General features: G+C 35.6%; 1 protein-coding gene and 2 long non-coding RNA genes across 4 annotated transcripts; 1 reads left to right on the forward strand and 2 right to left on the reverse strand.

The window, feature by feature from the left end:
* Positions 1–28,097: 28,097 nt before the first annotated feature.
* LOC107960465 (uncharacterized) lies at positions 28,098–29,078 on the reverse strand. Its single transcript, XM_016896809.2, has one exon. It carries the CDS (start codon positions 29,076–29,078, stop codon positions 28,098–28,100), a length of 981 nt encoding a protein of 326 aa, XP_016752298.2.
* A 2,812-nt stretch (positions 29,079–31,890) lies between these two features.
* Positions 31,891–34,274, reverse strand: LOC121229136 (uncharacterized). 2 transcript variants are annotated; one of them, XR_005926715.1, is made up of 7 exons: positions 34,218–34,274; positions 34,042–34,107; positions 33,605–33,841; positions 33,414–33,526; positions 32,871–32,981; positions 32,210–32,268; positions 31,891–32,012 (listed from the first exon to the last, which is right to left on the reverse strand). It is a non-coding gene; the product is annotated as an uncharacterized lncRNA (long non-coding RNA). The 2 variants fall into 2 exon arrangements; XR_005926714.1 differs by having other exon boundaries at positions 33,605–33,845.
* Positions 31,950–41,741, forward strand: LOC107961138 (uncharacterized). The gene is made up of 3 exons (XR_001701190.2): positions 31,950–32,038; positions 32,329–32,331; positions 41,731–41,741. It is a non-coding gene; the product is annotated as an uncharacterized lncRNA (long non-coding RNA).
* The last annotated feature ends 30,348 nt before the right edge of the window (positions 41,742–72,089 follow it).

Here is a 72,089-nt window from a genome sequence, read left to right on the forward strand (position 1 = left end):
CTTCCCCTCCCCATTGCCGTGAAAGTAAGAAAGAAAGCAAATGAAAAAAAAAAGGCTTCATCCTTGTCTTCTTGGCCGAATTGAAGGAAGGAATAGGGGCAAAGAACTTTCGGCCATTTGAATGCTTAATAAGGTTAGTATATCGTGTTAAAGTTGTGAAATTTTAGCTTGTTTTAGGTTAATTATCATGGTTCTTACTTAGACCATGCAAAATTTTTAACTTTGATGGATGGATGGAGCATTCGGCTATGGCTATTAAAGAAGGAAATTTGATTACTTCCTTAAAGTTTTGATGAAGAATGTGTTGAGGAAAGAAATTGATCTTGCTAAAAATATAAATTCTAAATGCTCATATATGTAATACCCAAATAAAAATGCTTGATGTCTTGAACAAATATTGTTTCGATGGGTGGAATGAGTAATGTCATGTATAGGTTTCGGCTATGGATTTTCATGCTTAATATTTTTATGTTGGTGTTCAAATTGAAAATGGATGTTAGTTGTGCTATAACACTTGCTTAATGATGAAAGGATCATGAGCTTAGGGCTTGAGAGGCATTCGGCTTTGGAGTAAAAATAATAGAAATGGTGTTTAGTCAATGCAAGTGTCCATACTTGTAGAATGTATTGAGTGTTGCAATCGGCCTTAACATAGACATGTGTGTGTTCGGCCACATAAATGAGCACCTAAGTTGATGTGTATGTTCGGCCAAAGGTAAGCATGTTGATGGCTTTATCTTGACTTAGAAGGTTCGGCTAAAGGGAAAATTAGCCAATATGTCGAATTCGATTCGTGAATTCGTACATATGTGACTCTAATGTCTAATGTGTATATGGACTAAGTACCTTGAGGTTCTCTTTTGATGTTCGAGTGAATTGTATTGAATCATTTGATGTGATTAAAAATGCATATGACCATTGTGTATTTGAGCTAAAAGGTGGCCATATGACCCATCAAACTTCTTGTCATATTCGGCCATAAGCTAGCAAAATGAGACTTTAATGAGTCAAATTTGTTTGATTTAGCTCAAGGAGTTAAAGGAGGTGAATCGAGCAAAGGCAAAGAAAAGGTCATCGAGTAGCCGAGTTGGAACCGTCTTACCCAACACAAGGTAAGTCATTAAGCATGTAGTTGGTATTATTTCAAGTGGTCATAATGTTTATGTATTGATGCTGAATGGAATGAATAAATATACATATATATATGCATGTATGTATGTGATGATGAAATTGTTGAATGAAAAGAAAAGAGGTAAGATGTACTGAGTTGTTGATCTCGGCACTAAACGTGCGGGTATAACCATTTATGACCATGAGATTGGCGCTAAGTGCGCGGGATTAAATTGTACAGCACTAAGTGTGCGATTTGACTATGTTGCACTAAGTGTGCGAAATGAATATGATGCACTAAGTGTGCGAATTGACCATGCGGCACTAAGTGTGCGAGTTTGACTATGTAGCACTAAGTGTGCGATTTGATTACGTAGCACTAAGTGTGCGAGTTGATTATATAGCACTGAGTGTGCGGACTCAATATACATTCGTGAATTATTATGGACACTACGTGTGCGACACTATTGAGTCGATCGCGGACAGCGGATCGGGTAAGTGTCTTGAGTACATGGCTAATAGGTGCTATGCTTATACTTGGTGTTGAGCTTGGTAAGTTTGAACCTATGTGACAAATATACTTGAAGTCACGTACATAAAATTTATCGTAGGATGGGTGAAAGGCCGTTTAGTCGTTTGATTGTAACGAAAATAAATTGATTTATGAAAATGCTTCAATGTCCTATTGATGAGTATATGGAACGTGAATGCATGAATTGATATGAAATTGAATCGATAGGTTGGAGGAACTATGGTATGGTTCGGAATGGATGGAGTAATTAGCCTCGTTCCATTTTGTTTTCTCTTGTGATAATGTTATTGATGGATGGTAGTGCATAGCTTATGACTTACTGAGTTATAAACTCACTCGGTGTTTCCTTGTCACCCATTATAGGTTGCTTGGACTCATCTATTTTTGCGGGGTCAGGCCGTCATCGAAGTCATCACACCGGATAGCAAGTTTTGGTACTTTCTTCTTAGTTGGCTTAGAAGACCATTTTGGCATGTATAAGCTATTACGTTGTGTTTGAACTTTGGCATGTAAACTTTAAGCCATGCGAAAATGGCACGAATGTTCGATTGAGTTGGATCAAGGGTAGGCATGAAATGGACCTAGTTACTTTCGTAACAGATGCTGGCAGCAGCAGTGTCATGAGATTGAAAAATCACTAAAAATAGTAGGAGTGGAATTAATTGATGAATAAATTATGTAATCGAAGCTCGATGAGTCTGTTTTCATGAGGAAGTAACGAAAAGATCATATGGGCAGTATATTAAGAGATAATCAGATTTTTGTGGGACAGGGCCAGAACGGTTTCTGGATTCCCTACTCCGACTTTGGAAATTCATTATAAATTAACCAGAGATAATTAGGGGTCGTACCATATATGTACAGATTCCTCTCTGAGTCTAGTTTTCATAGAAACAAACGGCATCAGTATTGAAGCCCCGTGCAGGGAGATATTCAAGTCGTAATGGGCAAAGGTCAGTGTAGTCGACCCCTGCAACATGGGAGACTTTGACTAATAAACTGTACTAATTGGCCCGACCAAAAATTCTAGAAAAAAATACATAGATGGGCACATGAGTCTAGTTTGCTGGGAAAAATTACGAAACTGATTTTTGAGTTACGAAACTCAAGATATGATTTTTAAAACGACTAGTACACAGATTGGGCAGTGTCTGGAAAATAAATTTTATAAGGGGTTAAAGTCAGTTAACACCTCGTGTTCGACTCCGGTGTCGGTTTCGGGTTCGGGGTGTTACATGAGTATCTGAAATATGTATTGGTATTGAATTGTTTACTGATTAGAAAGTGGAAAAGTGAATTTGAATTGAATTGAATTGAATTGAATGGAATGAGATTATGATTAATTAAAATGTGTATTGGTTGAATATTGAAATATGAGAAATTGTGATTAAATTGAAAGCGAATTTGAAATAGAAAAATGATTTGAATACCCTATTAACTAGTCGGACTGAGTCAATATAGTTGGCATACCATAGGATTTGGAAGTGTTCAGGCACTAAGTGCCATACTGGTGTGTTTGGTTGGAATCCGTATATCCGCCAAAGTCCGAGTCTTGTTAATAAGGGTAAATATGAATATTAAGTAAAATTAAAATAAGAATTAAATTCCCTATTAACTTGTCGGGCTAGTCGGATATAATTGGCATGCCATAGGATTGGAAGAGTACGGGATTTGTCGACTTTACCGATCGGGCACTTTATGTGCCGTATTTTAGGCACTTATGTGCTAGTTACTGTTACCGCTATTGCTACTGTTACCGATTCAACACTTTGTGTGTCAAATATTGTTACTGCTACTGTTACCGATTCGGCACTTTGTGTGTCGAATATTGTTACTGTTACTGTTATCGATTTGACACTTTGTGTGTCGAATATTGTTACTGCTACTGTTACCGATTCGGCACTTTGTGTGTCGAATATTGTTACTGTTACTGTTACCGATTCAGCACTTTGTGTGCTGAATATTGTTACTGCTACTGTTACCAATTCGGCACTTTGTGTGTCAAATATTGTTACTGTTACCGTTACCGTTACCGATTCAACACTTTGTGTGTTGAATACTGTTACCATTACTATTACTGTTACTGCTACTATTACTGATTACTGTTCTAGTACTATGTACCTTTTTAGGCACAATGTGCCGTACTGGTGTGTTTGGATTGGAATCTGTGTATCCGTCAAAGTCCGGATTGTTAATAGGGTGAATAACTGAAATGAGAAAATTAAATAAATTTAATTGATCGTACTATTAAAAAAAAAGAGAAAGAAATTATGAGTTGAATTCTGAATTGAAATGAAATGTGAGATTTGGAGCTTGAACTTAAGGTTCATGAATTTGCTAAAATATCGAATTATTGATATTGAAATAAGTTGAATAAATGAAATGAGAAAATCAAATGAATTTAAATGATTGAACTATTGAAAGTATGAAAAAGTGGAATTATGAATTGAAATGTAAATTGAAATTGAGATATGAGATTGAAAGCTTGAACCAAAGGTTCATGAATTGATTAAAGATAATATAGATGATATATAATGCCATTTGATGAAAGACTATTGTTGAGATATGAAATTAAAGCATAAATTAACACATATGACTTATATTGTTACATGTTTGGTGTCTATTATTTATTATAGTTTAAATAATTTGAATTATGGTAATACCACTGAGTATAGACATACTCAGCGTACGGTTGTATCAATATAATTCAAATTATTTATTATTAAATGTTAAATTTAAATTATGTATATGGTAAGAGAAGTATGAGGTAGTGTTATTGTTGAATTGAATGGAAATTAAATTGAGTTATGAATGAATTGAAAATGAAATTGGAATTAGAAAGTGATATATGAAGTACAGGAAAAAATTATTAGTGAATTTTGAAATATACTACATGTATTAAAGAAAGAGAAGATATGAACATACAAGTTATTAGCACAATGATTAAATTGTAAAATATGTAAAAACATTATGCTAAAAGTGTAAAAGTGATATGGGTGCATAATGTAATTTGCCTAAGTAAATGAGATTAGATCTACTAAGAAATTAGTGGTATGTCATTACGAGACTCTAGCGCATTATCCGATAATAGCACATTGGTACTCACCAAGTGCTCTCTGATTAATAGTGCATAATAATTCACTTCTATATCTGTTCCATATATCCTAAGTGTTCTGTTTAGTCTATTGGGCCTCTTATAAAAAGGTAAGCAATTTTCGTTATAAAGTATGTTCGCAATATTGAATTAAAAATAAATTGTGAAATGAAAGGATAGGGAATGGATATAAATGATAAACTAGAAAAATATGTGCACAAAAGAGCTATAGAATTATGGAAATAATGAAGTTCATGATCAAAAGAAAATAAGGAAATTTCGAGGACGAAATTTCTTTTAAGGGGGAGAGAAATGTAACACCCTGAAAATTTCTACAGTAAGATATTATCCTTAATATAGTAAAATAAGGAAATAAAGTAACAAGAAGAGGAAAAATTGAGTTATGTCACTGGGAAGTATATTATGACATATTGATTCAAGAAAGGACTAAATTGTAAAAGTGAGAAAAGTTTTGTGGCCCAAGAGTAAATACTCAAAATTTGAGGGATTAAAGTTTAAATATGAAAATTTGAAGGACTAATAGTGCAAATATTTTAAGGGTGGAATGATCTAGAAACCAAGGAAAATTGATGAATTAGGACCAAATTGAATAGGTGAAGAATTATGAGGGACTAAATTATAATTTTACCAAATTAAGTGATGACTCAAGATGGAATTTTAAGAGATCACTAAGGGTAAAATGGACAATTGGAAGAGAGAGAAATCTAGAGACAATGATGATGTTGGAGATATTTTAGATAAATTAAATAAATAAATATTAGTTTATTAATACTTTAAATTGATTTTTAAATAATATTTTATTATTTTATTTAGTATATATAAGGAAAGAAAGATGAAGAATCATCATCTTTTCTTTCCCATGCAAACCAACGTGAGAGAGGAAGAAGAAAAGAAGTTTTCTTTCTTTACAATTTAGTCCTTCCACTAAAAACACATTATTTTCACCTAAAAATTGAAAGAATTTCCATAGCCATCAAGAGAGAAAGATAGCAAGGAGATGATGGGGAGCAAGAATATCAAGTTGGATTCAAGAAATAGAAGCTGGAGGAGAGAGAAAAATCAAGTTAAAGATTGAAGTCAATAAGAAAAGGTAAGAATATCAAGATTTCAATATATTTTTAAGTTTAATATTGTCGAAAAAACATGGAATTGATGTTGGTTTGGAGTTTTCTTATATATGGCCTTATGTTATTGTCATGTTAGTGAAGAGAAAAAAAGAGATAATAATGAAAAATAGTGTAGAGTAAGAAAATAAGGGTGTTATAAACATAGAAAATAATACCTTGCACTAAAACAATTCTAGATAGCAGCAATAGTCTAAATTTGAAAAATCACCAAAAATTGTGGGAATCAAATTAGAGGTTAAATTAAAACATAAAATTAAAGCTTATTTAGTCTAGTTTCTTATAAAAGAAACGGTGTAAGAAATGAAATTGTAAATTGTGAAATATAGTAAATTTGGTGAGATAAGGTCAGAATGATTTCGGGTTCCTCTGTTCTAACTTTTGAAAATCATAAAAAATTGGAGAAAAATAATTAGGGGCTTAAATTTATATGATTAGAATTATAAATGAGTCTATATTCAATATAAATAAACGGGAAAATTATTTGAATTCTTTATAATGAGATAATTAATTTTTAGTTAAGAAGGGTCGGAATTGTCAGACAGCAGAATAAGGGTGACTTTAAAGAATAAACTGTACTTATTGGCTAAACAAAAAATTCTGAAAATTTTATAGTAAGAAGATACATAAGTCTAGTTTCATTGAAAATTAGCGGATCTTAATTTCGTGTTCTGTAGCTCAAGATATAAATAATTTAGTGACTATGACGCAAATGGATAGTTTTGAATATACATATAAGTAAATAGTGAAATAATTGATATTGTTATTTGTAGCATGTTATATAAATTAAGGATGTGGAGCGGAGAGGAGGAGGAGGAAAATATGTATGAATACTCATCTAGCATGGCTAATTTGCATGTTTCAGGCTGAGGGACTAAATTGAATAATAGTAAAACTTTATGGGTAATTTTGTAAAAATGTTAGAAATGACCAATTTGCATGAAATGGATTATTTTATCATTTAAAATTACAAAATTGAATGAAATTATTAATTTAGCTCAAGATCGGGGAAAAACATGTTTTAAGGATTAAATTGAAAATTGTTGAAATTATGAAAAATTCTGATATTTTATAGAATTCATGGGTTGTTATCAATTTGTTTGAGAATAATAGCTGGAAATAAGGATTAAATTGCAAGAATTTTATTTTTTTAGCCTAAGGATGAAATCGTCATTAATTAAAAAGTTTAGGGGTAAAATGGTAATTTTGTTTAGAGCATCAATTGAATGTATTAGAACATGAAATAAATAAAAACGACAATCAAATTTCTTTGTAAAGATCCGGATGACTCGAATACGAGGCTTGAACTTGGAAAAGAAAAGATATCGAATTAATGAAATTATAAACATGAACAAGTAACGAGGTAAGTTAGTGTAACTTGAATTGTATTTTTAAATGCATGAAATATCGATATAATGAATTACCTGATTTATGCTTATGAAGAAATGGCAAAAGAATAATATTTATCATGACTTGTAAATAGGTGATTATCTTTGATAAGTTGATACAAGGAAAGTAATTAAATTGAGACGAGTAATAAATTCAAGTACAACATATCGAGAAAAATAAGTACGTTAAGGGACAATATGTCTGATTTTAATTGGTTCCAAATATGAACGTTAGATGAAATGAAATATCTGATAAATAAATCGGTAACTCCGGTAATGCTCTGTAACTCTATTCCGGTGACCGATTCAGGTTAGGAGCGCTACAGAGGTAACCCTGATTTTGTATATGGCATTTAGACGCAAATTCCCTGCATATCCATATGCATTTTGAGAGTTCAACGGGTAACCCGAAGATTTAGTTGGTGAATACTTTGATGAGGTATGTATACCGAACTCATAGTTAGGACCTAAGTAAGGAACGAGGTGTATTAAGTATACATAAATGAAAGGAAAAGTAAGATAGAGACGTTAAGTGATTTTTATCTTTTAAGCATGACAAGCTACCATTGGATGAATATGATTTTCTTATAATTACTCTTCATTTGCATATATGTACTTACTAAGCTCTCACACTTACCCTCCTTTCTTTGCTTTTCTTATAGTGCTGCCAAGCTACCATCGGAGATCCAGTGACATCAAAAGCTTCGATCACACTATCACTCAAGACCTTGGTATAGCTAGTTTCATTGTCTTGTTTTCTAGCATGTATAGGGACTCGAGTCTTTGTTTAGTGTTTTGTTAGTTAGCCATAATGTATTGGCTTATATGATGAATACGATCCTCATTTTGTATAAGGCCATGGATGATGGTCAATACTCATTTTGATTTATAAATGGAAGATGATATTTTCGTGGATGAGTAAATTGTATAAATGAAATGTTGTCTATTGTGGTTATTTTGGCTATATGATGTGCCCTTATGTTAGTATAGAGTGATTTTTGTGCAGGTTACATAAGAAACGGTGACGAAAAGGCTTGGTAAATAGCCTTATTTTGTCCACACGGGTAGGCACACAGGCGTATGTCTAAGCCGTATGTGACACACTGTTTACCTCATGGGCGTGTAATATGGCCATGTGTCCCCTGCACGTAAGAATTGTAAGTCAATATGCATGGTAGTAAACACACGGACAGAGACACAGCCATGTGTCTCAGACGTGTGAAGGGCAGGGCCTAGCACACGAGCGTGTGCCTTGGCCATGTGGCCCTTAAGGATTGCTACAAAAATAGAATGTCCAAGTTTTTACACACGAGCTAAGACAGGGTCGTGTCCTGGCCGTGTGAAGGACACGGGCTTGAGACACGAGCGTGTTCTAGGCCATGTGAAAACCCCTGTAGGTGTGCATTTAGAATTGATTCCACACAGGTATATGACACGGACGTGTCCTTATATTGCTTAGGCCGTGTGAGCTACACGGGCCAATAGCACAACCATGTTGAAATGTCACACGGGCGTGTGCCCCTATGTTAAGAGCTATTTTCAGAGTTCTTTAAAGGACTTAGATTGTTTCTAAATGGGTTCCAATAGATGTTTTGGGCTTAATAGGCTCTTATTAAGGAGTTTATTGACAAAATTGAAAAAGTTTTAATTTGACCATGTTTTGGTATTATGAAAACGTTTATATGCATAAGTTTAAGTTAGGAAATGCCACATATTCCGACCAGGCGTGAGACATGGGTGTGGGGTGTTACATTTAGTGGTATCATAGATACGGTTTAGTTGGTTTTCAGACTAATGTAGCATGTGTAGGAGTCTAGCTATACATGCCATAAATAAATCATGATAGTGTGACGACTCTTGACCTTTTTAAATTGTGTTTTCATATAGTAATGGATCCCTATCAAACTATGGCAGACGATGTAGAAAGCAACGCACTGACCCTTGCCGAAGGGGTGGTGCCATCCAATAATTGACCTCTCACGGTTAGTCCGGGAGGAGGAGAAGAGGCTCGAGAGGCCTTTCTCCACATGATGAATGAGTGGTACATGGAGTTCATCCGAGCGAACCCAAATACTTAACCCCCTTCTCCCCACCTATCCCTCAACCTGTCCCCATAGTACCCCAGGGAATGGACCTTGAGAGGCAGAATAGACCTCTAGTGGATAAGATCCGAAAGCATGGAGCCGTGGAGTTCCATGCGAAAAAAGATGATGACCTTAAAAAGGCAAAATTCTGGCTTGTGAATACCCTCAGGGTATTTGATGAATTATCTTGCACTTCTAAAGATTTCTTGAAGTATGCCATATCTTTATTGAGAGACTCTGCATACTACTGGTGGAAGATGTTAGTGTTAGTGGTACCTCAGGAAAGGGTCACATGGGAATTCTTCCAAGAGGAGTTTTGGAAGAAGTACATCAGTGGAAGATTTATGGATCAAAAGCATAAGGAATTCCTTAATTTGAAACAAGGTCGTATGACGATCACTGAATATAAAAGAGAGTTCGTCCAACATAGTAAGTACATTTGGGAGTGTGTATCCTCCGAGGCCAAAATGGGTAGAAGGTTTGAAGACGGACTTAATGAGGACATTAGACTGTCAATGGGTGTCCTTAAGTTGAAAGAGTTTATAGTACTCGTTGATTGGGCCTATAAAGTCGATGAATTAATAAAGAAATAGAAATCTAGAGATGTAAGGAAGAGTCATACGAGCAAGTCATTTCCATCACAATCCAAGAAATCTAGAGACACCTACTCTCGTTCTCATGCATCAGCTGGACATTCATACCAATATCGTAAGAAACAATATTTGGATTTTAAGTCTCGGGCTACATCAGTGGCTAGCATGGGCAATGTTAGATCTTCCAAACCAGAATGCCAGCATTGTGGTTGAAATCATTTCAGCAAGTGTAGAATGAACGATGGATCTTGTTTTTGGTGTGGTTCTCAAGACCACTTTATTAAGGATTGCCCTGAGATGAATGATAAAGAAAAAATTTCAGAGTACAAGGCTAGGTGGCACCAATTTTAAAGGAAGACATCAAAAAAATGATGGAGTTAAGGCTGGTAGCAAGAATGTGACGAGAGACACCACTATAAGGTCTGAAGCTAGAACTCCGGCTAGGACCTATGCCATACATGCACGTGAAGATGCATCCTCTCCTGATGTGTTCATCGGTACATTCTTTCTCTATGATAATACTGTTATTGCTTTGATTGACCCTGGTTCTACTCATTCGTATGTGTGCGTGAAGTTGGTGTCTAGCATGAATATGCCTGTTGAGTCTACAAAATTTATGATTAAAGTGTCAAACCCATTAGGCAAACATGTGATAGTCGATAAAGTATGTAAGAAGTATCCTTTAGTAGTTAAAGGTCATTGTTTTTCGGCCGATTTGGTGTTGTTACCATTCAATGAGTTTGATGTCATATTGGGTATGGATTGTTTGACATTCCATGATGCTGTAGTAAATTATAGACAAAAGGTTATTAGATTAAAATGTGAAAATGGTGAAACCCTTTGGGTTAAATCATATGAGCTAGGGAACTTGCCTACGGTGACATCCTCCATGTCTACCCAAAAATGTTTGAGGAAAGGATGTGAAGCTTATTTGGCTTTTGTAATGAATACTAAGGAATTGGAGTTGAAGGTTGAGTTAGTACCAGTTGTAAGTGAATATGTGGATGTATTCCCGGAAGAGTTGCCTGGGTTGCCTCCTAATAGAAAGGTTAAATTTGGTATAGAGCTAATGCTAAGGACCACACCTATTTCGATTGCTCCGTATCGAATGGCCTCGACTGAGCTGAAACAACTAAAGTCACAGTTGCAAGAATTGACTGACAAAGGTTTTGTGAGACCAAGCTTTTCACCATAGGATGCTCCGGTGTTATTTGTGAAAAAGAAAGATGGATCTATGAGGTTGTGCATAGATTACCGACAATTAAATAAGAGGACGATCGAGAACAAATAATTGTTGCCGCGAATTGACGACTTGTTTGACCAACTGAAGCGAGCAGCATGGTTTTCTAAGATTGACTTGAGATCTGGCTACTATCAACTATGAGTTAAAGAAGTAGATGTGCCTAAGACCGCTTTTAGAACGTGGTATGGCCACTATGAGTTTCTTGTCATGCCTTTCGGCTTAATAAATGCTCCCTCTGTGTTTATGGATTTAATGAATAGGGTATCTCGGCCATATTTAGATAAGTTTGTAGTTGTATTCATTGATGACATCCTGATATACTCTAGAGTTAGGGTAGAACATGCCAAACACTTGAGAACCGTTTTACAGACTCTGAGGGACAATTAGTTGTATGCCAAATTTAGTAAAAGTGAGTTTTGGCTTTTAGAAGTCAGCTTTTTGGGTCATATTGTCTCGTGTGATGGTATTAGGGTCAATCCCAACAAGGTTTCTACTATTGTTGAATGGAATCCGCCAAAGAGTGTGACTGAGGTTAGAAGCTTTTTAGGGTTGGCTGGTTATTACAGACGATTTGTAAAGGACTTCTCTATGATTGTGACTCCCATGATAAGGTTGCTTAAAAAAGGAGTTAAGTTTGAATGGTCGGATAGGTATCAGTACAATTTCAAGAAGTTGAAGATGTTGTTGATTAAGGCTCCCGTACTAGTACAACCCGAATCAAGAAAAGAGTTCGTGATTTATAGCGATGCTTCTTTGAATGGGTTGAGATGTGTACTTATGGAAGAGGGCAAAGTTGTGGCTTATGCCTCGAGACAACTGAAACCTCAAGAGAAGAACTATTCGACACACGACTTAGAGTTGGCCGCCATAGTATTTGCTCTGAAGATCTGGAGACATTATTTTTTCGGAGAGATATGCCATGTATACTCCGATCATAAATGTCTTAAGTACTTATGACCTAAAAGGATTTAAATCTAAGGCAACGTAGATGGTTGGAACTACTAAAAGATTATGAATTGATTATAGATTACCATCCGGGAAAAGCGAATGTGGTCGTTGATGCATTAAGTAGAAAATCATTGTTTGCCTTGAGAGCAATGAATGCCTTATTAACCTTGTCAGAGGATGGTTCAGTTCTAGCAAAGTTAATAGCTAGACCGACATTTCTTCAAGAAATTTTTGAGGCTCAGAAGAGTGATAGCGAATTACTATCCAAGAAAAGCCTGTGCAAATCGGATGTTGAATCGGATTTTCAGATTGGTTCCGATGGTTGCTTGAGATTCTGGGATAGGATTTGTGTTCCTAAGGACACCGAATTGATTCAGAAGATATTAGATGAGGCATGTAGTGGTTGTTTATCAATACACCTCAGGAGTACGAAAATGTATAATGATTTGAAGAAAATGTATTGGTGTCCAGGAATGAAAAGAGACATTTCAGAGTTCGTTTCCAAGTGTCTTGTGTGTCAGCAAGTGAAGGCTGAACACCAAGTACCTTCGGGTCTACTTCAGCCTATCACGGTTCCTGAGTGGAAGTGGGATCAGATTACTATGGATTTCATGACGAGTTTACAGGTAACCTTGAAGAAAAGGGATGCTGTTTGGGTTATTGTGGATAGGCTAACAAAGTGACACATTTTATACTAGTGCGTACCGACTACTCCCTTGAGAGATTGGCTGACTTGTACGTTTCTGAAATTGTGAGACTACACGGGGTTCCCTTGTCGATTATTTAGGATAGGGACCTGAGATTTACCTTGACAAGAGGCATTGGGAACAAAGTTGAGTTTCAGCACGGTATTTCTGCTGCAAACTGACAGTCAGTCGGAAAGAGCGATTCAGATTCTAGAAGACATGTTACGATGTTGTGTTCTCAAATTTCAAGGTAGTTGGGAAAGGTACTTATCATTGGTTAAATTCGCCTACAATAATAGCTATCAGTCGAGTTTGAAGATGGTGTCTTATGAGGCTTTATATAGGCTAAAGTGTTGAACGCCCTTATATTAGACCGAGCTCAGAGAAAGTCAGATTCACAGGGTCAATCTAGTAAAGTTTACTGAAGAGAAAGTTGAAGTAATTCGTGACTGTTTGAAGGCCACCTCGGATAGGCAGAAATCCTATGCGGATTTGAAATTGAAAGAGATCAAATTTCAAGTTGGCAATCGAGTGTTTTTGAAAGTATTCCCATGGAGAAAAGTTCTCAGATTTGGTAGAAGAGGCAAGTTGAGTCTTCATTTCATAGGACCCTATGAGGTTACTGAAAAATTAGGGTCGATTGCCTATCCATTGGCCTTACCACTAGAATTGGAAAAGATTCATGCCGTGTTTCATGTGTCCATGCTACGTAGATATAGATCAGATCCTTCGCATGTGATTGTGCTAGCAGAAGTTGAGATTTATCTGGATATGTCTTATGGTGAGGAACCTGTTAAGATCCTAGCTCGAGAGGTTAAGCAACTGAGAAATAAGAACGTTCCCCTTGTGAAAGTGTTATGGCAGAAACGTGGGGTTGAAGAGGCCACATGGGAGCCCGAAGAGATCATGAAAAGCCAATACCCAAACCTTTTTACTGGTAAGATTTTTGAGGACAATAATCCCTAAAAGGGGAGAATTGTAACAGCTTGATTTTGGGGCTAGTCAAAATAGTGATTTTAGAACCACTAAAATGAGTTCGAGGAAATTATTTTAAATATTATTTTATGTATTGTAGCATGATTAGATAAGTACATGAAAATTTTGATGAATTAGTTTTAGTGATTGCTTGCCTAATTGTGAAAAAAGACTAAATCGTACAAAGTGAAAAAGTCCTATTTTGCTATACAAGAGTTTCAATTAGCTAAAGAACCTAATTTAGGGGCCTTAAAGAGCAATTAGACCCCCTAATTCTTAGGTTGGTTGGCCATAGAGGAAAAATTTATGGGAAAGTCAAAATTAGGTGGTGTTTGGTCACCAATTTTGACTAGTTTGAATAATATAAACAACTAAAGGTTTCACCTTTTTCACTCTTTGTTCTTCCACCGAAAAATTGGCCAATAGAGGGGTTTTTGAAGCTTGAAAATTTCAGCTACTTTAAGCCTTTACAAGTAAGTGGTTTTCATGACTGTTCTTGATGATTTTTACATTTTTGGACCCCTTGAAGCAAGAGCTTTTAAATGAGGGACTATTTTGCAAAATGGTTGAAAGTCTAGGGTTTTTCCATGAGAGCATTTAGGTTGTTTTCTAAATTTTTATGGAAGAATATGATCCTCTGGTGAGTAATAAACAACTTTTGTAAAGGGATTTCTCATGAAAACCCTAATAGGGACTATTTTGCTTGAGTTCTAAAATAGATAATAAATGTGTGAAATAATGGAAATTTTGGATTGCTTCTAGTATATAAAGTAATTAGCTAGGTTTATAATATGAAGAAATTCGATAAAAATTGATTTTTGAGTATAGGGGTAAAATGGTCATTTTGTGAAAGTCTAGGGACAAAATAGTCAATTTGTTCAATTATGAACTTTCGAGCGTTTAAATTGATATGCTGATGAAATAAATGAATTTTATTAATTTAGATCAAGAGAAACGTGATTCGAGTCTTGATCGGGGTAAGAATAAAGTTTATGGGGATTAAGCTCGTCTTCATCATTTTGTATCAAGGTAAGTACATATGTAAATAATGTGTTATCGAAGTTTACTTTGGTATATTTTAATAATATGCATGTATAAATAGCTTATTGTTATTATGTACCTAAATTATAATTATTTCCATGAATGTATAAACGATATGTTATGTGAGTAAATTACGATGTGAGAAAAATGCGATGCTATTCGATGGGATATGAAGCCCGTTGAACTTTCGACATAGCAAAGGATACAAAGAGGCATGTTATAAAAAAATTATGTGGTCTGAACTCATGAGTTAAATGCTATAGGTGACATGGGTCCGGGTATTGACTTTGTGTATAGACCCGTGAGTGGCTCAATGAGCAAACGTTACATGATAACTATGGGGTCCGGGTCCTCACTTGATAGAAAGGCCCGTGAGTAGCTCAATTGTGAGCGTTTCATAACACGAGGTAACCCTGATTTTGTATATGGCATTTAGACACAAATTCCCCGCGTATCCATATGTATTTCGAGAGTTCAACGGGTAACCCAAAGATTTAGTTGGTGAATACTTTGATGAGGTATGTATACCGAACTCAAGGTTAGGACCTGAGCAAGGAACGATATGTATTAACTATACATAAATGAAAGGAAAAGTAAGATAGAGACGTTAAGTGATTTTTATCTTTTAAGTATGACAAGCTACCGTTGGATGGCTATGATTTTCTTATAATTTCACTTCATTTGCATATATGTACTTACTAAGCTCCCACGCTTACCCTTCTTTCTTTTCTTTCCTTATAGTGCTGCCAGGCTAGCATCGGGGATCCAATGACACCAAAATCTTCGATCACACTATCACTCAAGACCTTGGTATAGCTAGTTTCATTGTTTTGTTTTCTGGCATGTTTAGGGACTCGAGTCTTTGTTAGTGTTCTGTTAGTTAGCCATAATATGTTGGCTCATATGATGAATACGACACTCATTTTGTATAAGGCCATGGATGATGGTCAATACTCATTTTGATTTATAAATGGAAGATGATATTTTCATGGACGAGTAAATTGCATAAATGAAATGTTGTCCATTGTGGTTATTTTGGCTATGTGATGTGCCCTTATATTAGTATGAGTGATTTTTGTGCAGGTTATATAAGAAAGGGTGACCAAAAGGCTTGGTAAATAGCCTTACTTTGTCCACACGAGTAGTCACACGGGCATGTGTCTAGGCCGTGTGTGACACATGGTTTACCACATGGGCGTATGATATGGCCGTGTGTCCCCTGCACATAAGAATTGTAAGTCAGTACGCATGGTAGTAAACACACGGGAAGAGACACGGCTGTGCATCTCAGCCATGTGAAGCGCACTACCTAGCACATGGGCGTGTGCCTTGGCTGTGTGACCCTTAAGGATTGCTGATGTCAGATACATAATGTCCAAGTTTTTGCACACAGGCGTGTCCTGACCGTGTGAAGGACACGGGCCTGAGACACGGGCGTGTTCCAGGCCGTGTAAAAACTCCTGAAGGTGTGCATTTAGAATTAATTCCACATGGGTATATGACACAGGCATGTCCCTATATTGCTTAGGCCGTGTGAGCCATATGAGCCAATAGCACAACCATGTTGAAATGTCACACTGGTGTGTGCCCCTGTGTTAAGAGTTATTTTCAGAGTTCTTTAAAGGACTCAGATTGTTTTCGAATGGGTTCTAATGGATGTTTAGGGCTTAGTAGACTCTTATTAAGAAGTTTATAGATAAAATTGAAAAAGTTTTAATTTGACCATGTTTTGGTATTATGAAAACGTTTATATGCATAAGTTTAAGTTAGGTAATGCCTCATATTCTGACCTAGCATAGGACACGAGTGTGGGGTGTTACAGGTCGTGTCCCTCTTATAGGTAAATATTGTACTTGCCATACAACCACAATTTGTTACATGATCATGTAACCACTCTACACGACCTATAGCATCCCAGAAAACCTAGGCACACGACCCTATGTCACCTATTTTATAGTTTTGCTTAAAATTTTATGATTGTTCACTTCAGTCATTGAATAGTCCTTCAACTATTTTTAGTGTTTTATCTTATTCAATTGAGTCCTTGATAATATGAAAAATGTTGGAATCCATGATCTAATCAACTAAACTATTACTATATATGCATGATATGTGCTTGGTACATGTCGGTTGCATGATCAACATACTTACTGTTACTGATAAACCGAATACATGTCATACATATCTACTACTACTATTGAACTGAATACATGTTAAGCATGTTTATTGTTTTTGTATTGTATTGTTGTTAGCATGTCATGCTCATTGCATAGGATGGGATGATTGAAAGGAGACTGTACTAACAGTTTAATTATCTGTAAACACTGGTTGTTTATCCATAAACTTACTGGCAACTTTTATCTACAAACAGGTTGTGCATTCACAACCCACTGGCAGCGTATTAACTTCTAAACACTAGTGGTTTATCCATAAACTTACTAGTAGTTTTTATCTACAAACACATTATGCATTCACAACTTAATGTCAGCGTATTAACCTGCAAACACTGGTGGTTTATCCAAAAATTAGAGTGTTAAGGTTAAAAGAGTTTCGGGGAACTCTTATTATAGAGTGTAGAAGCGGGCTAGGACCTTTTTTTTTATGTTAAACTAAAATTGCATTGTATTGGCACTCATAAGCATGCTTGAACGAACTTTTAACTTTTACTATGCTATTCGAATGCTATTGTACCAAAAACTTGTAACAGCCCACACCTAACCCGTCCACCAAATCTGAGTATGGAGCATCAAAAATGAACCTATAATCAACTAATTCTAATAATAATAATTCTTACAACTAAGGTCTTAAACTATTGAATACTTAATCCTTTAATTCATCGATTTGTTAACAAAGATTTTATTAAAACTTTACTAAGGACTATTGGTCTTAAAAGTCTAGATTCTAGAGAAGCTATTGAGCTTCGTTGTTTTGATCTTGAGGCGAAGCCTCCACTGGTACCCCTTTTCTATATGAATGACTCTAACTTCTTGCAATCCTTGATTTTGCTCCATCTGGCTTGGTCCCTCCTCGAAGTTCTCTATCATTCTCAAAAGTCCTATGAACATCATACAAACTCTAGTAAGTTCCAATGAACTTAGTGAGTTCCTTAATCATATCATAAATAAACCCTACTACATAGGGGGTAACAAATGCAAACTAATATAAATATAATTTTCCTTGTTCGATCATGACAAATTGCCTTACCATGGCAGTGATCTCCACCTGAGATTTCGAGTCATCCGACCATCCACTGGTCAAACTTACCACTAGACACCTCGTCATTTCAATGGAGCTTATCCTTTATTCTCATTATTCTTTTTCTTTCATATACCTCACCTACAGAGTGTTAGTTTCCCTATGGCTTACTTGGATATACGCTTGTTCCTCCTTTACTATACCTCAGTATTCCTTCCCTTGTCTCTCCAGCCAAGGGTCCTTAGGACATACCTTTCTTGGTGGACATAATGATACCAATCCTTGGCAGACTCTTCCTTTTCATACCTTAGTCCCGAAGGACTGATTGATACTTCCATGTGGTTTTGACCTTCAGCATATCTCGTCACTTTGGCAAACCCATCCTCATTCCACCTTACTGATTGTAGAAGGGGGATTACTTCCGGCAGTCAACCACATACACCAGTCTTTACTTGGGAACTCTCTTATCCTACACACGAAAGTTGCTCTATCCAATTGAACTAGCAGAATATCAATCATGCGCCTATAAGAGCTTGTTAGCTCAATTTCTCGTTTCTTTCCTAGTGGTTATCATTGTGATTTATCTGTAGTAGACTTTACTTAAAAAGGAGTAGCTTCGATAGACATTCTGCCTTCTTCTACTTTTCCATACTTAGGCAAACTTCTGCATGGCCTATCTCTGATTCTCATTAGGTCTTCACCCCATGCTTTATCGGTTATCACATCTACTCTTATCACTTTCATGCTTGGCCAACTAGCCTTTACTCCCCATTTGAGATCTTGATGTACTTTCCACATTTGTTCCATGGCGAATTCTAAGGGATGTTTTAGGCTAGCTACATTTCTATAACTTTCTTACCTCATTTTTCTCCTCCCAGTAGACTCACCGTTGCTTACTGTCCTGGTGGACTTATCTCGTGCTTGCTATTTTGGTGAATTTCATCTCTGTTTTGTGTTTACTATCCTGACGGACTTCATCCCTATTTTGTGTTTATTGTTCCTGTGGACTTCATCCTTGTTTTGTGTTTATTGTCCCCATGGACTTGATCTCTATAGAGCCATAGAGTCTTTCATCCATGGTCTTACACAAATTTGCCATCTTGGCATATTACCTCATAATGCCATGGTGTCACACCTGATTTAAATTTAGTTATCATCAATTCATGAGACTTTTAACATAGTGGTTAAGAGTAAGCTAATTTTCACAAAGGACCCTAGTTTGATTCCCTCACCTCTTTATTTAATTTATTTATTTTTTGCATTTAAATCTTGGTCAATACCCCCTTCTTCGCCTCTTTTAGTTACCCTATAAGCTTTCCTACCATGCATTGCTCTAGTTTCTCTTCTTACTCCCTTTTCCACTCCATATATTCCCTCATCTTTTCTTTTTTCCCCTCTTTTCACTATTTTTCAAATTTCTCCCAATTGACTAGCTTGTGCCGCCTCTTCCATCTTATAATAACCATTTTCTCATTTTTGTTCAACAACTTCTTCTCCTCTCTTCCATTTTTTCTCTTGCACTACCTTGAGCTGCCACCTTCATTTGTTTTTGCCACCACTTTTGCACCATTAACCACTATTACATCATCCAGCCACCACATTTTCACCTTCGTTCCTCCTTCCTCACTCCCTTCTTACCACCCCTGAAGCTCATCCACTACCATCGTCGTAACGTCGCCGCACCACCTCCGCCGTCGCCCTCCAATTTTCTCCATTTTTATCTTCTCTTTAATTTTTGGGTCAAAACTAAATTTTAACATCTCTTCTTCTACTTTTCTTAATTCAGTAAATAAGTTATATACTAATTTTATTTTAACATCTTTTCTTCTACTTATTCTCGATGAATCATTAACACTCCCAATCTAGTCGATTTAGTGTAAGTATCGATTAGTAAATCTAATCTCAAATATTTCTTTTCTTACGTTAGCCAAATATATGATCTAAAACTTGTATAACACATTTCTTGAAGGATCTAATCCAGATAATTCAAATTTACTCTAACATAAGAGAAACATTTGGATCTTCTTTCAAAAAGGTATTAAGGTAAGTTCTTTATCCAACTTCTTAAGAGATTATATTTCAGTTCATGGCCAAAAGTAACGAGTGTTCCTTTCGTGTCATAATGTTATTATTTGATTAGATCAAAAGAGATCTGACTAGTTTTTTTTTATCACTAGAGTGTATTGTGATAAGGCTTACTTTCAAGTGTAGGTTTTATCCAAATGATGTTGTGTTTAATTGATTTACAAGATTATATGAAAATAGTTTATGCTAGTGATTGTTTTAACATCTAGAATATTTTGGTGAGTGATAAATCCTTCAAAAGGATTGATTTCAAGTAAGTGTTTCTGATTTGATAAATTTGTGATGCCAATTATGTAAGTATATTTTTTCATGATTTGGTGATGTTCATATATTATGAGTTATTGATGCATGTCCCAAATATGTTATTGAGACTGATTACATGATGATTCATGCACACTATAATAGAAATTTAGCCGCATATTAAAAATGTGAATTTTGATATCAATAATTCTGAACCCATCATTAAATGCGCTTGTTGTACTATTTCACTGATTGTATAGGAATTGATGGCACAGTTTTGTCTCTGATCGCATGTTTAAATCGTGCCTCCTATTTCTGCCTCTATTTGCATGCTCTGATCATGCCTATTATTCTCCTTTGTTTTAGTTAAAAACATGTCATTTTTCATTAGGTTGGAACGATTATGTAAAGAGGAAGATCTGGCAGTTTATCTACAATTCTAGTGGTTTAACCACATATTTAGTTTATTTGCAATTTTGGTGGCATGACCACATTTCTGGCAGCTTGTCTGCAATTCTGCAAATTTATCTACAAATCTGTGACTTGTCCACATATTGGCATATTTTTGGTTGGATTAGTTTTTGGGAACTCTTTTTTGGTGTGTAGCAGACTTGGGTAGAAACTTTTCTGAAAAATTTTGCATTGACATAATTACGTAAAGCATCAATTCTGAATTATGTATTGTTTATGACACTTTGTATATTTTCTGGTTATAATGTTATAATTTCTGTTATTACTGTATCGTTGTGTTAAGAATTGCACTAAGCTTATTACCTTATTCTTTACATTCTGGTTTTATTTTAGATAATTCTTGAGGTTAAAACTTAGACACGGTTGTCGGAGTTCTCAGATGGTTTTATTTTAAAAACTTTAAACTTTATTATATGATTATTTTTTGGACTGTAATAATTTTCTTATGGACTATGGGATTGGAATTTATATTTTATTTTTTTCATGATTTGAAAGTTTAAGCTACTCACTGATGTTTTACTGAATATGCATGAAAAATCGATTTTTAACAAAAATATGATTTTAATACAATTTTCCACTACAATACTTAAAAGTTTGTTTTTAACAAAATATAACTTAGCTTTTCCAAAATAATTAATCTTTATAATTGGCTCTAAAGATGCTTCATGATTTTGAAATTAATATGGTTTTTGTTGAAACAAACCAAATAATCAAGTTTGCTAGTCTTAGATAAAAAAAATGGTTTTAAAAAGAGATCTAAAATAAGAACGTTTATTCATGTCATTCCAATGACCAATGTAATCTTCAAGATTTGGCCATAACATCTAAGTTGGGCTTGGGAGGTTACACATGGAGCCTTTCATCCATGGTCTTACTCATCATACCTGACTGCCATAACATCTTTCATTTATGGTCTTATACCGTATACCTTATATCATTTACTTTTTTTTTCATGGCATTTTTCATCCATGGTCTTATGCCATTACCATTTTACCTTGTTCCATGCTGTCATGACATTTTCATCCATGGTTTTACGCTGTGATACCAAATGTTATAGCCTCTTTTATCTATGGTGTTACGCCATATATCGTAATCATGGTACTGAAGTACAAGTCAATTCGACCACCGTGGCAAGTACCATTCCTTAATTTCATTTCCTGAATTCTCCTTCCATTACCTCTTTAAGACCACCTAACCTTGATGCTCGAACACCGCAATGTTCCCTCTACAAGGTTCGGAGCTTCGCCTAAGGTGGTAACTAAAGGATCACTCCTCATTTTTCCATCCTAACTTCATCTAATCCTTTATGGTTTATCCACAATCATGCAATACAAGCTTATGTCATATTGCTTCGTGCTCATGCAAACTGGTTTGGAGTTTGGAACTCATCTGAATCTTTTTGTTTTTCATAGTTTACCCCTTTTCTTGAGCCCCGAAAAGTCTATACTCCAGGCACACTGCACCAAAATTGACTTTTAGCAGCGCTTTTACAAGGGTCGCAAAAAACGCCGCTAAAGTTTGCGATGTTTATTTAAAAAAATGCCGCTAAAGAACATGACCTTTAGCGGCGCTTTTCTCAAAAACACCGCTAAAGGTCATAAGATTTTTAAAAAAAATAAAATATTATAAAGGTCATGAAAATTATAAAAAAATTAAAATTCATTATCAAAATATTGAGAGGAAGAATAATATCCATGATATAAATATATATCCCATCAAACAGAAAGTTTATCAATAACAATCAAAATACCGCACTTATCATACTACACCAAAAATCTAACAAAATACAAATAGGATGCACACTTTAAGATCAGCAGTTAGCTCAAACAAGTCATCACTATGCATGAATTCAGCTAATCCTGGACCACGCACCCAACAAAATCTCAAACCTGCAACAATGGTGTTTGAGATGAACCGAACTCTGGCCTCCAAGGTGGACCAAAAGTTGTGGGGGCTTGGCAGTTGAGTGGATGTACTAGCAATAGACAAATTTTCTGTTATAGGGGCACCACTAACTTCCGTTAGTATAATTTGCATAATTGCTCCCATTCTATGTGATAGTCTGATGAGTGTAACTACTGCTTGGGTAACCTCCAGCTGTCTGGTAATCACCATGTTTGTGTAAGTGCTTGAATAACTTGTAGGCCCAGCATAAGAAGGCAAATGAATGAAATACCAGTTTTGAGAAAAAAGAAACAAAAGTTAATGAATGATATATGAAGGCAAGAGCCAACCAAAATAATAGAATCAAATTCCAGTTATTATGACAGTAGATAACTTATCTAAGATAAGGTTCTTCTAAATACAGAACCCTAAATCAGATTAATAATAAAATATGCAATTAACAAGTCAACATTAACGCCACATATAACATCAAATTGCATAGCTTAATATACTCAATACATTAGCATAAACATCACATTGAACAATGAATTTAACACATTCGAATAGATCAATTTTAAGCTCACTAATGGTTAATTTAGCATGTGAAAAACATATAAATGTTTTGCATTTACAGCATGGTTTAATCAACTTCAAGCAGTAAATTAAATACTGCAAATTTTCAACATTCAAAATCATATATGGACAACATTAATATGACATTTTTTAGCACCTTAAAGACACATTTGGAAAATTTGAAGAACCATTTGAACAACCACATTCGAGCATTTTAAAGACAACTAAATTTTGTCTTGTTTTGGACAACCTTACAGGTCAGCAAGGCATGTATTAAACCATGCCTAACATGTTTATTTCATCATGCTTTGAACAACAATAAACAACCATTAGGCATTATATTAAATCAACTCTTTAACACATTCGAACAACTTAAAATACATCATTTGAATATCATAAATCATAACTTTCAGACACCATAAATTGCAGCATTTAACACCTAAATTTTCAGCATTTAACATATAAAATGGTTAGAGCAAACGCAATATAACACCAGAGAATCCAAAACTCCGAAACAGAAAGCCAAAGTATGCACCTGTAAGCCAAAGTTAGGCCAGTAAAGAAATCACTTATACGACCTTCAAAGCCCCATATGTCAAAGCACATTAACTGATTTCTTTGAATTATGATATGGAAAGATAAATTTTTAATAATACCACTATAAAGCAAGAATCATAATTTGTTTCAACAAAAAAGAAATAAAACATTGTTGCTAATAATCGGATAGAACAAAAAAAATTGAACTGCGTAATTGCACAGGCTCAGAAGCAAGAGGGAATTAAAGGAACTAACCTCCATATTGAAGAATATCCTTTTGCTGAAAAGAATCTCAATTGTCTACAATAAATGCATCACCAAATACATATATATGAGAAAATGAAAATAATATTCCATAGTTAACTCATATCAAGAAAAACTAGAGGTTTCACAATACAATTGAATGCTTCTGTTATTTAACAAGGAACAATAGTATTAATTTGCAAAAAGTAGAATAGAAACATGCTACACTACTGTTGTTTAATGTTATATAGAAATTATTCTTTAGTTCTAATATCTAAAATTATAAGCACAAAAGGCAATATTAGGGTCTGATAAATAGTTAGATTTGACTAAAAATACCAGTAAATCCAATAAGACCTAATTATAAATGTAACACCCCAAACTCGGCCCAGACGTTATGGCCGAATTCGACGTGCCACATTGAAATTTAAAATCCATGTTTCGTTTTTAGTGTTTTAAACACCGACTTTTGTTAAGCTAACAAAGTGAATGGAAGCTGGGCACTAGGTAGGTATCCATAACAGAGGAGGTGAGCCATGAAGGCTGCTTAAGTACCAAGCTCTTCGATTGGATCCAATCCTAGACATGCCCACAACCATTGCCACACTTGGTTATAACGAGTTGAAATTTATTTGAGTGGATATCTTTGATAAACCAATTAATCGTGGTGTTGTGTTTTTTGAAAACGAGTATCGTTTTGAAAACGCGCCCTAAGTCTAGCCCATTTAAATTATTATCAACCAGTTTAAAGTTACTAAAATAAAATAATCCCAGAAAAGAGAAGAAAATAAAGTTAAAATGGCTTTATTACAACCCAAAAATAAATAATAAGTAAGGTAAACTTAAGAAAACCAATCACTTATTTCAAAAGCCCAAAAGCGATCATCGTGGCCATTCTGAATCCCCTTCGGCTCCAAGCCCCACTTCAAGGCTCACCTGCAAGGTTAAAGAAGGGGTGATTTTGGAAACTCAATGTGCAAAGTATCCCAACCAGAGTCTAAATCAATTCAAACTTTACTGGGCCTAAGCCCTATTCAAAATTTAGTGTTAACTGGGCCTTAGCCCATATCAATATTAATTTGGGCCATAGCCCCTTACAGTATCAGAGTATATTGGGCCTAGCCCATATCAATATCAATCTGGGCTGTAGCCCTATTATAAGTCGAGATATATTGGGCCTTGCCCATATTAACATAGTTGGGCCCACTTCAATACAGTTGGCCCATAACAAAACAGTCTCATATGATTAATGCACGATAACCCCATCCAACCCTGCACTTGCTTCCGCCCACCCCTACACTTCCTGTGGGGAATAAATCACCCACGCCATCCCTACACTTACAGTGTTAGCACCGATTGCGGCACTAACTATAATCCGCAACAAAGCTGCTTATATCAGAATATGTGGCACAGCCACCAGAACGGTTCTTCCTCCATAACAAAACCCAACCCCTTGCAACAGATATACATGTCATGGCATATAACAAACAGGATCCGAATATCATGCATTTCAGTCAAAATTAACCCTAGGGGTATAATGGTTATTTTGCACCTAGGGGTAAAATGGTAATTTTTATAGTTAGGTGTATGTTAGTAAAATTTGCTATTTTAGAGTTTACATACATATTCTAACTATTAACACATTAACAGAAGCACTTACCGAGCGTTTTTATCGAATTGGGCCCGTTAGCCCATTAACTCGTTTTCGGCCCATTAAACCCAAATATACCGAAGTGCACGAAATTGCACACTCTACAATCATATTGCTTGCGATTACCAAAATTAACAACCAAACCACCTCACAAGAGCTCGCACGCTCGCAAGTTCACAAATGCCGACTTTTCGGCTTTTCGGCTTTTGCCGATCTAGTCTATGAGTAGGTGTCGTTTACACACCTATTTTATGACGATTCGCTAACGAGATCTCCCCCACGATTAACCTTGTTGATCTTACTAGCCTCCAAATAGATCTTGATCGCTAGCCTTCGATGCGCACATATAAAAAAAACCGAATGAAAAATACTTAATTTTAATCTTGGCAAAAATCGATAGTCTCCCTAAAGTATTTAGGGATTTTCAGCTTATCCTCGAATTACTAAATAAAGAAAAAATAAGATCTGAATGCTTACCACCAAAGACGTTCTTGTCAGAAGCGTTTCCAACACTTTTCAAATCTTAGATCCACTGTGAATCTATCTTAATCGCAAGTAGAAATAGATCTAAAAATTAATTCCCGAATCACTAGAGTATGGAGTTTCGGATTTTAGTATAATGAAAAAGAGAAAATAGTAAAATAGAAAAAAGGAGATGATAGTACAGATTCGGCTTTGAAGGAAATTAAAGAAGGAAGAGATGAGATAAAAGAAAAGAAAGAAAAGAAGAGTAGAAGAAGATAGGTTCGGTTATTATCGATGAAGGAAAGATGAACAAAAAGGGAATAATTCATAAAAGCCAAAATTAAAAGAACAAATACGGTACTTAATGCTTATTAAAAATTCTTTCTAATTTCAAATTCCCTTGCTTTGCTCCATGAATTAGGCATTTGAAATTCATCCAACCATCTAGCAGCCTTATCCACCGTTTGACCGCTTCAGCCTACTGCCTGGGAAGAGTTTTGGTCCAACTCTACTACTCTCCCACACGCATGCAGCAAAAAGGGGCATCCGCGCGCGCAGCAGCAGCTCGAACCTGGGCCTTCCACACTCATAGGCACGCTGCTGGCCACTGCATCGTTGCTTGCTTTTGTATATATAACAGTCGCAATTATCTTTAAACCTTACCTGTTGAAGTCTTGGTCCGCCTAAAAAACAAACCAAAATAACGCCAGCACCTGGATTCGAACTCGTGCCCTCTCAGTCCCTATAACGCGCTGCTGCCACTGCACTGAAGCTCTTCTCATGATATAATCTGCTCACAACTAATCTTAAGACTTATCTGCTGCAGTCCCGATTTTGTTTAAAAATAAAACAAAATATGCTACTTACCAGACTCGAACTCCTAACCACATGCACACTCTTAACGCCTCCTTGCCACGTGACCACGTGCCTCTCTTGTGTCACCTTTCCTCTCAATTTTTATAAGGTCTTTTTGCGAAAATTCTTGGTTGTAAAAAAGCAACCATTTGCGCACGCCATACCTTAAACCCAAGCACCTCCCATGCCTCTCCTAGCGTGCTTAGCCACTAGGCCAGGCGTTCCTTCATGCTAAAACTCAGCCTAATTTATTAATAAGGCCTACTACCCGGATTTCCTTAAGAGGCCAAATTTAAGAATTTTGTGGGCCGAACCCTGGACTTTTCCCGACACTATAAGCCCTTCATTACTTATTTAATTACCAATAATAATAATTTTATAAATATATCTAATAATAAAAATTTCAAATAATATAGTAAATAAAAATTTTCATGTAAATTTTTCAAACATAGATACAGTAATATTTTTTTTCTAATAGTAATAATTTTATCCCATAATACTAATAAAATTTAAAATATCCGTAATAATAAATACAGTAAAAATTTTCTAGTAGTAATTCAAAATTTTTTTTCTTAAACGATAATATTTAAAACTTCTTAATTATTTAGGTTTTCTTCTATCCGAATCCCAGACTTAAGGCCCAATTCTTTCTAGGCCCAATTTTTGGGGCGTTACAACTCTATCCCCCTAAAAAAAATTTTTGTCCTCGAAATTTCCAACTATCAACTAACTGTATTACTCAAGTCAAACCACTATGCTTCTGCTGCGCACTCTAGCTCTAATTGTAAATTAAGTAATTAATACACCATGAGAGAAGTACGTACCAGCATCTGCTTCCGGAGCGTCTCCATTCTCACGGTGACATGCTACATAGACCAAAGCTGGCTGTCTCGCCTCAGCATGTCCCATACCCCTATCTGGTGCTCCACGACCACGACCCATTCCATTGCTACGGCCTCTTGCTGGCTGCTAACCACCCCTCGGCGGCTGGATATTACCCGTACCAGTAGTTTGTCCATAATTTGGTCTCCGAGGACACTCTCTGAAACGATGCTCCATCTATCCGCATCGTAAACAGGCTTCAATCCATTTCCAGCATTCGCCATAATGGCTTTTCCCGCAATCAGCACAAGGTTGTAAACTAACAGCAGCAATAGGGGCTTCAGCTCGGACCGGCCCATCTGCCCTGGCACTTTTCCTGTGCCTTTGATCAGAATTGGAGGGCTTTAAATCTATTTTGGTTTTACTCCTTTTCTTTTCCCAGCTCTGGCGCTCAGCGCGCTTCACATCCTCAGCTATTTTAACTTTCTCTACTAATGCCGCAAAATCTCGCTCCCTCTGTGGAGCTATTAATACCTGTAGACTATCCCGGAGGCCATCCTCGAACCGAACACAACGTTTATACTCTGTTGCTACTATTCCACGGGCATATCGGCTAAGTCGCAAAAACTCTACCTCATACTCAGCAATAGACCGATCCCCTTGAGTTAAGTTTAAGAATTCCTTCCTCCGGGCATCTACATAGCTTGCCCCAACATACTTCCCTTGAAATGCGGATTTAAATAATTCCCAGGTAATCCGCTCGAGTTGGGTACCCTCTTTCACAGTCAACCACCACTGGTAAGCTTCCTCCCTAAGTAGTGATATCGCCCCTTTCAGCTTTTGTTTAGCCGTGCAATCCAGGTCATCCATTATTCTCTCCGTGGCTTCTAACCAGTACTCAGCCACATTTGGGGCTACTCTAGAAATGCCCTTAAAAACTTCTGCTCCATTTGATTGGAGACGTTCTGAAACTGACCCACGGCTTCCAGTGTTGGGACTAGTGACCCTCTCCAGAATACGAAGCATGGCTTGGGACAGTGCGTCATCCCTAGCCGTACGATCATATGGTCTTGTCCCACTATCTGTCGTAGGCGATGCCAGTGTCTCACTAGCGTCCACCACAGGTATAGTATCAGAGGCAAGGGACTCAGCTCGAGCCCCTCTACGACCTCTACCAGGGCCCCTAGTTCCCCGTCCACGAGTACCACGTGTGCTCATTGTATCTATCGAATTGTCTGTATTAAGAGTTTTATGCATAGATAGAGTTTTCAGAGTTCGCTTTTGCAAATCTCAACCTAGCTACAGTCTCAATCTTATAGTTTCAATATAGCTTTAACTACAATGTCATAGCAGAGTCTCAGTAATATAACAGATATAACAGATACTTAGTAAATTTAGAAAAGGTACTTACAGACTTGGTGCCGGGGATTCAGTGTGCCACTTCTTCAGAAATCAGCAATTCAAATTTATTCTTTGAGCATTCTGAAAACAAAATTTAAAAGAATTTTCTAACATTTCCATGAAATTGATTTTAGTGTTTTTCCATAGAACTAGATTTCAAAATTTTATAAAAACTTTTGGACCCGATCCACAGCCGAGTTGTTGCAACCTAGGCTCTGATACCACTAAATGTAACACCCCAAACTCAGCCCAGACGTTATGGCTGAATTCGACGTGCCACATTGAAATTTAAAATCCATGTTTCGTTTTTAGTGTTTTAAAAATTGGCTTTTGTTAAGCTAACAAAGTGAATGAAAGCTGGGCACCAGGTACGTATCCATAACAGAGGAGGTGAGCCATGAAGGCTGCTTAAGTACCAAGCTCTTCGATTGGATCCAATCCTAGACATGCTCACAACCATCGCCAAACTTGGTTATAACGAGTTGAAATTTATTTGAGTGGATATCTTTGATAAACCAATTAATCGTGATGTTGTGTTATTTGAAAATGAGTATCGTTTTGAAAACGCGCCCTAAGTCTAGCCCATTTGAATTATTATCAACCAGTTTAAAGTTACTAAAATAAAATAATCCCAGAAAAGGGAAGAAAATAAAGTTAAAATGGCCTTGTTACAACCCAAAAATAAATAATAAATAAGGTAAACTTAACAAAACCAATTACTTATTTCAAAAGCCCAAAAGCGATCACCGTGGCCATTCTGAATCCCTTCCAGCTCCAAGCCCCCATTTCAAGGCTCACCTGCAAGGTTAAGGAAGGGAGTGAGTTTGGAAACTCAGTGTGTAAAGTATCCCAACCAGAGCCCAAATCAGTTCAAGCTTTACTGGGCCTAAGCCCTATTCAGAATTTAGTGTTAACTGGGCCTTAGCCCATATCAATATTAATCTGGGCCATAGCCCATTACAGTATCAGAGTATATTGGGCCTAGCCCATATCAGTATCAATCTGGGCCGTAGCCCTATTACAAGTCGAGATATATTGGGCCTTGCCCATATTAACATAGTTGGGCCCACTTCAATACAGTTGGCCCATAACAAAACAGTCTCATATGATTAATGCATGATAACCCCATCAACCCTGAACTTGCCTCTGTCCATCCCTACCCTTCTTGTGGGGAATAAATCACCCATGCCATCCCTACACTTACAGTGTTAGCACCGGTTGCAGCACTAACTATAATCTGCAGCAAAGCTGCTTATATCAGAATATGTGGCACAGCCACCAGAACGGGTTCTTCCTCCATAACAAAACCCAACCCCTTGCAATAGATATACATGTCATGGCATATAACAAACAGAATCCGAATATCATGCATTTCAGTCAAAATTAACCCTAGGGGTATAACGGTCATTTTCCACCTAGGGGTAAAATGGTAATTTTCATAATTAGGGGCATTTTAGTAAAATTTACTATTCTAGAGTTTACATACATATTCTAATTTTTAACACATTAACAGAAGCACTTACCGAGCGTTTTTACCGAATTGGGCCCGTTGGCCCATTAACCCGTTTTCGGCCCATTAAGCCCAAATATACTGAAGTGCTAGAAATTGCGCACTCTGCAATTATACTGCTTGTGATTACCAAAATTAACAACCAAACCACCTCACAAGCGCTCGCACGCTCGCAAGCTCGCAAGTTCACAAATGCCGGCTTTTTGGCTTTTGCCGATCTAGTCTATGAGTGGGTGTCATTTACACACCTGTTTTATGACGATTCACTAACGAGATCTCCCCCACGATTAACCTTGTTGATCTTACTAGCCTCCAAATAGATCTTGATCGCCAGCCTTCGATGTACACATATAAAAAAAACTGAATGAAAAATACTTAATTTTAATCTTGGCAAAAACCGATAGTCTCCCTAAAGTATTTAGGGGTTTTCAGCTTATCCTTGAATTACTAAATAAAGAAAAAGTAAGATCTGAATGCTTACCACCAAAGACGTTCTTGTCAGAAGCGTTTCCAACACTTTTCAAATCTTAGATCCACTGTGAATCTATCTTAATCGCAAGTAGGAAATAGATCTAAAAATTAATTCCCGAATCACTAAAGTATGGATGTTTCGGATTTTAGTATAATGCAAAAGAGAAAATAGCAAAATAGAAAAGAGGAGATGACAGTACAGATTCAGCTTTGAAGGAAATTATAGAAGGAAGAGATGAGATAAAAGAAAAGAAAGAAAAGAAGAGTATAAGAAGATAGGTTCGGTTATTATCGATGAAGGAAAGATGAACAAAAAGGGAATAATTCATAAAAGACAAAATTAAAAGAGCAAATACGATACTTTAAACCTGGGCCCAATTTTTGGGGCGTTACAATAAATCTAAGGATTTGAAATCTAACTTTGGAACAAATTATAACACAAAACTAACAACAATTTTAAGCTCAAACTTATACATTTATTCAATTATATAATTAAAACAACAATCTTATATAAAAATAATAATATAATATTTAATAAATAATCATAAAAAATGAATACACTATATAATTACATATTAAATTAAATGAAATAAGCCAACACTTGGAAATGCAGAACATAGAGATATAAATATAAATCTCAAGGATTTCAAACCTCAAAAACAGGCTCTAATTGCTTCCTTAGAGTTCTTTTAACAATTTCACGTTGTTGTTTTGCTCCATGTGTCCGCATGACATATGATGGTAAAAACAAATAAGCACCTTGGTCATACCTGCCAAAGTATCACAAAGTTCATCAGTGATTGGATAGGAACTGAACAAGTGGGAATATAATCATATATATATATTGCTTTTTCAAGTTGACATATGAAGATATTTGCATAAGCAGGAAAATTTTGTACCAAGCTGTCAGTATATCTGAATGAGTAGAGGGAATAAAATATACAAAGATAGGACCTTGAGTACATACCCTATCCAGTTTTGTGGAGGCACTAACATTGACATATAAGGAATGACCATGTGCTTAGCCTGCTTGCACAAGCAATATTAGTTTATCCATATGCTTTCAAGTAGAGAAATTTATTCAAGGGGGTTACTGTTTATGAATGGAATGCTTGTTAAGTGCCACCTATTAAAGACTACTTACAGTTTTCTCAAGTCCTTTGCGAACTAGTGGATCACATTCAGTAATACCATATCTTCTACTTCCTTTGTTGGAAAAGGATAAACACAAAAAATAAAATTATACTTATATTTTCTATAACATAGTAATCTATTTGATTTATTTCAAAATTTGAAGACATTGATTCAAATCACATTTTGTTACCCACTTCTTTCAATCTCTTTTTTTAAAGGATTTAAATATAAAAATCATAGTTATAATGGAGTGATAAAAATATAATTTTTTAAAATACAGTAAAAGCATGGAATGGAAGAATAAATTTGGTGGAAGGGTTTGATAATCTAGAAGCTCAAGATAAATATTATTTCACTTAAACAATGCATGAACACAATGTCATTGATTTTCCAAGTTCCAAAAAAAACTGTCAAAATTCAACAATACTACAGCAAGAAAAAACAATAGAAAAAAAGACTACAGCAAGCATGCTAAAATTCAAGAGAACACTAACCTTAATAAGCTTCCCTAAACAGTAGTTTCAACACCAAGCTTCAATCCAAACGTTAAATCTAGCTTCACCCTTGTTCTTTCTCTAGCTTGAAGCATATACCTAACCTTCAAGCTTGAATATGAACAAACTTAATCAAGCTTAAGTGCAAAAATTTATAAGCAAGCTTAATAATCAAGCTAGAACTCAAGTAGTTTGATTACGTCTTCAGCTTAAAATTTGATGTTCGATCAAGTACAAGTCGAGGATCGTATCCATAATCAAGGGAAGTTCAAGAAGAAAGATAACTAAATACAAGTTATATTTATTTTGAATTAAAAAAATTGAAAATATTGAAATTACATACCTATTGTCACATTTTAAACATCTTCGTGACTTTACCAATAAGAAAAACTATCAAATTATAGGAAAATACTCTATTTCATACACTAAAACATGAAGTAAAACACAAGCACCCATCATGCAGTTAATGAGATTAGTTTCTTCACCTCCTCCCCCTTTTTTTTTCCTTTTTGTTTTAGTGGAAGTTTAAGATCAAATATTTACCTCTTTTTTAACTGAATTTGGTAATCTTAGGTTTAATTGCAACATCCCGATTTTTGTGCAGCTTGACCAGCTATGCCTGCAGGGTCAGGTTGATTGATCTTGATCGTCGAAGGCTGTAAACGATAGGAAATTTTTTTTCAAGTAATTGCAAAATAGGTACAATTTTATAATCATAAGAGCAATTTGAATACCTCAGCCTTTGTGTCGCTATCAGCGAGTCTTTGCTTTATGTCCTTTGCTCTTGAAAAGAAAACTTCCTCCACATTTAGATTTGTCTTTGCACTTTGCTTGACACGGTTTCTTTCAGAATACATAAACACGGTAAATCTTGAATTCAAAAAGCAATCAGAATCAGCAAGCATTGCCTACGGTTTCAAAAAATTTGACTCCGTACTCATCAGCGAGTGCTTGTCCCTTCGAGGTAGGCACTGCCTTAGAAAGGAGAAGAATGTAGAGTAAGACCATAAAATCAATGCATACATTCATAAAATGAAAGGAAATGAGCTTTATAATCAGTGGTTTTGAATAATAAAAAACTTTGTTTCGGATTCTCGGCAAAAAGCAAGCATACTAAATAAGTACAGAATCACAGACATTATCAATTGAAATCTTGTTGGGAGCTGCATACCCTTTTGCTTTCATCCATGTCTGCCTTAATCCCTACCAATATCTTGTTAACATTATCCGATGCATGCTGCTCAATGTTTCGAATCCAAAACACATAGCTTAAACAAAGAAGAAATCAAATTGTTCCCAAATCCACACCCACAGTATTTGATCTTTTAAAATAAATGAACGGCTTACCTGAAATTTTACACTCCGATGAAGCAAACAAGAAAAGCATCTGATTATACGAATTTGTTATGAGTAACCTACTAAACAGAAAATGATTCAAGTCAGATGTTGATTGAAACTTTTCAAAGTTAACAAATATACTTAGCAACTGTGGAAAATGTTTGTTACCTCGAAAATAAGACTTCACCGTGTCTGGTGATTCTTTTGGGGGAAATTTAAGGATTAGGAGAAATGTAGAGAATTGGGGAAATCTATTTTTGGTTGGGGGGAATGGCTAAGTTTTAGGCATGAGACAGGGATAACATTTCAGAAAGGAAAACGACGCCGTTTCGGTAAAAAAAATTGACCATTTGTGGTGCTTTCGAAAAGCACCGCTAAAGCCAATATATTACAATGTTTTTTTAAAAAACGCCACTAATCCCCTAAGTCTCCAATTAAAACGATGCCTTTTCGTTAAACTATTAAATTTTTTTCTAAAAGAACACCGCTAATCCCCTAAATCTCCAATTAAAACAATGCCTTTTTCGTTAAACTATTATGTTTTTTGCGTAATGCCCTAAATTAAAATGCCTTTTGCAGCATTTTTTCAAAAGCGCCACTAATCTCTTAGTTTTTATGTTTCATTTTTATTTGTTATATTGCATGATAACTTTGAAATTTTAAGTTTAAATTTCACTTAAATAAATTAAGTATAGAGGAATTAATTTGAATTGAATTATTTGTTGAATTAATTCTTTATATTAATGATTTAATTATTAATACTAATGATAAATGTTAATATGATGATAAGTTATAATTTAATCCTTACACTTATAAGAGGAACAATAGGTGGTAAAAGATCTTACATCAAGATATATATGAAGTAAAGTTTAAAAGATATTTCTCTTGCTGATATATGGTACATACTGATCATGTTTTTTTTTTCTTTATCCATATCAATTTGTTACTTTTTTTATTTTTTTATCAATGTTTTTTTAAATTCTAATATTTAAATATATCAAATGGTTTAGATTAAATATTTTTAGATTAAATCCTAGACCATTTAATATATATAAAGTTTATCTATTATCTCTTAAATAATTTAAACTGTAATCATAATTTTAATATATTAAAATTAATATTATCTCTTTTATAATTATATAAGAAATCGTTTAATATATAAATTAAAAAACACTAATTAATCTAAACCCTAAACCTCTAACCCCTATCCCCTAAATACTAAACTCTAAACTTTAAATCCTAAACCCTAAACCCTTAAGTCCTAAATCACAAAACATAAACCTTAGCCTCTAAACCATAAACCTCTAACTCTTAACCCTTAACCCTTAACCCCTAAACCTTAAACTCCAATTGTTAAACCATAAACCATAATCCCTACCCATAATTCATAAAGCTTAAAATAGTAACTCCTAAACCTTAAACCTTAAACCATATACCCTAAACCATAAACCCTAAACTATAATGATAATTAATTCAATATTTTACATTTAATACTATCTCTTTTACGATTGTATAAGAAAATATTTAATATATAAATTAAAAAACAATTAGTCATATACCAAAAAACTTTAAAATTATTTTAAATAATAGTAATTTAATTTTTTCATTTTAAAAATATATTTTCCTATGTTTTTACTTTCAAAATTTTTCTACGTCTAAATATTCTTTTTGAAGAATTTAAATATTCAATTAAAAAAAATTATACTTTTTTTGCGGCTCTTTTTGAAAAACGCCGCTAAAGCCACTAAAAGCTTGTATAAAACGGCAACATTGTGCATAATCTTTTGCGGTGCTTTAAAAAAGTGCCGCGAATGGTGGACCTATAGTAGCGTTTTTAAGAAAGTGCCGCTAATGCTCGATCTTTAGTGGCGTTTTTCAGTAAGCGTTGCTAATACTCGATCTATAGCGGTGCTTTTTTAAAAGCGTCGCTAATGCCACTAAAGCTCAGTATAGAATGACGGCGTTGCGCATAATTTTTTGCGGTGTTTTTTAAAAAGCGCCGTTAAAGGTGTTCCTATAGCGGTGTTTTTTTAAAAAGCGACGCTAATGCTCGATCTGTAGCGGCGTTTTTGAAAAAGCACCGCTAATGCTTGCTCTTTAGCGGCATTTTTTATTCAAACGCCGGTAAAAACGCCGCTAAAAACTTGTTTTGCTGTAGTGGCAATAGCTTGAAACCAAAATAACCATGGGTTATTCTTAATATTCTTAACCTTAACCCATTTTCTAGAAACATGCAGAACCTTTAAAATAGTTCTGATGTTCATAAACTTTACCCTATGTAAACAGAAGGGTTAAGAATCTTACCCACTTGTCGGTTTCCCTACTTTTCTAGCTTGATCCTCACGAAGTCTGCTCCATGCAGAACCTTCCATGGCTACTCCTTCTTCAAGCTATCGAAAACTATGAAGAGCAAGAGAAACTAAACCCTTCCCGCGCTTCTTTCAACCTTATGAGAACCGTACATTCTCAATAATTATGTCTCCCACTAAGGAAACAACGGGTTCCATCCTAACCGAACCAAAATTGGATCTCAACCATGTCCAATTCGATTTCTAACTTTCCCATTTCTTCCAATATATGCCACCAGCTTGCGATTTCTTTTCATATAGTCCCTTAATCATTCTTAATTTCGGGTTATTAGAAATCCGAATGTTACAAAACTATTATTATGTATGTTTGATTTATTATTCTGCACTGGTTATATTGTGATGGAACTAACACTAAGCTTCATAGATCACTCCCCCTTTTATTTCCATATCTACAGATAACCCACTAGGTTAGAACGTGGACAGGACATACGAAGGGCTCAAAATCATTTTATATAAAAGTTATTATTAGGCTTATCTTTTTTATAATTCCTGTTATTTCGAAACTATATTATTTTACTTATTTTGTGGCATAGGATTTATGTTTAGAGTATATTTAGCATGCGTTTTTTTTTAATTTCAATTTAGAATATTGATCATGGAATTGGATTTGGTTATGTGTTAAATAATTCTGATTTAACTTAATAAAAAAAATTGAATATCACTTTTCTGTTGCTAAATTATAATTAAAATTGTGAGTAAAAAAAAAAGGGAATTAGCTAAGTTTTCAAAGGTTATCATCGTTTAAAAAGATTATGTTAAACTTATTCGGTTTTTATTAATTCATGAGTTTTTTTTTTTGAAAATAGGATAAGTTTTCTTCTAGGATAAACAAATGTTTTAAAATGATATTTTATAAATTTTGTTAGCTTACCGGGCCCTTTTGGTGGCCAATGTACTCTTATAAATTTGGGCCTAACGTCTAAGCCGGGTTGGGGGAGTTACATTGGCGGTATCAAAGCATAGGTTTTCTAAAACTCAAACTATGGAAAATTGAATGAGTCTGCATGCATGATCTAACACAATTTGTTGTGGCAAATTAAGGTCTTTCAAACACTTAATGAGCTTGTTTTATACCATCTTTAGATGTTTTTATTTCTTTTTTAGTTTTTATCGCTTTGCTTTTAATTTATGCAAAATAAATTTTTTTATGCAATTTTGAGTTATGGTATAACCTAACAGGCCACTATGGGCCTAGAGATTATCTAACAACTCTATTTAGTGTGCAGGACACTATTTTTGGGCTTAGAAGGTGAATGACGACTGCAGCATCAGGACACCGGGAACTGGTGTCGCAACACTAAACTTCAAAGCCAAAGTACCCAGATTTTGAAGGTATTATCGCGACACTGGTCCTTTAGTGTCATCACCTCGAGTGACGAATAAGAAAAATTAATTAAAGGTATTTTAGTCCATAAAATGTACTTTAATCAAGTTTTTGGGCTATTTAGTGACCCCAATTAAGTCTGAGCATAAAATCTATAAATAAGCATGTTAAATCTCATTTGAGCAAGTGAGTCATTTTAGTATTTTAGGTTTTTAGTTTAGTTTTATTTTCTTTTCAATTTAATCCTTTTTATATTTTTTTTACTATTTTTACTTGTATTCAATTTTGATCCAAAGGTTTAATATATTAGTTTTTCAGTATTTTGTTGTTGATTCAAATTGCAATCGAGGTGAGCTTCATAATTGTTAAGAAGTTTTCACTTCTGAGCTTCAATCGATATCGAAAATGGATTTCTTTCTATACTCCTTAGTTTTATTTGATTTGATATCTTGAATGTTAAATATGAGTTACGAAATTATTGTATTTCGATCCATGAGTAGCTAATTTCCTTAGAGAGTTTAACGAACAAATGTCTTAATAATTAACGAATGAACCTGGCTTGAAATCCTAGTTAGTTGGTTTAAATTATATGCGATTAAAGCCTAGGAAGTGACACCCCTAAGAAGTAATTTAAAATAAATGAGATCGAGAGATAAATTTACCGAGTACCTTATAATTTATCCTAGTTTCCTTTCTTCTTACTACAACCAATCAAAATACCACAGTGGAAGGGGGAACAAATAATGATGGATTTTGTTAGTGGGTTACCCTTAACACCCACTAAGAAAGATTGAATTTGGGTGATAGTAGATCGATTAATTAAGTCAGCTCATTTCTTACTTGTCCACACAAACTATTCTTTGTAAAAGTTGGCTAAATATATATTTCAGAAATTGTAAGACTTCATGCAATATTGGTATCAATCAGGTACTCATTTAGATTTTAGTACTGCCTTCCACCTTCAAATTGATAAACAATCTGGACGAGTCATTCAAATATTGGAAGATATGCTAAAAGGTTGTATCATCAAATTCTGAGGTAGTTGGGAGGAAAATTTCCCTCTAGCAAAATTTTCCTATAACAATAGCTTCCAATCAAGCATACAAATAGCACCCTATGAAGCCCTTTATTGTCGCAAGTGTTAAACACAACTGTGTTGGACTAAAGTGGGTGAAAGGAAAATTTTGGGTCCAAAAGTGGCATAAGAGTCCAAGGAAAAAATTAAGTTGATCTAGGATAGACTAAAAGCGGCTTCAGATATACATAAGTCATATGCAGACTTAAAAAGAAAAGACATTGAATACAGTGTCAAAGATCAAGTCTTCCTGAAAGTGTCCCCATGGCGGAAGGTATTGAGGTTTGGATGAAAGGATAAGTTAATTCTTAGGTTCATCGGACCTTATAGAATTCTTAAAAGAGTCAGTCTAGTAGTGTCTCAACTAGAATTACCTTTAGAACTGGACTGTATTCATGATGTAATTTACGTCTCCATGTTGAGATGATACCTATTCTACCCTTCCTATATCATTCTATTTAAGGAAACCGAGGTGAGACTAGATTTTTCCTTTGACGAGGAATTCATACAAATTCTAGATCATGAAGTAAAGGTTCTAAGAAGGAAATTAATCCCTATTTTAAAAGTACTACAGTAGAACCATGGCATAGAGGAGGCTATATGGGAATTCGAAGAGACATTTCATCAACATTATCCTCATATGTTCGAACCAGATAAATTTTGAGGATGAAATTTCTTAAAAGAGGGGAGAGTTGTCACGCCCCAAAAATATAGGGGGTCCATAGAAATAATTAACCAAGAAATGAATTAAGCTTGATCGTTAAGTGGTTAGTGCACTCTTTAGAGGTCTTAGGTTCTAGTCGCTCCTCTCCTATTTCTTTTCCTTTAGTTTTCAACAAACTAGGATGAAAATTACACTAATACAAATATTGTTAGGAGTAAAAATTGAACAAGAATGGGCAATAGTGTAACAACCTAATTTTGGGCCTAGTTGGAACAGTGGCTTCAGAACCACTATTCTGAGGCCGAAGAAATTATTTTTAATATTGTTTTATGTGTCATAGCGTGATTAGATAAGTGCATGAAAAATTTGGTGAGTTGATTTTAGCGTTTGTGAGCTTAATTGTGAAAAATGACTAAATAGCATAAAGTACAAAAGTTCTATTTTATTAGCTAAAGGTGTAAATTGACTATGAATCATATTGTGGAGGTCTTTAAAGGACAATTAGACCCTTTGAGAGAGGTGGCTAACCATGGGAGACAAAGAAATAGAAAAGTCAACATTTGGTAGAAATTAGGTGATAAAATTGAATAAAATAAAACAAATAGGAAAAGTGGTCATTTTCTCATCTCTCTCCTTCTTTCTCCATCGATTTTTCTTCAAGAAAACAGCCATGGAAGATCAAAATTTTTAGTAGCCTTATACTCTTGCAAATTAAGAAAACTGAGATTCGAGCTTAAATCAGAAAGCATAAGGTTATGGACTAAAATGGAATAACTGGCCGAAACTTTCATTCGAGGTGAGTTCATGTGATAATAATAATGCAATGTTATAATTGAATATTAAATGTTTTATTATTATTATTATTATATAAATTGTATGATTGATTATATGGATATTCTTGATGAAGATTCAACAAGTAAGTACATAAGCAAATAATGTGATGTTGTAGCATATTTTAATGCTTTGATAATGTGTACATTTAAATGTTTTATTACTATCATGAAAGTATGACATGTATGATGGAAGAATAAATGAAATTATGAGCAAGTGCAACGATATTGAGTTAGACAAGAAACCCCATTTGAACCTCAGGAATAGTATAGGATACACGGGATATGTCATGAGGAACTATATGGTCTGAACTCATGAGTTATGTCTGAGTTAATGAGATAAGTGATATATGTAATATGGGTCCGAGTGTTGACTATGTGATCAGGCCCGTGAGCAACTCGCTAAACGAACATATCATGTTAATGCTTTGGGCTCCGGATGCTGACTTTGTGTACAGACCCGTGAGTAGCTCAAGTGTGAGCATTACATAATATGTGGTAGCTTTAGCTACATACGTTACGCGCTATGAGTTGGTTCTATCTACGTATATGACACTATGTGCAAGTTTTCGTGTATCCATTAGTATTCATAGTATTCAACTGGTAATTCGAGGAAGGATTTGGTGATGGTCCTAATGAGGTATGTCATTGGTGAGAACGAACTTGAATTATGTTACGAATAAGTACAGATATGTACAAAAAACTCAATTGAATATGAGATCCACGAATGGTAAGTCCATGAGTATTGTGAAATGATGTTGTGTTAATTTGGTGGACTATGATATATGTTTATAAATGCATAGATTTCTAATTTAAAAGAAATGAAGGTGTGATGAACTTAGTCATCATCATTTTTGTACTAAAACTGTTTTGGACAGTAGTTGTAGTCCAACTTTAAAAGTTCACCAAAAATTGTGGAAATTGAATTTGAGGTTGAATAAAATATGAAATTAATGTTTATTGAGTATATTTTCACATAGAATAAAGGTGTAAGAAAATGAATATCAGATTATGAGATATTTAAACTACTATGAGACAGAGTTAGAATGATTTCGAAATCCCCTATTATGAGTTGAGAAAATCATTAAAAATTTTAAAAAAATAGTTGTGGGTTATACTTTATATTTTTAAAATCCTTAATGAGTTTATTTTCAACAGAGATAGACTGAAACATCATCTAAGTCCCATATTATGAGATTATTAATTTTTAGTGAAGAGGGGTCAGAACTATCAAACAGCGAAAAATGGGTAGATTTAAAGAATAAACTGTATTTATTGGCTAGAATAAAAATTCTTAAACTTTTATGGTAAGAAGATATGTGAGTCTAGTTTCAGGTAAAATTAGCAGATCTTAATTTGGAGTTCTGTAGCTCCAGATATAAATAATTTAGTAACTATGACTTGAGAAAATGACATGACCAGAAAATAAGTAAAAGTGTAATTATAGTCGTATTACCTAGAGAAGCATGTTGGCATATTGCTTATTATTTTTATATGGACTTACTAAGCGTAAAGCTTACTCCCTCCTTTTCATTTCTTTAGTGTTGTTAGGTCAACTCGGGGTTGGAGATCGTCAGAGGCAGCATCACACTATCAACCTATTATCGTTGGGTATTAATAAACCTTAGGTATATTTGAGTAAGTGGCATCTATAGGGACTTAGTTATTATGATGTGTAATCTTCTGATTTGGTCAGGATGTTGGCTTAAATTGATTTGTTGTGTTTATCCATGAGACGTGGCTTATATGGGTGATGGCTTGTAAGCCTATTTATCCAAGCTATGTATTGATGCCTTGCAATGTGGTCATGTGATTATATTTGTTTGATATGAATGGTAAGTGTCACGGTATGTATGCTTGATGAATGTCTTATGACAAAAAGAAGTGCTCATAATTAGAGAATAAAAGTATGATATGGCAATAAGTTAATAATGTTGGAAAACGAAATTGGTGTGGAATGACTTAGGCAAGCATGTTGTTTGTGAATGTTAAATAATGTCAAGAATGGTATAAATGTATAAGTGATAATCAAAATGACATGTTCAATTTATTGTAAATTGGTATGTTTAAACCTGGTATAAAATGAGTAAGCAAAACATATGTACGACAACATATGAATATTACAATTGAGTCTTAATGGAGGATGTTTAATTATCGACTTAATGCTACATTATATGTGCCTATAATGAATGTATTTAAGTATGTGAGGTATTAATGGTAATAGAAGGCTTGGAAAGTAGAATAAGTGTTGGCCACACGGACAAAGACACAGCCATGTGTCTCAACCGTGTGGAGGACACGGCTTAGCACACGGGTATGTGGCCTGGTCGTGTGGTTCAAATTACTTGCTGACGTCACAAACAAAAAGTTACATGGGATGAGGACACGAGCGTGTCCCAAGCCACACAGGCGTGTGTGACCACACATCCCAACCCACACGGGCATGTGACTCTCTAAAGTAAGAAAATTTGTTAAGTTGTCCAAAGTTTATCGAAAGTTTCCGGTTTAGTCCCAAACCACCCCGATGTATTTTTAGGCTTTGAAGGCTCGTATAAGGGATCACATGCATGTGTTTGAAAAGTTTTAATTTGGACAAAATTTTATGGCCCGATTTTGCATGTTTATGAATATTTAAGTCCGGTAACGCCTCGAACCCTGTCTCGGCGTCAGATACGGGTAAGGGGTGTTACAAATAGCCCAATGGTTAAGCGTTAGTATCCCCCATTAACCCAAGTTCGAGCCACTCCATTCCCAAAATGCATCTTTTTTTTCAACAGTTAAGGGGAAATTACTATATCGCCCCTAGTGTTTCCCAAAGCTTAGGTATTTAGTCCAATTTTATACAATTAGACTTGAATTATGCTTCTTTTCAAATGTTTTTAGAATTGTTCCTTCTCTTCTATATTTCTTCTCCCTTTCCTTATATTTCATCTCTTTTACATAAAAATTTACATCTTATTGCTGTTGAGTATTTTGCTTTCACAGATTAAAACATCCTTATTCGATCATTCTTTCCGTCGATTTAAGAATTATTGTCAATTAAATCCTGATCTTTGCCAATAATCGGTAAGTATGTCTCAATTCTGATGATTCATCTCGAATCTTTATAGAAATTTGATCTAATGCTAATCTTGAGATCAAGTAAATGATCTTTCACGAATCTTACCAAAACATTTTCGTAAATATTTTTGAATCTTTATTCCTAATATTAACTCATGTATAAATATTGTTTAAAGAACCCGTTTTAGGTGCATCATATCAGAATTGATTGTTAAGGACGTCAATCGGGCTTCTACTGAAAGGTGTGTGTTGTTTTACAAGTGAATCAAGGCAAATCGTGTCTAGGATTAGGGCCACACAATCACCCACACGGGTATATAGACAACACGAGTGAACCACACGACCTCTCATAAGGCCATGTGCTCATGAAACCCTAGGCTAGTTTGAATCTCACACGGCCAAGAACCTTTCACATGGCCTGCCACATGATGTTGTCCCTCCTGTTCGTAAATTTTGTAATTACCCTACGGCTGTGTAACCCCTTTATATGGCTTATAGCATTGCACATGACTTATAGCATCCCACACGGCCGTGTGTCCCCTATTTTACAGTTTTTCCCAGAATTTTATAAATTGTTCAGTTTAGTCCATGAATAGTCATTGAACTGTTTTTAGTGTTTTATCTCATTCAATTTGAGTCCCTCATAATGTGAATAATGTTGGAATCCATTATCTAACCGACTAAATTATTACTGTATATGCATGATATGTGTTTGATACATGTCTAGTGTCACTGTATTTTAGATAAATTGTTACTGATACTCGTACCACTATATTATCGATTGCATGATCAACATACCTATTGTTACCGATGAACCGAATAAATGTCATGCTTGTCTATTGTTTTTGTATTGTATTGTTACTAGCATGTCATACTGCATTGTATGGGATGGGATGATTGAAAGGAGGAAGTATTACTAGTTTAATAATCTACAAACACCGGTGGTTTATCCACAAACTTATTGGTAGTTTTTATCTGCAAACAAATTGTGCATTTACAACCCACTGGTAGTGTATTAACCTGCAAACACTAGCGGTTCATCCACAAACTTACTAACAACTTTTATTTGCAAACACGTGCATTCACAACTTACTGACAACGTATTAACTTGCAAACATTGGTGGTTTATCCATAAACTAGAGTGTTCGAGTTAAAAAAGTTCTGGGAAACTCTTACTGTGAAGTGTAGCGACAAGGTAGAACCTTTTTTTTCTTCTGTTAAACTAAAATTGCATTGCATTGACACTCATAAAGATTCTCGAATGAATTGTTAACTTCTGCTATGCTATTCAAATGCACTAAAAATTATTATTTTTTATGCTCGATTTATTATTTTGTATTGATTTTCTTGTTATGGATATCACACTTAGCTTCATAGCTCACTCCCCTTTAATTTCTATCTCTACAGATAACCCACCAAGTTAGGACACGGATACAACATGCAGAGGGCTCAGAATCTTTTTATATAAAAATTACTATTAGTATTATCTTTTTTATAATTCACGTTAATTTGGAATCGTACTATTTTATTTGTATTGTGGCATGGAATTTATGTTTAGGGTATATTTAGCATGCATGATTTTTTTAATTTGAATTTAAGATATTAATCATGAAATTAGATTTGGTTATGCATTAAACAATTCTGATTCAAATTAATCATAACTAAATTGAATATCACTTTTCCGCTGCTAGAATATAGTTAAAATTGTGAGGAAAATAAAAAAAAGTTTAGGAATTGGCTAAGTTTTTTGTCACATCCCAAAAATTGGGTTAGGAAAATTGGGTAAGTAAACCGAGGGTTAGTGAACAGGAAATCGTAATTGGATTATTTAATTAAATAATTAGGAATTAATTAAATAAAATATTAGAATAGGTATGTATATGGGACTTTTAATGTATGCTAAAATTTGACGTGACAAAAGTCACTAAATAGGTATGTATATATAAGTATATGGTTATGTAATGCTTGCGAACGAATATAAAAATAAATATTATAATACAGATTTGTATAACATATGAATTTTATATATATTGCACATGTATGCATGCACGAACCCGTAAGTGAATTATGAGTTTTACAATATTGCGAGCATTGATTAGTGCAAAATTATGTTATCGTGAAATGCTAAGAGCAATCTGAACTATAATGCGAGCCAATTATATATGTGTACTGTGTTATATTGTGAACCATATTAAATTGGTGAATTATATTATTTTGGTGAACTGTGTTAATTTGGTAATTTGTATTAATATGGTGAACTGTATTAATTTTCCAAATGGTGTGTTGTGAGATTTTGAGTTGTATTATATGTAAGCTAAGCTATTGTGTTCCCTATGCTAAATAAAATATGCGAACAATAATTTATGTGAGCTATGTCATGATTGATATGTGAATTTTGATTAGGAATGCAATTTATGTTGCATGGAAGTGATATTATTTGCGAACCATGCTCTGCGACGAATTGTGAATTGCGAACTATGTTATAATGTGCGAGCTCTACTTAATTGCTAGCCCTATTTGTGAATGTGTTAAAGAGATATTTTGGCATTGTGACCTTATGGAACCATTGGATATAGTTGGTATGCCATAGGATTGTGAGTACTAACCTGTTTTATTATGATGGGCATTGTGGCCCGGAGATGCGTTGGAGAGATAAAGGAATGTTGAGCATAGCTCCATTCACCGTAGATAGCGTGGTGTGTTTAGAGAGTGTGAGCATATGAGCTACACCTACATGGGGATAGCTTACAACTTTATGATTTATGGTGTGTTTTGTAGATTCATTTATCTAATGTGTGGTGATAGAGTCCACCTATAGGTGGTGATAAAGTCCCTTATAAGTTTCATAATCACAAAAATGCCAATTTATAATTATTTGAGATATGATGGAGTGTAACCTCCGAAACCCAGGCTAGACATTATGGTCGAATCGGGAAGGCCACATTGGACGCCTTAGTGTCAAACTTACCCCAATGATAGTTAAAAACCTTTAGGTACTTCTTTTTATAAAATCGTGGTTTCTATTGCTAGCTTTGAAAAACGTCCATTTACTTAGTCCAACCACGCTTAGGTCAAATTACCGAATAATGTGAGTTTTTGTAAAACATTACTGACGGCGTTGCCTTTGAAAAATCATTTTGTTATCTTTTTAGCAATAGAACTGTACCATAACTAGTCAAAATTTTAATTTAGTCATATATCATGCGTAATCCATTTTAACATATTATAAAAACCATGTATCCATATCAAATATGTGTGTCATGCATGCATGAAAAACTCCAAAATCTCGAACAGTCCCAAACCAGAGTTTAAAGAAACTTTACAATCCAAAACCAAATAATAATAAAATAACCTAAAAATATAATTAAGTTAAAATAATATGACGAAGTAAAGTCCGAAGTTTGCCATACGTCCGCATGCCAATTCCAGTCCTAAGTTTGATCATTACCTGAGAAGTTGAGATAATGGGGTGAGCTTAACAAGCTCAGTGTAAGACTAAACAAGTATTAAGCATTCATACAGGAAATTTCATAGAGGAACCGATAGCACAATCAAACATTAACAATAATAATTTTCAAATGTACATGATCCTGAAAAATGCACATGTGAGATGCTACCCATACCATCCTCTATACATTAGGAGTTCCCCAGAACTCATCTGCCAAACTCCAACGTATGTGACCAATGCTCTATGTGGTAAAACAACCAGTAATCCATAATACAGTGAAACTGCCAGATATATAATGTGATATAATTGCCAATCCCCTCGGTACTCCAAATGCAGTGCACTGACTAAAACTATATGCAGACTTAATATGCCGCCGGTACTCCACGGAACTCCTCCGTCAACCACAAAATCCCATCCCAATGCACATGCAATATGTGATACAAATTCATACACAATCACATTTCAATACTTTTCACTTTTATTTGACATGCTCAACATGTCCTCAATAATCACATACTTTTAGAGAAATAAAACAATGTTCCAATGTTCAAATTACCATTAAGATGGTATCCATCAATATCGTTCAATTCACATACTTCACGAATTTCATTATGCACCAATAGCAACCTCACTTGTATATATCACAGTAAATATTTCATTTATTTAAATCATGCATAAAACTAATATCTCGACATTTCATATCATTCCATCAAACATCCGTATACCACATAATATAATTATGCATAACAATCTCAATTACACATTCATATAGTCAAACTAGCAATTTTGCCAACACATCAATCTTTTAAGTCTTGAAACGTACCTGGTTCGGCCACTCGTAAACTAATATTTTGGATACTATGCAAAACCAATCAGCAAGCTAATTATCAAATATAACCTAACATTTATCATTATCAAAGAAATTTTACAAGTTTAGGACCCACACCTTATTTTTCGTTTTCTCGCAGCACCCTAGTGACTCTTCCAATTTTCCTTAATAAACCTTTATACGATCCTAAACCAAAATTTAGTATAAATTAAATCAATTTACCACTTAACCAACTCCCAATTACCCACTAATTAATAATTATTTTACGAATTCAACTAGTTCGATTCCTTACCTTGTATCGATACGAACCGTACGTACGATCGTTCTTCAGCTTTACAGATGATTCGAGGCATTTGGATCAGCACCTAATTCTATAATATACTGGAAAATCAGTAGATAATAATTTTTAAATTCTTTCATTTAATCAATCCATAACATTTACCCTACAACTATGTCGAAGCAACATTTAATTTTACACTTTACCGCACTTACGCTTCCTGATTTGTGAGATCCGAATGCCCAAATGATCAAGAACGTTTTTTTACCTAATTTACATGGGTTTAATAGATGAATATGAGTGTTCAATAACTCAAATTAAGGCTTGAATTAATTGGGCATGATTCAAGAAACAAAACAACCCCTATTCTACACATATGCACACGCACCACCGCCGATGGTGGCTGAAATTGGGGCTGAATTTTAAAATGGTTTGAAACCTCATTAAAATATGGAAAAATACATTTAAAACTATTTAAAATCCCCTAGATTCTCGATCTCCAAATTTAGGTTTTTAATGGAAAAGATTAATTAAGAAAATGAAGAGAGAAGAGGCCTTACACAAGCTAGTCGAGAGAAACGAGAATGACACTTTTAGGTGATGTTTGGGATCGATCATGGAGTTAAAAATTTCAGATTTAGGGATAATTTAATTGAGGTAAAATTGAAGAAATATGGATATGGTGCACATCTTGATGCAAAAAGAAGAAGAAGATGATGATAAAAGGGGAGGTGTAGGCAAAGACAATAATGGAGGAAAAAGGGAAAAGAAAAAAAAAATAGAGATAAAGAGAGGGAGAGGGGGTTAGGGACGGATAAGGTAGAGAAAATGGATTAAAAGGCTGATTATTTTGATAAAAAAATGTATTTATACCTAGGTTTACTAAACTTAGATGCCAACACATAAAAAAATAACGGAATTTGAAAAAAAATTAATTTATTTTGTAAAAGTTGAGACTTGAACTTGGGACCTCCAACTAACCTTCAAGCTTTCAAATCTAATGAGTAGTCATTGGATAAATTCCATATTTTTGATATATTCCTAAATTTAATGGAGCTAAATTTGGGATGTTACAGCTTTACCCCTTAAAGAAATTTTGTCCTCGAAATTACCTGTTTCGAAGAGATGAGGATATTGAAGTCGAATCTAGTCCTCCGGCTCCCAAGTAACCTCTTCGATGCCATGATTTCTCCGTAGTACTTTAACTAATGGAATTTTCTTTTGTCTTAGCACTTTGGTCTCACGATCTAATATTTAAATCGGTTCCTCTTCAAATGATAAATCCAGTCTAACCTCAATCTCCTCAACTGGTACAATATGGGAGGGATCGGATCGATACCTCTCAACATTGAGACATGAAACACTTCGTGAATACGATCTAACTTAGGTGGAAACTCCGTTGATAAGCCATAGAACCAGCCCTTTTAAGCACTCGATAGCTACCAATGAATCTAGGGCATAACTTGCCCTTTCGACCAAATCTCAAAACTTTCTCCCTTGGAGAGACTTTAAGGAAACGAAATCCCCCACATTGTATTCAATGTCCTTGCGATTCAAATCGGCATATGAATTTTTTCTATCAGAAGTTACATTCAATCTTTCTTAAATTAATCAAATTTTATCCTCAGTTTCTATAACCAATTCTGGACCAATCAACTACCTTTCTCCCATTGTAGTCCAACATAAAGGCGAGTGACATTTATGACTATAAAGAGCTTTGTAAGGTGCCATTTGGATACTTGACTGAAAATTGTTATTATAGGCAAATTCTACCATTGGTAAACTGCCTTGGAAGTCGATTACACAACTCCTTAACATATCTTCCAATATTTGAATGATTCTTTTTGACTAACCATCGGATTGTGGATGAAAAGCCGTACTAAAATCCAATCGATTACCCAAAGCCTCATACAAATTCTTCTAGAATCGAGACATGAATCTAGGATCCCGATCTAAAATAATCGACACTGGTACCCTATGCAATCTCACTATCTTAGAAATATAAGCTTAGCTAACTTCTAGAGAGAGTAATCGGTACGAACAGGAACAAAATAGGCGGACTTAGTCAATCTATCAACCACAACCCAAACTGAATCTTTCTTAGTAGGCTTTAAAGGCAACCCACTAACAAAGTCCATTGTCACACTCTCCCACTTCCACAGTGGAATTCGACTATGTTGGAGCAACCCTGATGGAAACTGATGTTTAGCTTTAACCTGCTGGCAAGTCAAACATTTAGATACATATTTTGTCACTTCACGTTTAAGACCCGGCCACCAATACACTTCCTTCAAATCGCGATACATCTTAGTACTACCAGGATGCATAGCATAAGAGCTGTTATATGCTTTCTGAAGTATGGACTGTCTCAAGTTCTTATCATTAGGCACACAATATCTCCCTTTAAATCATAAAATTCCATAAGAGTTAATCCTAAAGTCCTCATTCGAACCATCCTCTACCTATTTAAACTGAGTTGTTAGAGTTTCATCCAAACTCTGTTTATCCTTGATTTCCTGAACCCACGTAGGCCTTACTTGCAATTCAGCCAAGATACCCCCCATCATCAAAAAGACTCAAGCGAGCGAACATAGCCCTCAAATCAAACATTGCCTTTCTGCTCAAAGCATCAGCCACAACACTAGGCATGTAAGTGTAGCAATGAGGCTTGGCAAATAGCCTTATATTGTCCATACAGGTAGACACACGGGTATGTTTCTAGGATGTGCGAGACACACGGTCTACCCCATGGGCGTTTAGTTTGGCCATGTGTCCCCTGCACGTAAAAATTTCAAGTCAGTATGCATGATAGTAACCATACGGGCAGAGACACGACCTTGTGTCTCAGCCGTGTGAAGGACACGACCTAGTATAAGGGCGTGTGTCTTGGTGTGTGATATTTTGAGCATGCTGATGTCAAAAATATAATGTCCATATTTTTGCACACGGGCTAGAACACGGGCGTGTCGTGGCTGTGTGAGGGACACAGGCCATTGACACGGGGGTGTTTGGTCGTATAAAAACCCCTGTAGGTGTGAATTAGAAATTAATTCCACACGAGCATGTTACCTTTCCATACGTGCGTGTTCCCTGTTTTAAAGAGAAATTTTTTAAGGTTAGTTTAAGGACCCGGATTGGTCCTGAATAGTTTTGAATGATCAATTTGGGGCTCGTAGGCCCATAATAAGAAGTTTAAAGTAGAAATTGAAAAAGTTTTAATTTGCACCGATTCTCAGTGACTTGAAATTAGTGGTAAGCATGAGATCAAGTTAGGTAATGCCTTGTACTTTGCCCCTATGAGGGTTACAGGTGTAGGGTGTTACATATATGCTTTGCTTATGAGATATGTCTGACTCTTCGAGTCTATGTGTGGTGTGTTAGATGTAACAGCTCGATTTTGGGCCTAGTTCGGAACCACTATTTCGAGGCCGGAGAAAATTATTTTGATGTTATTTTATGTGTTATAATATAATTTTATAAGTGCATGTAAATTTTGGTAAGTTAATTTTAGCGATTTCTAGTCCAATTTCAAAAAAGGACTAAATCGTGTAAAATGTAAAAGTTGTGTTTTGATGCCTAAAGGTGTTTAATAGCTAGATAACTAAAATTGGGGGCTTTTAAATAGCAATTAGACCCTTTTTATTGAGGTGGCCGGCCAAGGGAGACAAGATTGGTCAAAAAGCCATATTTTATGGGATTTAAAGTGACTTTTTGGGTAATAAAATAAATAAAGAAAAAGTTGTCATTTTCTCTTTCATTCTTCCTCTTCTCTCCACCGAAAATGGCAGCAAAGAATGGGGTTTTTTGAGCTTTAAACTTTCAGCCACTTTAAGCCCTAACAAGTAAGTGATCTTTGGTTGTTTCTTGATGATTTTTACATTTTTGGAATCCCTAAAACCTAAGCTTTCAAATGAGGGGTCTAGTTTGCAAAATGATGAAGAGTCTAGGGTTTTTCCATGAGAGTAAATGTGTTGATTTCTATGTTTTTATGGAAGATTCTGAGTCCTAGTTGTCTAATAAACAACTTTTGTGAAAGAAATTGCATGAAAACACCTTAAAAAAGGCTAGTTTGCTAAGTTGTAAGATAAGGTGTTAGTGTGTGTAATAATGAATTTTGTGAGTTTCCATAGTTATGAAAATGGTTTATCTAGGCTTAAGGAGTAAATAAATTGAATAAGAATCTTGTTTCGAGCCTAGGGGCAATTTTGTAATTTAGGCAAAATAGAGGGGCAAAATTGTAAATTTTTCCAAAGTGTGTCAATGGACTAATTTGATTAGTACATTGTTTTAATTAGATAAATTTGATGTTTTAGATGTTGAAAAATGCGATTTGGGCCTAGAACGGGGAAAGATCGATTTATGGACGATTATGTCTTTTTCACCTTTGTGGTATCGAGGTAAGTTCGCATGTAAACAATACCATGCTATACATGTATTTAAATGTTATCATTACATGAATTGTATAAATATTAAGTGTATGTGATTAATAGAAATATGATAAGACAAAGCCTTAATAGGCGAGGAAAAATCCCGTTTGAAGTTTAGGAATAGAATAGGATATGAGTGACATGTCATTAGGAATTATGAGTCTAGATGACTAGCTCGAGAGTGAGAATTTAAATGTCATGAGATATGAGATAGATTTAGCTACAATTGAGGCACTTATGTGCAAAGGTTCTTTCTGAGTATCCAATTAGTATTCCAAGTGCTCAACGGGTAATCCGAGGAAAGAGTTGATGATGGTCCCAATGAGGTAAGTCATTGGTGAGTATGCACTTGAGTTATGTTATGAGTTGTGCAGGTATGTACACTAAGCCTATGAGAATGCCTTGGTATGTGAATGATCTATGATGTATAAATATATGTTCTTACCATGATGGATGAAATGATGTTGTATTAATTTTGTGAACAATGATCATGAATGAGTAACTTAGCCTTGACAGATTTGAGTTACTGTAGTAGTGTAACTTTGAAAATACACTAAAAATAGTGGAAAATGAGTTAGAAGCTGAATAAAATATGGGAATAAATTTTATTGAGTCTAGTTTCTTATAAAAGAAGCCGTGTAAGCAAAAGAATTTCCTATAATGAGATATTTGAAGTTGCGTGGACAGAGTTAGAATGACTTCGAGATCCCCTGTTCTGATTTGAGAAAATCATTATAAATTGTAAAAAAATTGTTATGAGTTATGATTCATATTCTTAGAATCCTTAATGAGTCTAGTTTCAATAGAAATAGATGAAAATATTATTTGAGCCCTGTGCTATGTGATAATTGAACTTTAGTACAGAAGGGTCGGAACTGTCAGACAATGAATCAGGGGTAATTTTGAGGAATAAACTGTACTAATTGGCTAAACCAAAAATTCTAGAAATTTTATGGTCTAAAGGTATATGAGTCTAGTTTCATGTAAATTTAAGGGAACTTAATTTGGAGTTTCTTAGCCCCAGATATAAATAATTTTGTGACTATTACTCAAGAAGATAGCTTGTTGTGAACTTGAGAATATGTTATAAACATTGATAAAACATGTTAATGAGCTGCTTATTGTTTTCATATGAACTTACTAAGTGTAAAGCTTACCCCCTTTCTTTCCCATGTTCCCTAGGGTTGCTAGGTCAGCTCGGGTTGGTGGTCGTCAGAGATATTATCACACTGTCGAGTTAACACTATCGGCGTAAGTAAATCCTAATGTTTCGAGTCTATAGCATGTATAGGGTTTTAATGTTGAGTATGTGATATTATGATTTAGTCAAAGGCATTGGCTTGTTATTAAGGTAGTATATAGTCATGTAAATTGGCTTATGTCCGCTAATGATGTTATGGGCCTATATGGTTATTCTTATGCATGTATGTTATTATCTCTTGTGATGTGGCTTATAACCTGTATGCCTAGAGATTGAATTGGGATTTATTGATGAGTTAGTAACTGATGCAAGACTAAGTGATTGGTAAATAGTTAATAATGCCTCATGAATGGTTTGCCGATATGTTTATGCATGCCTAATGATGGACATGAGGTTTGTGATGTAATGATACTTATGACAAGTATGTGGTACTGATGTGAGTAAATTCTATGATAGTATTTGTATAAGAAATTGACATGACCATAACATGTTTGTAGATGTTTAAAAGCTCATTTATGCCATGTTGTATGTTATTGGATAAGTTTGTGTGCATATGTTGTGAGGGTGACAAATGGCTTGGAAAATAGCCTTATAATTGTCTACACAGGTAGACATACGGACGTGTGTCTAGACCGTGTGTCTGTCGCCATGGGCGTGAGTCATGGCTGTGTTTTAAAGTCAGTGTTGCACACGGGCTAAGGGCACGGGTGTATCCCAATCCACACGGGCGTGTGTGACTACACGGTCTATATCCACACGGGCGTGTAGAGCCTTAAAGCATGAAATTTTTCGAGTTTTTCTTAAGTTCTCAGTTTATTCCCGAACCGTCTCTTATGCATGTTTTTGGCCTCGTGAGCCCGATTAAGGGACGAAATGTATGTGAAATGAAAATTTTTAAATTGATTGAAATTTTACGGCCCAGTTTTTCTGTGATTGATTAAGTTTAAGTCAGGTAACACCTCGAACCCTATCCCGGCGTCGGATACAGGCGAGGGGTGTTACATTAGACATCCATGTATCCGATGTTTGGTGGTAGAGTCCACTTTGTGTTTCATAAACTTAAGAGCCAAATTATCATGCAGTGTGACTAATGTGACTACATGTAATTATATGTTCTTATATGTGATTGATGTGTGTCAGAAAATTGATATATGTATGCTAAACGTTTGTATAAATAAGGTGTAAATGAATTCATGGAATATGACTAAATATGTGAATCATAACACATAGTTAATGATGTTTTAGGAATATGTTATATGTTGTATGTTGTTTGGTTGATGCATGATGACTTGTTTGTGTAGTGGTTGTTCTAGGCATTCACTGAGCTTGTTAAGCTCACCCACTCCATGTTATCCTTTTCAAAGTAGTTGCATTCTCAGTGTGAGAGGTGTGGCCATTGAGGGATTGATCCAAGCCATTCTTTACTTATTATAGTAGGTGTTTTGCTTATTCTAGTTCTAGGGAATAAAAATGCAATGTGGTAGACATTTATATTGGTTTATTAAGATGTATTGGGGATTATTTGTATATTGTGTATGTTTGGGAAGCTTGTGAACTTGGACATGGTGTTTGGTTTATTGTTTAGACATTTTGATGCATATGTGACTAGGTGAATGAAACATGATGTTTGGGGACTAAGTTTGAATGATTTAAATACTTTTACATGCTTAATTTTTGTGACCTGAAGCAGAGGTATCGATGTTAAGGCTTTTAGAACGATACCTCTGTATTTTCAAAAGTGCATGGAGTCAAAATATCAATTTGGTATTGATACTTGAGGTGTAATTATTGATACCTTGCGAAAGATACCGATATTTTCTAATGTTTTGAAATTTGGCGAGAAGCATAATGCTAGTTTGGTATCAATTTTCCAGGTGGTATCGATACCACTTAAAGGAAACGTTGATACCATAGAGTCGGTATCGAGACCTATGTAACATTTTTTGGAAAATTTGCTAAGTGTTCCCAATGCACAAGATATGTAAATTATATATTTGTTTGTTGTATATTAGTATGATCAAACACTAAATTGAGTTTGTATGACTTGATATTCTTGATAATTTTCCCAAAAATGTTACGTAAGTATCGACATGAGACGTGAGATGGTGGTGTGGCATCTTGATTTTTGGCTTGGTGTCCAAGTCGGGTATGAGGTGTTACAAAGACTTTTACTTACATTAAAGTATATGAGTCACACATACATAGTCCATCATCAACTCAGGATTAAGGTATGTCAGACTATGAATATCACAAGTGAATAAATCTATAAATAGATCTAGTTTCTATTCTACTTGGGTCTTGTTTGACGTACTGTCAATCCAGTCAGTCACATCTATGTCTCTATTAGGGATGGCAAAACGCCCAATGGATTTTGATCCAATTCGCTTTAAATGGAGTAGACTTTTCATTTCAAAAGTGAATGTGTGTCGAGGTGGATTTTTTTTCCTTTTTGATAGTGGTTATGGTAATTGTTTGCCTCACCCCGACCCGCTCCACTAAATAAAATTATTATTTTATCCTTGTATATATAAACTATTAAAAGGATAAAAATCTAAAAATATAATTAGAAAAAAGAATAGTTTTAATAGTTTTTTTGAAGAATTATGTTTAAATATTTACTTAACTTTAAAAAGATTAAAAAATTAAAGAAAAATAGCAAAAATTAGATTGAAGCAGAGTAGGGAAAGGTGGAGATGGATGCATCCAACATCCATGGGTGTGATAGTGGTTTACAAGATTATATATCCATAGCGGAGTGGGGCAGATGGTGAAACGAACTGTGTCAATTGTAGAATGGTAGTTGATTTAGCATTATCCGCCCTCACCCTGCTTTATTCCCATCCCTAGTCTATTTTTTGGGAGTCCGCTCTGATGCTAAACACCAAGCACCTCGACAATTGGACTTGATAGATGACTTATTAGTCATTGAATAAATTTGCTCACTTCGAATTAGACTAAGGACATGTTTAGGTTTATATACTAATATAAGTTATCTTTCAAATCAGTGAGCCAATATTTGCTTCCATTTTGCTTTGCATGTAAAAAATTAAGAATAATAAACAAAGATTATTAATGTAATCAATTACTGTTTTATTAAACCAATTTTTTCAAAAAATACTAACTATTATACTACATTTAGGGAATTAAATCCAACATAGAGAGCATAGAACTGACAGAATCAGAATCCCATTTAAAGAGTTTCACATGTTATAAGTGTAACATCTCGAATTATGGCCTAGTTGGAATAGTGGTTTCGAGACCAGAAATCTGATGTTAAAATAATTATGCCATGATCATTATGAGGTCTAGGATATGAAAATGAGCATGTGTTAAAGTTTCATGAAGAAATTCTATGTGTAAGGTGCCCAATTGGAAATTAGGGACCAAATTGAATAAATTGAAAAATTTGGGTTCTTGAAGCAATTTTTGTAACACCTCCATGCCTGAAACCGTCACCGGAGTCAAGCTTGAGGTATTACTAAACTTATATTACCTTTTAAACAACTCAAAACCACTTATTTTAATTTTCGGAATAAACTGTTTTTCTGCGTCATGGTTGCTTAAAAATTCATTTATCGAGTTTAAAAACTCAAAATTAAGATCCATAAGTTTTCCTGAAACTAGACTCATATATCTATCTACTAATTTTTTTCTAGAATTTTTGACTTAGCCAATTAGTACAGTTTATTAGTTAAAGTTACCCCTATTTTAGAATTCGACTACACTGGCCTCTACTTACTTCAAACCATTTTTCTCTCTGTACAAAAATCATATGACATACCGTTTGCTCTATTAAAACTAGATTCAATAAGGATTCTAATCATATAAATTAAACCACCTAATTATTTTTGTAAAATTTATGGTGAATTTCTAAAGTTGGAACAGGGGGTCCAGAAATCACTCTGGCCCTATTTCACCAAAACTCAGATACCCTATAAAATACAAAACCTTTACCTGTTTTGCTTATTCCATATGAAAATAGACACAACTAGCTTTAATTTCATATATTATTCACCATCAACCCATGTCTCTACAATTTCTTGTGATTTTTCAAAATCCCGTTATTTTTGATACTTGAATCTGTTTTTAAGTTACTTTCACATTTTTCTTAGTTTTCATGTGATAGTTACTACTTAATCATACATACCATTAAACATGTATATCATCAGCCACTCTATTAGCTAGTCACTAGCAAGTATTTACACATCATTCATTGATCATATCATATCAAAAGAAACCAAGTTCCTATACATGCCATACATAAAACGAAACGTCTAACTATACCAATGTGATTTCTTCGATAATGTGATCGGGTCTCCGACGTTTCCTTCGATCCCTGAGTGGCTTGATAAAAAATATAAAAAAAAAAGAAAAAAAAGAGAGTAAGCACTAGGCTTAGTAAGCTTACAAGCAAATAAATTACAACATTCAACATAATGAATAATTATACATAATGTCACCTAGCCTCATAAACTTTCTTTACTTCTCATTTTCTACGTTCTTCTTTACTCACTTACCTTCTTTCTTACCTAACCTTTCACTATTCATAAATATAATCTACCTTCCCTTTTGCCGACAATTCACTATAATTTAACGTGTACAATGACCCGTTGAACCACTTGGAATACTAAGGATACTAGGGTCGTTCCTGTCTATCAATATCCTGCCAATGCCATGTCTTCGACATGGACTTACATGAATTATTCCTGTCTCCAATGCCATATATATATCTAATATGGGCTTACATGGCTCATTCCTGTCTCCAAAGCCATATACTTGATATGGACTTACATGGCTCATTTCTGTCCTGTCCTGTCCTGTCAACCCCAATATCCTAACATTCCTAAGGTTCAAACGGGGCTTCCTAATGCTTTTTCTCTGTCACTTCGCCTTTAATTCGACTTTAAATATTCTAAAAAATAAGTATATAAATGCTAAAAATTGAAAATAATAATGTAAAATAAAAGAATATTGCATTTATTTACTGTAAACTTACCTCGATACAAAATGTGACTAAACTTTACAATTTAGTCCTTTACTTTTTCTTTTCCCCGATCTACTCCTGAATTTCGCTCTTCTTGATCTATAATAGCAAATTTAACTTATTTAATATTCACATTTATCAAAACAGTCCTTTACCCAAACTTTGGCAAAATTACATTTTTGCCCCTAAACTTTCACATATTTGCACTTTTGCCCCAAGGCTCATAATTTAAACTTCATCCTATTTGCTTATGTTTTATGACATGCTTATCATTGTTCCCTTCTATGACAACATAAAATTCACACTCTAACATGTACTTATGACTATTAGGTATTTTTACCGATTAAGCCCTTTTACTCGTTTTCACTTAAAACCGAGTAGCACAAGTTGTCTAACATAATGTAAAACCTCATATTCTATCATAAAACATCAAAATAAACACTTTTCACCTATGGGTTTTTTTTCCAAATATGAACCCTAGCTTAAATTATTGCTAGCATAAGCTTTATCGAGCTACCGGGACTCCAAAAACGTAAAGAACATTAAAAACAGGGCTTGGAATCACTTACTATGGAGCTTGAAAGCTTGAAAAAAACCTAGCTATGGAGAACCCTTGAAATTTCGTGCTAATGAAGAAGATGATGAATTTTGTGTTATTTTTCCCTTTTTATTTCATTCAATATCCAAATGACCAAAATGCCCTTCCTTATTAAACTTTCAAAAATTCCATCCATGTCCTATTTTGTCCATGAACTTAGAAATTGGTCAAATTGTAATTTAAACCCTCCTAATTAATATTCCAAAGCAATTTCATACTAAAAACTTCTAGAAATCAAGTTTTGCAAATTATTCGATTTAGTCCCTAATCTCAACTTAAGCACTTTATGCATAGAATTTCATCACGAAATTTTCACACAATCATGCAATCATATCATGAACCTCAAAATAATAATAAAATAAATTTTTCTACCTTGAATTTGTGGTTTCACAACCACTGTTCTGTTTAGGCCCTATTTCGGGATGTTACATTTTTCCCCCCCTTTAGGGATTTTCGTCCCCGAAAATCTTACCTGTGAAGAGATTTGGGTACTGTTTTAACATAGCCTCTTCGGGTTCCCATGTAGCCTCGTCTACCCCATGTCTATTCCATAGTACTTTCACAAGTGCAATACTTTTGTTCCTTAATTGCTTTATCTACTAATACATGCTTGCCTAATGGATTCGATACTTTAATCACAAATTCTGTAGATTCTATAGGCATACTTGTACTAGACATCAATTTCTTGCAAACATATGAATGAGTTGAACCCGGATCAATCAAAGCAATGACGTTAATATCATATAGAGAAAATATACCCATAATCACATCGGGGAAGGATGCCTCTTCGCGTGCACGAATAGCATAAGTCCTTGCAGGGGCTCTAACATCTGGTCTCACAGCTGAATCTCTTGAAGTACCTCTATTACTTGCTCCTACTCCCGGTTGCCTCGGTGATCTGCCTCTAGTAGGAGCAGTTATGGATCTAGCAGTCTGTGTTATCTCTCGATTAGCCACCTCTGGACATTCTCGTACAAAATGATCTGGAGCACTGCATTTATAACAAACATTTTTGCCTGCCCGACAAGGACCATAATGAAGTCTACCACACTGTGAACACCCTGATCTACCGTGTCCAACATTACCTACACTCGCAGTCGAGGTGTTCTGAGCCTTCAAATCCTTAAATCTGCTGCCTCTATTCTGACTAGAATACTTGGCTGAGAAACTAGATCTGGTAGAAAACTCCTTTGGTCTTTTGGATGTAGCCTGGAATGACCTGCTCATCTGTCTCTTCTTTGTATCTTGTGTCTCTGTCTCAACTTTGCCTTTTGTTTTTAACAGCTTCTCTGCCTTACAAGCTCTCTCAACTAAAATAACGAACTCTGTTATTTCTAGGACACCCACTGACAGTCGGATATTATCATTTAACCCATCCTCAAACCTTTTACACATAATAGCCTCTGTGGACACACATTCTCGAGCATATTTACTAAGCCTGGCAAATCCGTGCTCATAATCGGTCACTGTCATATTACCTTGTTTCAATTCAAGAAATTCCTTTCTCTTCTGATCAATAAACCTATGACTGATGTACTTTTTACGAAATTCCTCCTGAAAGAAATCCCAAGTGACCTTCTCCTTTGGTACAACTGATACAAGTGTCTTCCACCAGTAGTAGGCTGAGTCTCTAAGAAGCGATACTACACATTTCATACATTCCTTGGGTGTACAAGATAATTTGTCAAAGACTCTGATAGTATTTTCTAACCAAAATTCTGCTCTTTCTGCATCATCATCTTTTGTTGCTCGGAACTCTTCTGCCCCTTGTTTCCTGATCCTATCAACTGGTGGCTTTTCTCTTATCACTGTACCTGTGACTGGGGGAGCTTGAGCTACATGGGTAGCCTGAGAATCATGAGGGGGTGGAGGTCTAACTTTCAGATTCGTACGAATGAACTCGGCAAACAAAGCTTGGAAGAGAGCTTCTCGAGTCACTCCTCCCTGATTGAGTGCATGTGATAGGGAAACTATTTCATGCCTGTTGGAAATATTGCTTAATATGGTTGTATGCTAATTGATCGGTAAGTTTATTTTCCAGTTATCTGGACTTACTAAGCATATAAATGCTTATCCCCAATTTTCTCCTTTCCCTGTTTTACAGAGCTCGTGGACTCATGAAGATTGGAAGACGGTTTGAGAATCAATACACTATCGACTGCTCCTACTTTGGTATATAGATACTTTCATTTTGTTTAATGGCATGTATAGGGCTTTTGACTATTCTGTTATATGTGTCATTTGGCTAGCCAATGTAAGGGCCTAAATGGTATACTTATTCTTTTGTATATGACCACGAGATATGGCTCATATTGATGTAGGTTGTAAACTACTAATGATGCATGTTTATGTTTAAATGTTTCAGGAGATATGATGATTAGGTTTATCATGAATGGGTGCTTCAAATGGAACCTAATAATTTGAGAGTGGACATAGTATATAATAGTATATGGTTATATTATGGCCTAAGTATAAAATGTGCTATGTTAATCCCTAATGCGAAAAGGATAATTTCTCATGTACTAAATCGATGAGATGAGGTTAGCATGCAATAGTTATGTCAAGGTTGTTCATGAGTATAATTAGGCCTTGCTACATACCACTGAAATCTCTAAGTGTGTGTGGATGATAGAGGGTGACCAAAGGCTTGGAGAATAGCCCTGAAAAGGTCTACACGGGTAGACACACGGGCATGTGTCTAGGCTGTGTGTGACACACGGTCAGCCCCCATGAGCATGTTGCTTGGTCTTGTGTCCCCTGCACTTAAAACGTTTAGGTCAGTTTGCATGGTAGTAAACACACGAGTAAATATACGGCTGTGTGTCTCAACTGTGTGGAGAACACAGCGTAGCACACGGGCGTGTGCTTTGGCCTTGTGCCTCAAACTGAATGATGATGTCATAAATAGAATGTTTGGGTTTTTGGACACGGGCGAAGACACGGGCGTGTCTAAGCTGTGTGAGGGACACGAGCCAAGGACACGGCCGTGTTCTTGGCTGTGTGAAAACCCCTGTAGGTTCGAAGTGAAAAATAAATCCAAATAATTGAACACAGGTGGGACACAGGGGCATGTCCCTAAGCATACGGGCGTGTGCTTTGCCTCCACACGGGTGTGTGAGGCATAACCCTAGTAATTTTACTAAAATTTTCTATAGTTCTCGATTTAGTCTTGATCGCTTTTAATGTATGTTTTCAGCCTCGTAGGCCTATAATAGGGACACTATGATGTTGCTTGATTGGTTTTAAATTAAAATGATTTTTTATAACCCGTTTTTTTAAAGTGTCCGTGTATATGTCTGGTAACACCTCGTTCCTTGTCCCAGTCTTAGGTACGGGTAAGGGGTGTTACATTTAGTGGTATCGGAGCTACGATTTAGTTGATTCTCAGACTAACGTAGCATGTATTGAGTTTAGCTATACATGCCATTTTACAAGTTATGATAGTGTGACATCTCCTAACCATTTTTAATTGTATTTGAATATAGTAAATGTCTTCCAATCAAGCTCAAGATGAGTTTGAGGGAGCCGAGAGCCATGCTCCAGCTTCTGTTGAGCGAGCTACTGCTAGTAGTAGTAGATGGCCTATGTTTGAAGGCTAGGAAGAGGAAAGAGCTGCCTTCTTTGAGATGATGGATGAATGGTTTGGGGATTATTTGAGAAACCACCTCAATATACCACGACCTCCTCCACCCCCTGCTCAGCCTGAGGGAGAGATAGCACAAGGTATAGCACTCGTGAGAATTGGTAAAGCCCCAGAGGACAAATTTAGAAAATATAGGGCTGAAGAGTTTAGAGCTAAGGTCGATGATGATGCTGAAAGAGTCGATTTCTGGCTCAAAAACACTACACGAGTTTTGGATGAGTTGTCATGTACTCCTAAGGAGTGTTTAAAGTGTGTTGTATCTCTTCTAAAAGATACTGCATACCATTGGTGGAAGACGGTATCCTCAGTGGTATCGAAGGAAGACATTACATGGGAGTTCTTCTAAGCTGAGTTTAAAAAGAAATACATAAGTCAAAGGTTTCTAGACTCAAAGCAAAAGAATTTCCTAGAACTCAAATAAGGAAATAAGATTGTGTCAGAGTACAAAAGGAAATTCGTAAGGTTAAGTCAGTATGCAGCAAAGTGGGTCCAATCAAAGACAAAAATGTGTAAACGCTTCAAGGAAGGCTTGAACGAGGAAATTAAAATGCTGATTGGGAACCTTGGGATACGAGATTTACCACATTAGCTAACTGAGCCAAGAAGGCTGAAGAGCTAAATAATGAAAGAAAGTAAGATAAGAGAGAAGGTCGAGTTTTGAGTAAGAGGTCTAGCAGCAGAGCACACTCTTTCCCCACAAAGAAATCGAGAAGTCATCAACAATGCTCCACTTCATTAGTAGGATATTCGGGTAGAGTAAAGAGCTCCAAGCGACATAACCCGAAGTCTTCTTCCCTTGTTGTAACTAGTGTGGGAAGCATAGATGATCAAAAGTTGTAGTGTAAAAGCTGTTACAAATTCCACTTCGAAGAGTGCCGAATGAAGAGCGGTGCATGCTTCAGATGTGTGTCTCTTGACCATTTTCTCAGAGACTGCCCGGAGTGAGCAAATAAAGAGGTTGAATTAGCTCTACAGCCAAATGCTCCTATTTCTCGAGGTAGTCCTCTGAGACATCCTCGAAGTACAAGAGGCAGTCAAATTGTTGCCAAAGATGCTACTGCAAAATTAGAGGCCCGAGCCCTGACAAGAACTTATGCAATACGCGCTCGAGAGGAAGCCTCTACTCCCGATGTCATCACGGGTACATTTTCTATTTATAATACTCATGTCGTTGCCTTTGTAACCACCCAAACCCGGCCTAGGCGTTATGGCCGGATCTGACATGCCACATCGAAGCATTCAAAACATTTTAGTATTGTTGATCTAGAAGAACTTACTTAGTGTTTTAAAAGATAATTTCATTGTAGTTTAAAGTGAATAGAAGCTGTGCACTAGGTAGGAAACCAGGAAAGAGGAGGTGAGTCCATCGGACTGCTTAAGTACCAAGCTCCCTTCGGATCCAATCCTAGACATGCACACTGCCATTGCCACACCTTAACCTCATGTATATTTCCAGGAAACCAATTTGATCAAGTCATTTTTAGGAAAGTGATTAATTTTGGAAAATATTTTCATTGCAGAAGCTTTGCTTGTTGTCGTGTTATTTTGAAATCAATTACTGTTTTTTGAAAACACGCCCTAAAGCTATCCAATTCCAACAGTTAAATATAAGTAATACCTACCTTAATAAAACATATTAAAACCATCAAAAAAAATAATTAAGCGGCCTTATTACATTAAAAAAAACCCAAAACCTTAAACTTAAATAAAAGGATGTCCAGTTCACCAGAAGAAAATCAACTTGCAAAACGTGTGGCCACTCCGAATCTCTCACAGCTCCAAGCCCACTATGGTTGGGGATTACCTGAGTTGATGAAAAAGGGTGAGTTTGGGGAAACTCAGTGTGCAAATTAACCCAACCATAGCCTATATCGGTTCAAACCACAGAAAAAGAATAAGTTGGCCTTAGCCCAGACTAGAATTCAGAATAAAGCCCATAGGCCCATAACAGAACAGAACAGATATTACGTTTATGCAAAACCCAACCCATATCCAACCATATGCACCCCCATACCAACCTTTCACCATGTGGGGAGACTATTCGACCCACCCAACTGCTACACGCCACAGAAATATGTAGCATTGATGCCACAACAGATAATGTGTGTAATGCCCCGTACCCGAGACTGTCGCTGGAGTCGAACACGAGGTGTTAACAGACTTAATTCATTACTTAAACAGCTCAAACAATTTATTTTTAAAATTTCTAGTCAAGCTAGCAATCTGCATCACAGTCGCTTAAAAATTCATATCTCGAGTTCCAAAACTTGAAATCCAATTCTGTAAATGTTCCCTGAAACTAGACTCATATATCTATTTACTAATTTTTTTCTAGAATTTTTGGTCAAGCAAATTAGTACAGTTTATTAGTTAAAGTCTCCCCTGTTTTAGGGTTTGACTGCTCTGACCTCTGTATATTACGAATCAGATATCTCCCTATACAGAATTTCAATGACTATGAAGTTTATTTCTATTAAAACTAGACTCAATAAGGAATCTGTACATATAAAGCATGTCTTCAAATTATTTGTTTTACAATTTATGATGAATTTTTAATTTCACAAAAATTCAAATATCTCATAAAATATAATTTTTATACCTATTTTGTTCAATCCATATGAAAATAGACTAATTAAGCTTCAATTTCATAACTTACTCATCATTTAATTCCATTTCTACTATTTTTAGTGATTTTTCAAATTTACATCACTGCTGCTGTCAGATTCTGTTTTATGGCAAATTTCACTTTACTAAGGATTTTCATGGACTAAATAGCATTTTAAACATACATAACATCAAATATGACTTAGATTGGCCATTCCAATGGCTAATCAGTTACAAACCCTTTTCTTACCAAACCATAGCCATATCATAAGATCAATTACACAAAGTGAGTGTTTTGCCATACATGCCACATTCAAAATACACAAGCCATTTTACCAATTTAAGCCTTCGGATAGTGTGAACGAGTCTTCGACCTATCCCGATTCTCTAGCCGGCTTGTCAAAACTACAATGAAAGAAAAGGAGGGAGTAAGCACAAATGCTTAGTAAGTTCACATGTAAATAGCAAGTAACATAATCACACAATCTCACATAAAACATCATTTGCATAAACAACACCAAGACATTCATGTTTCATTTACATTTAATATCTTTCTACGATTTCATCATACCAAGTTTTCAACCCGAGGGTTTAAGCACATACCTGTCAAATTTTCTCATTTACCACACTTACCAACATGTCACCTTCGTTTTAGGCCTTCTTCTTATTCACGTAAGATTCACCCGTTGAACACATCGGAATATAATTCGAATACGCGGATCTCATGAACATAAGAGCCATACCCGCAGCTAGACAAACTCAATAGTCTGCGGAACTTATGTAGCCAAGCTACCATGTAACCCGCCATAAGTGAACTCGGACTCAACTCAACGAGCTCGGGCATTCGTATCCATAAGTGAACTCGGACTCAACTCAATGAGCTCAGATGCTTAGTTACATCTCACGAACTCGGACTGAACTCAACGAGTTTGGAACTCAAGTATCCTAGTGACATGTCACTTGTATACTAATCTATTCCCAACGTTCAAACGGGCGTTTTCCTCGATCACACATCTTTGCCGTCTTCCACGGAATATCGAAATTGATACTTCGGTGATAGTTTATACTCATCAAGTAATTCACATAATTACATATTATTCAAAAATAACCACAAAGCATAATATTTCATGATTGTGACAGCCCTAATTCGACCCTAGTCGGAATGTGGTTTCGGGACCACAAAACCGAGTCATAAAATTTAGTTAATATTTTATTTGCATATCTTATATGTGTGATAGTACTTGTACAAAAATTTGATGTTTTAATTTTATATTAGGAATGTGAATTTTGCTTGAAAGGATCTAGTTGAAAGACTTGGAAAATTATGATAGGTAAATAAGTAAGGACCAAATAGTATTAAAGTGGGAAAGTGTTGTCCTTGCATGTCAAATTAGCCAAACTAAAGCATAGTGGCCGGCCATGCTATGGGTGGAAACATGTCTCCAACATGTTATGCTAGTGATGTATGTTAAGAAAAATAAAATAATGAGCATGGTGATTAAATAATGAAAGGAAGGGTGATGAAAAAAAATAATATGGTATCATCCATACCCCCTTGTTGCCGTGAATTGAAGAAAGAAAACAAAAAAAAAGTGTTCATTCTTGAACATCTTTGGCCGAATAGAGGAAAGAAAGGAAGGGGAAAAGCTTGAGAAAATCGGCTATGGTGGTTTGCTAGACTAAGGTATGTTTGATGTTGTCCTTGAGATGCATGCATGTTTTAGTAATTGACTTGAGTTCTAAATAGCCCATGTTCAAATCTTGAATCTTGTTGGTAACATGAGCAATCGGTCATGAGAAAGTGTTCAAGAAATGGTTGTTGTTCATGTTATTTGGATGAGAAATGGTGAGTTTTGTTGTTTCATGTTAAAGTTAGGTGAATGATGATAGAGGAGTGTTTGAACTATAAAAAGAATCGGCTACCTTGTTATGAGCTAGGGCCGAATGTGAGTTTGGTTGTGTTTGAATATTACATGCTTGGTAGAATGGTTGATGAAGGTGCCGAATGTATGTTGGATTGATAGAGTCTCCAAATTGATTTTATGTGTGTATGCATGACCGAATATACGTGGTCACATGAGTAAGGAAATGAGTTATTTGATATGTGGTAAAAGTTAAGTACTAAATCGAAGGTTGCTAAAATTGCCATTTCTTTAGCCGAATATGTGTTTGATCAATGAAGGAATTGTTGAAGAATATAGGTGAACTTGGTGAGAGTATTCGGCTTAGTGTATAAATGATATAAAGATTTTAGGAAATTGTTTTGGTTAGGTGTATGTATGATTAAGTATATTCGGCAATATACTTAAAGTGGGTACATGATATTACATTATAATTATTGAGCTTAAGTATATGGATATGTGTATATGTGGTCATATAATGACATTTTGGTTTGAAAATTTAATGATATGTGATTGCCGAATGTGATAAATAAATTCATGTTATTGGGTTAAATATTGAATACTCTTATTTGTATTATTTAAGCTCAAGAACCTAAAGGAGAGGCGTCCAACAAGGGGAAATCGAAGGTCATCGAGTAGCCGACTCGGAATTATTTTACCCAACATAAAGTAAGTCATTAAGCATATAGTTGGTATTAATTCAAATGGTCATAACGTCTATGTAATGATGCTGAATGGAATGAATAAATATATATATGCATGTACGTATGTGATGATGAAAGTGTTGAATGAAAAGAAAAGAGGTGAGATGTATTGAGTTGTTGATCTCGGCACTAAATGTGCGGGTATAAACAAGTATGACCATGAGATTGGCACTAAGAGTGCGGGTTTAAATTGTGCAGCACTAAGTGTGCGAATTGACTATGTAGCACTAAGTGTGCGAGTTTGACTATGTAGCACTAAGTGTGCGAGTTTGACTATGTAGCACTAAGTGTGCGAGTTGACTATGTAGCACTAAGTGTGCGAGTATGATTATGTAGCACTAAGTGTGCGAGTTGATTATATAGCACTGAGTGTGCGGACTTAATAAATATTCTTGAATCATTATAGACACTAAGTGTGCGACACTATTGAGTCGATCACGGATAGCGGATCGGGTAAGTATCTTGAGCTCATGGCTAATAGGTGCTATGTCTATATTTGGAGTTGAGCTTGGTAAGTTTGAACCCATGTGACGAATATACTTGAAGTCACGTACATAAGATTTATCGTGGAATGGGTGAAAGGCCGTTTAGTTGTATGATTGTACCGAAAATAAAATGATTTATGAAAATGCCTCGAATATTCTATTGATGAGTATATGGAATGTGAATGCATGATTTGGTATGAGATTGAACCGATAGGTCGGAGGAACTATGGTATGGTTCGGTATGGATGGAGTAACTAGCCTCGTTCCATTTTGTTTCCTCTTGTGATAATGTTATTAATGGATGGTAGTGTATTGCTTATGACTTACTGAGTTATAAACTCACTCGGTGTTTCCTTGTCACCCATACTAGGTTTCTTGGACTCGTCTCTTTTTGCGTGGTCGGGCCGTCATCGAAGTCATCACACCGGATAGCAAGTTTTGGTACTTTCTTCTTAGTTGGCTTAGGAGAACATTTCGGCATGTATAGGCTATTATGTTGTGTTTGAACTTTGGTATGTAAACTTTTAGCCATGCGAAAATGGCATAAATGTTCGGTTGGGTTTGGTTTCATAACGTTAGGTCGTAAATCTTGATAATTCGACCTTTTTTATGCCATATGTCATGGTTGATTATTTTGGTGTTAAAATTCATGATATGGCAATAGTGTAGTAGGGGGATGTTTGACAATGATTAGCCTTTGGCATGGCTAGTCATGATCATAATTTGTGATATGTATGATGAATTACTAGTTAGATCAAGGAGAAATCACGATATGGGCATAGTTGCTTTCGTAACAGATGCTGGCAGCAGCAGTGATGTGAGATTGAAAAATAACTAAAAATAGTAGGAGTGGAATTAATTGATGAATAAATTATGTAATCGAAGTTCGATGAGTCTATTTTCATATAGAAGTAACGAAAAGATCATATGGACAGTATGTTAAGAGATAATCAGGTTCTCGTGGGACAGGGCCAGAACGGTTTCTGGATTCCCTGCTCCGACTTTGGAAATTCATTATAAATTAAACAGAAATAATTAGGAGTCATACCATATATGTATAGATTCCTCTCTGAGTCTAGTTTCTATAGAAACAAACGGCATCAGTATTGAAGCTCTGTGCAGGGAGATATACAGGTCGTAATGCGCAAAGGTCAGTGTAGTCGATCCCTGTAACATGGGAGAATTTGACTAATAAACTGTACTAATTGGCCTGACCAAAAATTCTAGAAAAAAATATGTAGATGGGAATATGAGTCTAGTTTCAGGAAAAATTCACGGAACTGGATTTCGAGTTCCAGAGCCCAAGATATGATTTTTAAAGCGACTAGTACGCAGATTGACAGCTTGTCTGGAAAAATTTTAATAAGTGGTTTGAAGTCTGTTAACACCTCGTGTTCGACTCCGGCGACGGTCTCGGGTTCGGGGTGTTACATTTGATTGGTATCAGAGCTAGGTTTAGTCGGTTCTAGGACTACCATAGCACGTGTGAGTCTAGCTATACATGCCGAATGTTAATGTTTAACTGTGTGATGACTTCTGACGGTTAAAATTTATGTTTTGATTAGTAAATGGATCCCGGTGTAGAAAGAATCTTAGCGGATGACGTTGAAAGTGTAGCGGCTGCTCCTGCACAAGGGACACCGCCTATTGAACCTCAGTCATCTGCGAATAATCAAGGTGAGGGGGCTAAACAAGCCTTCTTTACCATGATGAATGAGTGGGTCGCGCAGTATGCCCGAACCAATCCGGCTGTCCCACAATTCCCGAATTTGAATAATCCACCCCCGGAGCCAGTAATGCCATCAGTTACTGATCCTGTGAGGCTGAGTAAGCCACCCGTAGACTTGATTAGGAAGCGCGGGGCTGAGGAGTTCAGGGCCATAGTTACTGATGATGCTGAAAGGGCCGAGTTCTGGCTTGATAACACCATTCGGGTGTTTGATGAACTGTCATGCACACCCGATGAATGTCTAAAGTGTGCTATATCCTTGTTGCGGGACTCAGCCTACTATTGGTGGAGGACCCTGATTTCCATAGTCCCAAACGAACGAGTAACTTGGGACTTCTTTCAGACGGAATTTCGAAAGAAATATATTAGTCAACGGTTCATTGATCAAAAGCGTAAGGAATTCTTGGAACTCAAGCAAGGCCGTATGACAGTATCAGAATACGAACATGAATTCGTAAGACTCAGTAGGTATGCCCGGGAGTGTGTAGCTGATGAGGTTGCTATGTGCAAAAGATTCGAAGAAGGATTGAATGAGGATTTAAAGCTACTAATGGGTATTTTGGAAATAAAAGAATTCGTAACACTAGTCGAACGAGCCTGCAAGGCGGAAGAACTTGGAAACGAGAAGAAGAAGGCTGAGTTTGAAGCTAGAGACTACCGTAAAAGATCGACGGGTAAAGCCCGTTCTCAGCCGTAAAGAAGTTCAGGGAGGACACTAATAAGTCGAGGACGACTGCGGGAATTTCCATCAGAGCAAGACCATCGACGGACTCCCGAGCTACTTCGGTAGCTAGTGTGGGCAATAATCGTCTAGAGAAACCTGAATGTCCCCAATGCGGAAGACGACACCTAGGTGAATGTTGGGGTAAGTCTACTAACAGGGCCTGTTACGGATGCGGTTCGAAGGACCACTTCATTAGAGATTGCACGGAGCTTGATGAGAAGAATAAGATTCGAGGTGCAAGACCTAGTGGAGTGACAACTAGAGGTAGACCACCGAGAATTTTAGGAGGTAGGGGTGGTAGTCAGAGAGGGACCTCTGATACGGCTGTTCGAGCCAAGAACCGAACTCCTGCTAGAGCTTATGCCATCCGCGCACGAGAGGAGGCATCCTCCCCTGACGTCATCACTGGTACCTTCACTCTCTTTGATACTAATGTGATTGCATTGATTGACCCTGGCTCTACTCATTCATATGTATGTGAAACCTTAGCATCCAGTAAGACTCTACCTGTTGAGTCTACTGAGTTCGTAATTCGGGTGTCAAATCCCTTGGGTCGTTACGTGCTTGTCGACAAAGTGTGTAAGAGTTGTCCCCTAGTAATTCGAGGTTCTTGTTTTCCGGCGGACTTGATGCTTTTGCCGTTTGATGAATTTGATGTTATTCTTGGTTTGGATTGGCTGACCGCGCATGATGCGGTTGTAAATTGCAAAAGCAAGACTATTGATTTAAGGTGCGCAAATAACGAGGTAATCCGAGTTGAGTCTACGGATTTGAAGGGGTTGCCAGCTGTAATATCAGCAATGTTGGCCCAGAAATATGTGAGAAAAGGGTGCGAAGCATACCTTGCGTATGTACTTGATGACAAAGAGTTAGAAAAGAAACCCGAATTTGTGCCGGTGGTTTGTGAATACCCGGATGTTTTTCCTGAAGAGTTACCGGGTTTGCCACCTGTTCAGGAGATAGAGTTTGGTATTGAGCTTGTACCTGGAACTACGCCAATTTCGA

The sequence above is a fragment of the Gossypium hirsutum genome, chromosome A05, assembly GCF_007990345.1.
Source record: "Gossypium hirsutum isolate 1008001.06 chromosome A05, Gossypium_hirsutum_v2.1, whole genome shotgun sequence".
Classification (NCBI taxonomy): domain Eukaryota; kingdom Viridiplantae; phylum Streptophyta; class Magnoliopsida; order Malvales; family Malvaceae; genus Gossypium; species Gossypium hirsutum.

Excerpts from the sequence above, each read along its gene's own strand:
- LOC107960465 (XM_016896809.2), bottom strand. The coding sequence starts at position 29,078 with ATGAGCACACGTGGTACTCGTGGACGGGGAACTAGGGGCCCTGGTAGA.